The sequence below is a fragment of the Populus alba genome, chromosome 19 (assembly GCF_005239225.2).
Source record: "Populus alba chromosome 19, ASM523922v2, whole genome shotgun sequence".
In the NCBI taxonomy this organism is placed as follows: Eukaryota; Viridiplantae; Streptophyta; class Magnoliopsida; order Malpighiales; family Salicaceae; genus Populus; species Populus alba.
In genome coordinates this window covers 18,266,738-18,326,569 of record NC_133302.1, presented here as the reverse complement: position 1 = coordinate 18,326,569, position 59,832 = coordinate 18,266,738, and the positions used below count along the sequence as shown (strand labels likewise).

Below are 59,832 nucleotides of genomic sequence, written 5' to 3'. Positions count from 1 at the left end.
AGTATTTATACGTGTGTTGAAACTTTTTTTTCCATGCCTTTTAACTTTATACTTAATCCTATAAATACATCATATAAGAACAAAATTAAAAAAAATAATAACCATAGAAAAAAAGAGATGAAAAAAATCTATGGTCACAATTTAAAGTGCAAAAAAGTGCGTGGAAACTTTTTTTCTCACGCCTTTTAACTTTCTACTTAATTTGTGTTTTATTGTAGGTTTGACCACTTTGGTCGTCGTGTCTATTTTCTACCTTTGTTAGGTAACATAAAACCATCTCTAGCCAACGAGGTTTTAACTTAATTTGTGCTCATGTCTAAAGTTTAAATTCTAACATTCTTTTTTTTAAAAAAAAAGAAGAAGAAGAAGAAGAAGAAGAAAAGAAAGCATAAAACTTTCCATACACATGATTTACAAATTGTTAACTTGTAATCACTAAAGCAGTTATTTAGTCTAGTTGGGGAGATTTAAAGGAAATAAAATCCTTATAAATAAGAGATTTTAAAATATTTAAGAAATATTTTATTATTATCATTAATGTATATCTGATAATTAGGGTCTTGGATAATTTTTATTTTGTATTCCGAATTTTTTTATTAAGTAGAGGTAATTTCCAGTTTATAAAATATAATTGATAAATATACCTTATTTATTCTAATTTTTTTTTGTTAATTATTAATGAGCTTTTATGAAAATAGAGAGGAAGAAGGAGAAGAAAATGTAGAAGTTAGAGAAGAAGAATGATTGTGTTTATGTCTCAAAGTATAAGGTTTCAAACATTTTTTTTGTATACTCATGCTTCCTTTTATATTAATTGGCTCGACCTGCTTCATACAATGTAAAAGAGATAGAGATATAATCTTGTAATAGTAAAATAATATTATTCTACTACTAGTTTCATCACATCTAATAATATAAACATGAACCGCTTGTTCGTATTTAATGGAATGTGATGAGTATCATAATTATTAATCCAAGCCTGGAGTACAAGATGTTCAGTGTGGAGTTATCTTTTAGCTATACATTAAACTTGAAAGAAACTGGGTTCAACTCATACATTGAATTCAAGAGGAATTGGATTAGCTTGTGACGGCACCCAATAATAGTTAGAGATGAACTCACCATAGCCTAATCAGCCTAGGGTTGGACGCAGATGCGTCCTTTCTCAACTTAGAATTGGGTGTGAGCACACCGTAACCCAACGTGAAATTGGATGCCGAAAAGTTATAACCTCATTTTGAGTAATACTTTTTATATGATAATCTTTAAAATTTCACGATGGAAGTGAATTTCTAAATTAATTCTCCTGCATTAGAATTAAATTTACCATTTTTACCAAACTAAGAATAGATTATTTATACAGATGGTGCCTCCAATAATTAAATATTAATCGTTCCATTATATAATAAGGTCAATGGATACTTTTTTTCTCCTTTTTCTAAAACAATGGGAATGGGATAACACAAAACAAGACTCTTCTATTGACCCCTTTTCGGGTCAAGGGTGGATGTGTGAGATTTCATGTTAATTTCTGGAACAAGATTGGGCATTTACGTTGTACTTTGTTTGGCAGGTTAGTTAGGTGAGTAGGGTCCACTGAAATTAAAGAGGAATTGTCCACTAAAACCATATGAAAGCGAGTCAAATATCCGGATCAGGAGAAAAAAAAATAAAAAAATACGTTTCACGACAATAAAAATAAAATTATTTTTTTCAAAAATACTGGTAAAATATAAAAGCAAACAGTTCTCAACCTCAAAAGTTACAAGTATTTGTGTTGCAACATAAATATTGACCCAAATAAAAGTCAGTCCATAGTTTAAGAATTTTTTATTCCAATGGAAATTGGAAACTAATATTTTCTTCTTTAGTTTCTTATTCAATATACAGCCAATGACTCACGAGGTCAGGGGAAATGGGCTGCTAGATCGATTTCTCTCTCGTTTTTCTAATGAGCAAAGCCTAAAAAATGAAAAACGTTGCGTGCTTTGACCTAAAAATATTTCTAATGTTAGATTAATTAGTATTTAATTTATATGATCAGAAATACTTTGTTGATTGGATTGTTTATATATATATAATCAAAGAAACACGCAATGTGGGTAAATGGTAGAAACTAATGCCGTTTTAAAGGATTATTGTTTTTGTGTTTTAAATATTTTTTTTTAAAATTTTTTTTATTTTAAATTAATATTTTTTTTATATTTAGATTATTTTGATGCGTTGATATAAAAAATATTTTTTAAAAAAATAAAAAAATATTACTTTAATATATTTCTGAATAAAAAAATATTTTAAAAAATAACCATAATTATCTTCTCAAATAAACTTAAGTGGTAATTTACAATTTACAAACCAGATTTATAAGGGTGGTGTGTAGCATGAGAACAAGGTTAATTTAGCATGAAGAGAGTGTTGTATTTTCTTAATTAATTTAAAATATTAAATATTCATAATTATACATATAATATAAGAGATATAGCAATCTAAAAGTTGGTTTCTTATGCTCAGAGAATATTTGAATTGAATGGTTAAACTTAGGAGGATCATAAAATCGAAGATACTATTCAGGATGATTTGCTACTACATCCCCTTGTACTCTTTTTACCATATAAAATATGATGATGAAGATTTTAATTTAATTTATATTTTATAATGGATTTTTTTAAAAAAAAAACTAAAAAAAAAAAAGGATTGAGAGAAGAAGTAGTAGAAATTGTAGAAGAAAATACAAAAATTATAAAAACACTTTGGATATTAAGAGCATGTTTAGGAACACGGTGCAAACCGCATTCCCAATAAATTTGAAATTTTTTTTTTGCTAAAATTTAATGTGGTTTGTATTTTTTGGATCGTTTTGATGTACTGATGTCAAAAATAATTTTTAAAAAATAATAAAAAAAAACATTATTGATATGTATTTCAGCATGAAAAATTATTTAAAAAACAATCATTACCACACTGTTAAATACACTATAAATTAATTATAATAACAAATTTGTAATATCTCACAGTACAATTTTTTTCGATTGAGATGAACGTCTTGATCAATACATTAAATATTATCAATAATATGTAAATTATAGTTTTTTATAAAAAGAGTGACAAAAGATTACTTTCCTCAAACGCTAAAAGGATAACATAATTTTTTCCTACCAGTTCTGAAATTTTACCATAAATTTGTAAAAAATAAAAAATATTATTTAATATATTTGTAAGAAAAATATTTCGAAAAATAACTTCTGCAGTTAATTATAGAATCCGAAAACGGCTTTGTGCCATTTGCAGAGAGTAAAATTGTTTTGTTTCTTTCTTTACATGCCACGATAGGGAGGTAGCTTCACGACTTCACGTCATCTTCTTTAATTGCCTTTATGATTACAAGGTCAGGTGAAGAAGTTGAAAATGGTAGGGTACCTAAACAAAACCATTTACTTCACACATCTAACCAGAAAAAGAAACAAAATTTAAATCTACAATTAAATTTAATTTACTTCCAACAATAGTATCTACGGCTCTGGCAATCCCTGCACGATTCCCATCTTGCAGCCCCGGATTGCCAACACAAACAAACCGGCCGAGTTGACACACTACCAAATAACTGGCAAGAAGAAACTGGTTGTTCTAGTCTGGACTCTGCCGAGTTGGGAGAAGAAGTATGAGTCGACTCTCCTTTGGTTGTTGGAGCCAGCCCGATAGTTAAGTCCAAGTTGATATCTTGATCATGATGACCCTCCCTCTTTTGTTGTTGTTCTTCATCAGTTGTCGTGCTACAGCTTGTGCAGTTGTTTTCTTCAAGAGAAGCGGTCTCTATTTTCTTGGGTTTGAAACTCGAGTACAGATTGCTAAGAAAGTCATTGCTTTTGGTGGAGTTGTATTTTGAATCAAGTTGGCTTTTTAAGATACTGATTTCAGCTAGTGATTGCGGTGGGGTGTTTTTAAAGTTTAAGTGGGTGGTTTTGGTGGTGGAAGTAGCGGTGGTTGTGGTGGTGGTTTTCTCATTGAGAGGTCTGTGTGTTTGCGGGTCAATGCCACGGCTAATTAGCTTTCTTTTGATATGCGTGTTCCAGTAGTTCTTTATCTCATTATCTGTTCTTCCTGGTAATTTACCAGCGATTAAAGACCATCTGCAAGTAATAAAATGATTAATCAACAAACTACCCTATTTAATTACCATTAGCAAGAAAGAAAGCTTGCTCCTTTTAAATGAAATCCATAAAAATATTCATGCTTCTCGTTCATCTCTTAAGGACAATATAAGCTTACTTGTTTCCTAGCAAGCTATGGAGCTTAATAATAATCTCATCTTCTTCTTCAGTGAAATTCCCTCTTTTAAGATCAGGCCTCAAGTAGTTTATCCACCTCAACCTGCAGCTCTTCCCGCATCTAAGCAATCCTGTCCAAGCAAAAACACTGAAAGTTTTTAGAAAAGCTAAATAGAGAAACAGAGAGACAACAGATATCAAAGAACAACTCGTTAATTACTCCTTACCAGCAGCCTTAGGGAGAGAGCGCCAGCAGCCTTCACCATGGACCCTGATGTAGTCTATTAGGCGCTCGTCTTCCTCCTTGGTCCAGGCACCTTTGTTGGTGTGTGCTTTTTCGCAACAAGGTGAGCGACCCATGAATCTCTCTGATCGTCTTCGAAATCAAAATACTGGGTTAAGAATGGGATATTGAGAGAATCAAGAAAGTAGCTAGCAGCTAGGTTTATCTTAGCCAAATAAATAAATGGTGTGTACGTATTCTTTCGCTTGTTTTTACCCTTTTGAAACTAGATAACAAGCAGGAGGTAATAATTGCTTGATTGAATAGACAGAGAGAAAAGTTTTTGGCCAGAAAAGACAGAGACAGGGGGGAGAGTTTGGTTGATACTTGGAAGGAGCAGAGGGGAGAGGTTTATATGTAGAAGAGGGATGGGAACAAGGGAAGAACCATGAGACGAGAGAGAGGTGGTGCGGTGGGATTTGACCAAGTAGGTAAGGGAAAGACAGGTGGTTACAGACAGGGGCTGGATATGGTAGGTAGCTCCACTTCAACGTCGGATTTGGTCTCGTTTAGGTTTTGTTGTGGTAAGAACAGCTTCTCGCTCTTTCCTCTGTTTCAAATCAAGGACTTGTTTGCACAATTCAAAATCAAAATGCTTCTACACACACTATGCTTTGATTTATACGTGTGTTATTTTGACATTGTGGGGTTTTTCTATGGACCTTGTTTCCCTTTCCTGCTTATGTTGAATTCAACCTTACTAATTGGAGTTTAGGCCAAAGTATTGTCTAAATTAATACAGTTGATTAAACATTTCTCATATGTAAATAAGTGCAATCACTGGTCATGCATGTAGTACATGAGCGACCTATAATAATAATAATAGTTGTTTGTTTGTCTTAACACTTTTAGCCCCTTGCTCAAAAATAAAGAAATTCAAAGACAACAAAATCATAAAACACAATAGCTCTTGGCCAAGAAGTTGTTCATCACAACAAACTTAACACAATCATTTTAGAAAATTCACTTAATTTCATTGCAAGTAATTTCATAACTAAAGAGATTTAATTGCAATATCAAAATAATTCATTGCAAATTAAACTATATAATTACATTATTAAACTGCATCTAACAAATTAACTCGACGATGGGTTTGCATCATCAAAACCATGAGCATGTCGTCATCGTGCATGATAAACAACCCCATCATCTTTTATTGTATTTTCCAAACATTGAGCATCCCAATCTTGTCAAGTGAAGAATGGCATGATAAGAACCAAGTATTGAAAGCGTCGCACACAACATCGTCGATAGCATAACAAAGTACGGTCGTAGCTCTCTAACCCTCACGTATTAAAAAATTCACCTAATATATGAGAAAACAATATATCATCAATTATAAGATACAAAATGAGATATAAATAAGATTTTATTACATGTTAAAAAAATTTATTCCATACATACTGATTTATTATATCTTTGTGCACAAAGCTCAAGATTATTTGGTGTATAGTGTCATGTACATCTCATAGAATGCTCATATAGTGGTGTCATGAATCGCCTTGTTATATTCATATACCAAGACATGTAAAGAAATAACTCAATAGACGAATACCGCTTTGTAAATATACAATCTCTCTTCGCATGCTAAAGATTTTCATATTCTACATGAATGACTAGCCAATCATCATTCATTTTACCTCAATGATTAACAACATGCAAGTCATTAAATATGTCAACATCATCAGGGATGTATTGATGCAATCCAAACTAACACATTACGAAATCAAAGCAATGCATCTCAACAATATCAAAATAGTGCATGGGACCAACATTTGATTTCTCCAAACATCAAAACAATCGATGTGAAATGCTACCACGACCATAGCTTCATTCATAATAAAAATTATTAGTAAATATTTAAAATAAAAATATTCTACAGAGCATAATATCAAATTATATCATTATCGTTATTGATTATTGTACCATCACAATAATATAATATTCCCACTATAGAAACATATTATATGAAAATCACAACAAAACACGATGATAATTTATCAATATAGCAAATTAATTAAGTTGCATTAAAAAAATCCTAAACTAATACAAACCATAAATTAAACCCAAACACTAAATACATAATACATAATCTAATGTATAGATTAAATATAATAGTTGAGGATTATATGTGCAAGTAATTGTAAAAAAAAAAAAAAAATTAATGCTAATTAAAAACTAAATCATGAAGTTGAGAGACAATTATGGAAAAAGATACTCAATCCAAGTGCAAGACAAATAATCGGTCAAAACTCGATTTGACCTAAAACAAATTTCAAGATTCCATATTTTTTTTTCAATATTGAGATGACAACAACTTGAATCAACGTGGGTTAACTAGTAGTAACTTCTCAAGCTCACGACTCGAGCCATGGACTTAGGTAGGTTTAATAACTTTGTTTTTTTAAACTATATTGTATTTAATTATATAATAACAAAAATAGATGATTATAGTAAAACAACCAAAAATAGATGAATATGCTCCTGTGCTTGCAATTCTTTCTTCTTTTTTATGATCCAATGGGCTGCCCCTTGGAATTCTCATCCATGCCTAATGTAAAGCAAGCAATAGTCGGGGAGAAACATGTACAGATGAACAAAATTTTACCTGTCTAGAAGAGGATTTCCGAAGCTGATTGCTAATATGTTGCTGGCTGGTGTACAGCCACTTACAAATGGTTGAAATTAAACATGGAAACTGAAAAGATAAGAGGTGTCACAGCAAATGATAGGCTTACAAGTGCGCAACAATATGACGAAACTGAAAATCACATAAATCCTTCATGTACAAGCATGTCTGAAGAATGGTTTTATGTGACATAACATTAAACATGTAGACATTAAAAACAATATAAAACTAGCGAGTCAAAAGGCCAATGTTAATAAAGGGAGGAAAGAAATGGACTGAGAATCGGAGAAGCCATTCCAACAAGAAAAAGGAAAGCAAAATTGCTGGCCTCAGTTGTTTGTGTTTCTGAACATATAGTGCAGACACTATTTTATCATTGAAGGAATTACTAGTTGAAGAACAAGTGGTTGATATATTTGAACTCTATACCTATATGGATGTAAAACAAGCAAAACTGGTCTGACAACTATATTTCATGTTCCTAGATGTAAGAATGGAGCCAGATGGAAGCTAGATTTCTTTCCACGAGGCCAGATCGTCGTGTTTTTTAGGTAGAATATTAACCCTTTCAGTGATAACAAAGAGTACCTAGGAAACTGTTCCCTGAAAATGAAACCTAAATTATCTTGAAAAAGAACCTTGTTCCAATGGCAATGACCACACAAAAGAGTAAAACCCTGCATTTTGGGACTGAGCAGAATGATAATAGCAGCAATGTTACAAAATATTTAAACATCTTACCTTGCTTTAGATGCACCAGGAAAGAAAAATGTAAAATAAAGAGAAGAGTAAATGACTACAAACAATTTTTGTAAAATGCGAAGTTGCAAACACAAAAGAACCCAAAAAATCAATTAAAGGGATGATTGCTGTTTAAACAAGTGCAAGTTGTAAATAACTAAGTAACATTTCAACACTCATATGTATATGAAATTTTCAGAAACTAAAAATGTAACCAGTAATGAATGATATAGTAAGTGTACCAACCAACTGTATAATAAATACATTGAATATCATGGATGCATCATATCCGTTTTCCACCAGTCCAGAATCAATGATTTCTTAATAGCAGAAGCATTTGTAAGAGGATCACCACAAATGACTTCAAACACGTATTGCCTCAATAACCCACGATACAGACATGTAAGTTATGGCCATCATCATCACATAACCTATAACCTAGAAGGAGTGAATGAACCTCAGTAACAGGCCTCTTGTAAAGCATGTCATATGCCTTCAGATTCCAGACCTTTTAACTCATTGCTATTGGAACATGGATGAAAAATCATTTTAGTTTGTCCAGTCTTACCCATTCCTGCACTGTATTCTCTCCCTGCATCTTCAAGAGTTTTCTGTTGTGATGCCAGTGCACTTTCAGGGAATGCAACCATGTTGATCCATGGCTTGTGCATAATCCTCTATTAGTAGAAGAATAAAGCTTCTAATGCATTGGCGGGACACTGAACGTTTTACTTATAGAGCATGACTATGGATGTTTTTGTTCCAATTAATGCGATAAGATGAAGTTCACCTCCACCTCTTCATCGCAGATCATTTGCGCACACAAAAGTCAAGAGCTGCAGGTCCACAGCTCAACTAAAGGGATTTTTGTGACAGCAGAAATAGCAAAAGATGGTAAGAGGATTGAGACAAAAATGAAGAAATATCAAGCATAGGAATTCACAAGCTTGGGATGAACGCAGAAATCTAACATAAAGCAACAACCTCTACCACTCACCCTCTAACCAGTCAGCAGAAGTCCAAGTTGAAGCCATTTAGGATCAGATTTTGACTGTCACAGATTCATTTGCTTAATGAACAATTCATTCCTTCCAGGCTGATAATCACACAAACCAACTGGTGACTGTCCAAGTGAAATAGATCTACATCTTAAGCAGCTAGATCAATAAATCTATATAATTCTAAAATATATATGATGCAATAGAACTATCCAAGTTAATTATTCTGTAAACTGGCAGATCGTGAAAACTCTGATCTTGAAAACATGGTAGCGTCTACCGTATGTCTTCTGCTCAAACTCCACAGTCTCTAGCACTAGCTTCTACACTAACATCAAATCATTAGTATTATTAACTACAAAAGGTGAACCTTATAGGTGAAGTGAATAATAGGAAAAGAACCAAATAATCTATAAAAAGAGTTGTTAGGCAGAGCATATCCTACAAGTTCTACACAGTTATGATAACTCTTTAGCTCTAGCCAGTAAGCTTGTATCCAGTTTGCAACCATTCACACTGAATATAATTCAATTGTAATCCAATTCATGCGTATTCAACAGACAAACACGTTCCCGTAGAAAATCCACTAAACCCTTTCCTTAACCCCACAATTAGGTTGTCCTAAAACCAATACACTCTGCTTTGTTTGAACAAATAAACACATAAACCACACATTCTTGCTTAAAAAAGTCCCATCATCTGGTCGCAAAATATAAACCTTTAGAGCTGGTGATCATATTGGCATGACAGTGTTTTGCATTAAGAAACATTAACTTCACCATCCATAAAACAAGCGAGGTAAAAACATAACAAGCCACAGATTTGACATACAATATGCTAGCCAAAAACATATGATCATCTCAATATATAAAAAAAAAACTGTTAAATGAAAATTCAAGTGAATAATCACAATCCATTTATTCCACGTAGAAATTAACAACATACCCTCAACACATCTCCATGTCGCGTGATCAAATAATTACCTTTAATCCGATTATCCCTCGTCGGTGACAAAATTAAATCTCAAAGTTCTCTCCTTTTCTTTTGTTAAATAAAAAATAACAAAAAAGAATCTCACTTTTCTTTCTCATGAGACTCTGATTTTTCAGCTGCAGCAGCAGCTTCCTCCTCCTTTTCCTTCTCCAACTGCTCAACAGCCTCTTGTTCTGCAGCCTTCTCAGCCTTCAAAATGGGCTCATAATAATCAGCATGAGCCTCCATACACAACTTCAACGCGCTAGTAACTTCAAAACATTTTTCCACAATATCTTCATTCTTTTCCTCCGCTTGCTTAATACAATCTTCCCATGCTATAAACGCATCTTTGCAACCTCCTCCTTTCATGAACAAACAGAACCCACACTCTCCTTCCTCCTGCTCCTCCTCCTCTTCCTCCTCCTCTTTTTGATTTTCACTCATGGGTGCCTTTCTTTGGTCTGTTTCTTCAAGGGTTTTTGTTGAAGTGAATGACTCTATGGCTTCTTTTGATTCTGGATCATCAAAAGAGGGTTTCGGCTCTTCTTGGGTTTCAGGATCTGAAGAGGACATGTTGGGTTCTGAGAATTGGTAAAGAGGAGGGTTGATGCTTTCCCTGCCTAATTGGAAAGAAGGGAACTTCAATGCCTGCTTAAAACCTCTTAAAAACCCTTCGCCCCCAAAGAGGGGATGGTCAACTGGGTTTATTTGAACGACATGTCATGTATTCAAACTGCTTGTTAGAATCCATGGATGACATGTATTCATACCATAGTTTTGAAACCCAACCCGGTGATTGATCCAGTCTAATAATCGGGTCACGAGTTAAATGAATTGATCCGAGTTAAACCGGATCAACCTAAAAAAAACAATTATCATACTTTAAACTAATAAGTGACTGCAAAATCTATTGCCTTGTCATTCTTTGCTTCGAAGTTATTTTTGTTAACAACCATCAAACCCCCCACTTTAAATTCTTCACTGTCTCTCAAAACCCACCACCAAAAACTCAAAAAACCTCAACTTTAAAACAAGAACCTCCAGAATTAGTGAGAATTTAGGAGTTTTAGAAGAGATATGTGAGAAAGAAAGCAAGAGTTGTAGAATGGATCTGACTTCTAAAGGGAGGAGAACAAGAGAAAAACAAGAGAGAGAAACAAAGCAAGATTCAAAGGGGTGTTGCAATGATTGTTTAAATAATAAGGAGAAAATTAATTTGCCTTGTTAGTTTAAAGTTACGAGCAAGGAAAACTTGGTTAAGGAAGTTGAAATTCTAGAGGTGTGTTTTCAGGTGAGGTAGGGGATATTGTTTTCTTCTTTCTTTTTTAGGATTTTGCTTTCTTCTGGCATGGAAATAAATCTATCATTTTCCTCATTTGTGACCAGATCCCATCACCTTGGCCTGTAATCTAGGGCTTCAGTTCTTATTTTCCTAAATTAGTTAAGTGGGGAGAAGCTTTTGATCATACATGAGAAGTTTCTGCTAGAGGATTTTGGAGAATATTTAAAAACTTTTGCCATATTTTTGTTGAGATATTAAAGTACATATTGAAATCTAGTTGTTAAAGGAGGGATGTCTTCTTGGTTTCAGGTGAGGTAGGGGATACTTGTTTTGATAAAAAAAAAAAAAAAGAAGGTATCCGAGTCTCGGCCGGGTTTACTCGAATCAACCTAGTTCTGGGTCGGCCCACCAAGTTGACCGGGTTTCTCCAGGCTAACTCCCTGACAGGTTTTTACTTAGACCCGGACCGGTTCCAGGCTCGGGTCAGCCGAGTCCCGGGTCAACCCACTGGGCCGGTCCGAGTTTCAAAACTATGATTCATACTGCTAGTTGATATGTTACCTCACCGTACTAAAAAAGTTGAGAAAGCTAATGGAGCTTTTTTTTTACAATTATCTTGTTATCTTGGATCGACCAAATCAGCTTGAGACATTGAAATAATTTTTATATAATTTAATTTTAAATTTAGGTTAGATAGGAAATCGGATTGAGAGATTTTTTTAATATTAATTTTATTTTTTTTCTCAATTTTATCCTCAAACTTTATTTATTAGTTGGTCAGGTTGTCTTTCAATTAGCTAAGTCGACTGGATCATATTAAAAAGCCTTCCACACAGTTTAGTTTTAAATCTAAGCTAGGTAAGAAGTGGTTCAAAACATTTTTTTTCAGTTAATTTCATCATGTTTTTCTCAATTTTATTCTTGAATTTTTTTTATTAGTCGACTATGTTGCTTATGAATCAGTCAAGTCAGCTGGGTCACGTATCTAATTTTAAATTTGGACTAGGTAAGGAGTTAGATTAAGAGGTTTTAAGGTTGAACCACAAGATCGAGTTTAATAATAATATCAAATAATTCTCTACAACCTGAATATATTTTTTTATGTTTCTTGCTTGCAGTGAACGACCATATCGACTCGTGTTTTGCTACTCTTTGATAAATGGTTGTAAGCTGGATAGGGGTTCACCTAGGTTAATCTACCAAATTTTGGGTAAGGGGTTAATACGTGGAGGGAATATGAACTCAATCAATGATACTCATCCAACGTTTGTCCTAAAGCCAACTGCAGTGTACATATTAATTATAGAAAAACTCTTTGGTTATAATGCTAATCAAGGAAAAAAGGTAAAAAAAAAACATAAAAATCCCTTCCTTAGAAAAATGGTGGCCTTAGGACTCGATAATAGCGCACACAATAAAATAAACATAGAAGCACATAAGAAAATAAAATTCCAATTATCAACGCAAATGATGGAATTCTCTATTACCACTTTTTTAACACAAGGCAAAACGTTGAACCGGAAACGAACTACACACCTAAAAGCATCATACTTACAAGTAACCCTTTTATTTTATGCTTTATTTATAGGATTTGATATTGAACCACACCTTGCACAGACTTATATATATAAATAATTTGCTACATAACACATAAGTGAACACAACACACAAGTCACTTATTCAAGACAACAAAAGAATAAACAATAACATAAACATAGGAGCGCAAACTAGAAATGATGCTTATGATATGCATGCAAAGCTTAACCTAAAATATTGCTAATGGAGTCGTCATCATGCCATTGGCCATGAGCGACCCGACTAACTCATGTTTTCATGCTCTTCAATGAATGGTAGTAAGTTGGATAGGGTTCACCCAATGAAATGAGAAAAAAAATGATCGCAAACACACAATAAAAAAAAAATAGAGTTTTCATTTAGGGTTAATGATCTCATAAACCTAATAATTGGTCTACCAATGTTTGGGTAAGTGGTTGGTTACGTGGAGAGAAAATAAACTTAATCAATAATACCCATTCAACGTTTGGCCTAAGGCTAGTTGCAATGCACACATCAATCATATAGCACACATAATATATATATATATATATATATATATATATATATATATATATATATATATATATATATAGCATGAAACACATCACCACATAAAAGGAAATCACATACATGTAAATATGATATCAAAAATATGTTTTGAAATGGTCATTAACAATGAATTGCAAAGGATGGATCGATTAGAAAACACAAGTTTTGAAAAGGAATGGTTAGATGAATTGCTCATGGGTGAACCAATAAGAAAACACAAGTTTCAAAGTTAACTGGTCAAAACAAACCGCTCATAGTCAAATCAATAAATATAGGATTTTAAGAAAACGATCACTCATAATAAATCGCTCATAAGAGAACCAGTTAAACACAACAATTTTAAAAGGATTGGTCAAAATGAATCGCTCATGGGTGAACCAATCTAGAATTGAAAGTTTTTAAAATTAACCAATCAAAACAAACTATTAATGAATGAACCAAATAAACACATAATTTTTAGAAAAGGATCAACTAAAAACAAATCGCTAATGAATGAACCGATTTGAAAGTATGAGTTTTTAAAATTAATTGGTAGAAACGAATCATTTATAGTGAACTAGTTAAACATAATATTTTAAAAAGGGTCGATCAAAATAAACTGCTCATAAGTAAACCGATCAAAAAACATAACTTTTTAAAATTAATTGGTCGAAGCAAACCGCTCATGAAAGGAACCGGTTAAACATAATATTTTAAAAAGAATCGGTCAAAATAAACTGCTCCTAGATAAAACAATTAGAAAACACAAGATTTAAAATTAGCTTATCAAAATAAATAGCTCATATATAAACCAATTAAACAAATTTAAAAAGGATTGGTTAAATGAAGTACTCATGAGTGACCCATTAAAAATACATAGGATTTAATTTGAAAAAGATCATCACACAAACCACTCATAGATAAACTAAAAGGAAAACATTTGATTTTTAAAATTAATTTGAGAATGCTTGAAATTCATCTCATATCAATGCTTATAACACAAAAATAATCAAGCAAACAATATTTATTGAGCCATCTCATATCAAGAATTAACCTCCATGATTAGGTTAGTGTTGATCGATAGTCATCGAGTTCTCTCATATTAAAAATCTAATGAAAAGGAGACCCCATGTTGAAGGACATGTGGGTCATTTTGTTATTTAGTGATATCAACTCTAATAAGATTCACATTAACAAAAATCATGAAGTGTAATGATCACATTAACAAATTGAATTGATAAGGTATGGCTTGACATAATTATAACAATAAAGGGACAAATTATAAGATTGTTAATTAATCTTTTTTCTCATCAACTATAGTTTGCTACGTACGGTCTTGTTACTCTATGGTTTATTTCAAAGTGTAGAGGATCAATTTTTTTAATGGGATGGGATCACTCCTCAATCAAATATTAAGTAAATCATTTATAATTAAACCAATATATTCACAAAAATGATTTTAAGATTACTTAAAGGGTTGTCTTACATGTTAGATGTTTTTCAAAAATATTTTTGGCTTGAAAAATTATTAAATTAATATTTTTATTATTATTTTCTAATAGTTTTAATGTATTAATGTTAAAAATTTTAAAAATATAAAAAAATATTTTGATTTATTTTTAAATTGAACTCCAACACCCGTGATGCGCTAAGATTTGAATACAAAGTATGCTTATTTATTTACTAAACTAAGCTTTCAAAGTCAAGGTACATATTCTAGCTTAATTTATTATGCATTGTTTTAAATCTGTATTGATCTAAATTCTATACTTTATGAAGATGTGATAAGATTTCCTCCTGTCGAAGAAACACAGACGACGACATGGAATGCCATTTTACTTTAAATTATTCATCCAATCTCATGAGTTGGCTTTTGGCCCCAATGTGGTACCTATCTTATTGTTTTGGTAAATAATAAAGGCTTACGTACATATTTCTCCATTGATCAGTCCGCATTACAGCTTAATTACTTCAAAGAACCATCCACAAATCTAAACAAATTTAAGATCATTTGCATAATTTATGTTATTTTAGCCCTCCCTTCATGCCCATCGATCAGATCTTGCTCACTAAAATTAAGATACTATATATCATGCTAGTTATGCTAGTAGTAATGGTAGTAATTAAGATACTAGACTCCAACAGGTGGAGGAGGAGGAGGAGGAGGGACCTCGGCGGACACCGGGGGAGCACCATCTCTACGGCGGTGGGCATTCTTGTTATTATGCATCCAAACCTTAAGCACATTTCTTTTGACACCAACTTCATTGCAAAACTGATTAAGATCAATATCATCATGTTTATGTATTCTCCACTCTATCTTTTCAGCAAACTCCAGCATTCTCTCATTTTGCTCCTGCGTGAACTTTGTCCTAAACCTCTTATTATTGCAGCCAGCACTCTTCACCATAAACCCTTTCCCTTCACCTATCTCAGGAGTCTCTGAGCGTCGATCATGATCAAGATCATCAAGGTCGTCATCATCACCCTCATGAGGACGTGAAATGAAATCATGAACTGGCCGGTTCATGATTATATCAGTGGGCGCACCGTACAAGAGAAACTGTTGTGTTTGTGGTGGTGGAGATAGGAGGAGTTGTTGCTGGTGATGTCTTTTGGTTCTACTGTTTCTTCTATGGAAGTTGTGGTGGCAACCACAGGCAGCACAAGTGAGCCAATCACGGGTGCCTTCATCACAACGTGGCATGAACTCTCCACAACCGTCATTGGCATGGCCACCCATAGAAGCAGCATGGTTTCTCAAGCACTCTTTGTACTTGACACTGCTAATGTTGTAAGGATCTCTAGTTGTTTTGGAGTTTGAGTTCATGGTGGTGATTGGTTTGGTTTGGAGCACCATGTCAATATCCTAGTCATGGTCAGTTTCATATTCGTGTTGCTGCTGTTATCGATGGTAGGGTAGAACACTTGTGTCCATTTTGGAAAGAGAGAGAGCAGCAGTAGCGTCTTTTTATCTGTGTTTTTGTTAGGTTAAGGAGATGGGATTGTGGAGTTCATGTTGAAGGCTGGATTTAGGAGAAGTAGAGGACATAAGAGAACTAATGAAGGTTTTTTGTCAACTTGTAATAATAAGAGCTGTGGTAAAAAGCGTGAAATGAATTCAAGGCATTCATGACCAGAGAGTGAGAGAGAGAAAGGATACGCAGAAGGGCGTCATAAGTTCAAGTGACTCACAAGTCACATGTGGCAGTTCAAAGTAATTAACAAAATATATAAGCTGTGACCGCTTTACTATAGCAGAAAGACATAAATTATTTATTTATTTATTTATTATTATTATTATTATAGTGAAATTAGTATTTTGTTATTTAGTAAAAAATGGTGGTATTTGTTTTGGGATGCCTATTGATCATTAAAATATTGGTTGGAGATATCTAAATATTGGTTTGTTTTCGAGGATATTTTTATATTTTTACACGGGATTTTTAGGTAATTATTAAGGTCATGGGGTTTTTTGGTAATTTTCATATTGTTTTTTAATTCTTTAATCAAAAAAGTTGTTGGCATACTCTAGCGAGTAAGTGGCATTTGCGTATTTAGGTGGCGTGTTTGATGCCACCCGATAGCCAAACTTGACCTTCCGATGTCTTTTTTAAGGCAACATCATGTTCTCTTCTGCATAGTATTATACGTGGCGGCATGTTAAAGAGAAGATAAAAATCACTCAAAGTATCAAAGTCTTAAAACCCAATTATCAATTAATCATCACATGATTAATTCATTGCATGTTCTATCCTTTTTAAATATCAATTTATTCAAACAATCCACTCCTTTTAATTTCTTTAATTAACATAATGCTTTCTTTTAAATGGGGGTATGTTTTCTTTTCAATTAAAAACAATTTCCTCATCAAATTAGCAATCAACTCTTCAGTACTTCACTACAATACAAGTATTACACAAGTAAAATACACTCTAATTTCATCCATCTCTCAAAAAATTAAATTTCTAAAACATTAAAATTTATATTTATAATGTAGAAATAGGATTAGTCGTTTAAACTATTACCAACATGTTTGGTTATCATAATTTCAATATATTGTACAAGGATAACACAAATTCAGTTAATATTGTACAAGGATAACACAAATTCAGCTAACTTTCTTTTTTGACTCTTCATGGTTAGCCTTTAAGTGAGCCTTGTTGGGATTGTTGTAGTAGTAGTTGCGGTTTAAAGTATTTTTTATTTAGAAATATATTAAAATGATTTTTTTTTATTTTTTACAAATTATTTTTTTTATCAGTAAATCAAAATACTAAAAAATATTAATTTTAAATAAAAATTAAATTTTTTAAAAATATAACTGTACTACATTCGCAACCATGCTCTAATACCCATCCAAAGCTTTGCTATAATGGCCTATATAAAGGTTGAGTTGGAGGCCCAATATGAAAAATGAAGAAGGAAGCGATGGGATGAGAGCAAAATGATGACATGCATATCAACTCATTATCCTCCATCCACGGCTCCAATTTCTTTTTAATATATAAAATTATATGTAATTGATTTTAAAAGTGAATTAATAATATAAAATTTATTTTTTAATTTAATTAAAATGTATAAAAAAGGACCCCACATAAAATTTACCCACCGAAACACTATCACATATATAAAAAAAAAAACCCAGCCAGTACTAATCAAAATAATAGGAGTAATCATTTTCAATTTGATTTGGTTTTTATCAAAACAAAGCAACCAAATTAAAATTAAAAAAAAAATGAAACTGAACTGAAATCGGTTCAAACCAACTGATTTTGATTCAGTTTTTTAGGACAAAAACTGGTTCAAACTGGTTTGACTTAGTGTTTTTCATGTTTTTTCAGTTTGATTTCGGTTCATTTTTTTAGTTTTAGGCTTCTAAAACCAAAACTAAACTGGTTGTTTTTTTCAAAATTTTAATTTTTTTTTTTTACAGTTCAATTTTTTTATTTAATTAAGTTTTCAGTTTTTTTCTCACCCCTTATAAAATATCATCCCTGCACCGAGCCATGGCGTATACAAACGAGAAAGAATCAGGGAAGTAACAGCAAGACAACCTCGCTGCCTCTCTGGTTCTGGGATTGAACTATATTTGAAAAGTACATGCGCTAAAAAATATCAAATTAGTACTTTTGGGATATTAATGACATGAAGATGTTTGATTAGTTTTAATTAAATCTTCAACTTGTTTAAAAAAAAATATTTATATCGGGTGCATACAAAAATTACAATTACTACAAAGGATTTTTTTTTTAAAAAAATAACAGATGTAAGGTAAGGCTGCTGCCACGTAAAATTCGGTGGGAAAGAAGGAAAAAATAAGAAGAGAAGACACAGAAACAATGTCAAGGCCTGTGGAAAGCTAGCCCGGCCCTTTTCAAACCCAATTTGAGCGCAAATTCCAGACTCCTCTAGAAAGCCCAGATATATATGTTTTCTTGAATTTACCAGAAAGTTCGTCGATCAAGGGGTAGCTGCCAGATAATCCTCGAAAGTACCAGGTTTCTCCTACACTTCCTACAAATACCAAACCTATCCACTCGCAACTCTCCATAGAGAACGACAAGCAAGTTCAAGTCAAAGCATTTTCTTGATAAGCTATCAAATTAAGCGAGCGACGCAGCTTCTCGTATACAACCCTGTAAAAGATGGCAATGATCCCAAGCTTCTTCGACAGCAGACGAGGCACCATCTTTGATCCATTCACCTGGGATCCCTTCAAGGACTTCCCTTTCCCTTCATCCTCACTTGTCTCTCATGACAATTCAGCCTTTGTCAACACGCGCATCGATTGGAAAGAGACCCCAGAAGCCCATGTCTTTAAGGCCGATCTTCCTGGTCTTAAGAAGGAGGAGGTGAAGGTGGAGATTGAGGATGACAGGGTGCTTCAGATCAGTGGGGAGAGGAACGTGGAGAAGGAGGACAAGAATGACACCTGGCATCGTGTCGAGCGTAGCAGCGGCAAGTTCTTGAGGAGGTTCAGACTGCCTGAGAATGCTAAGGTGGATCAGGTCAGGGCTTCTATGGAGAATGGGGTGCTTACAGTGACTGTGCCGAAGGAGGAAGTTAAGAAACCTGATGTCAAGGCTATTAAAATCTCTGGTTGAGTGAGATTATACAGCCACTGTGAGAATTTGGGCGCCTGTCTGTGACTCTGTGTGTGTTCTTAATTATGATAGTAGCTAAAAATCTTGTGTCACTGTTAGTATGATAATGTGTATGTTTGTTTCAAGCTTCTTCTGAAGTTTTAATGGTGAGTTGATCAATAGAATATGTTGTCTATTTCTTCTTGTGATTTGGGGTCTCTTTTCTTCTCTTCTCCTTGATCAATAGAGAGGTATAAAGTATGTCCTGGGTGACCCATTAAGCTAATAAAATCAATAATGTTCACACAGGATGAAATGGGAAACCGAATAAAAAACCATCAACAGAAAGCTTTAAAAAGGAAGCTGGGCTCTTAAAGGAGAGAAACATTTGGTTTGAAAAGAAGATACAAGGATCAGGACAAGATGAAAATTGCTTCAGAGGACATGTAAAAAAGATAAAAATGTATATATAAAATCTTGATAATTAGAAATTCTGATTGGTTTTTGAGAAATTCTAGGTAAGGGGTTGAAGTAAAGATGCACATCCAACTAAAGCTGATGAAACATCATTCACGGGCAAAATATATATCCTTTACAGAGTGACAAGGGTAGGCAAGTAGACTTTGAAAGTAAGAGACAACCTTGTGCATCAGCATTTTATGTTAAAACATGTTCGTCCTATGTTTTCAAGGTTCTAGTTAGGTTTCTTTGCAAGTTAACCTCGAGATCTTGTGGTCCAAGAAGCTTCAATGAAAGAAATCTGTAGATATGAGAATCAAATATAAGAGCTTAGTTGTTTCTCTAAAGCTCACCTAAACACCAGACTGGAAACCTCTATGTCCAAGCAATTCAGAGAATTCCAGAAAATTAATTAATGCACATCCAGCAATAACAATCACATAACAGTAAACCTCAAATTTCTGTAAGGCTTTAGTTGATTCTTACTGTTTTGGCTCCTTAAAATTTCCTTTTATAAAAGAATATTCAAGAATTCAAGAAAAAAAATCAGAAATTTAAAATACAAAAAATGTTTTTGGATAATAAATAGAAAAGCTGCAACAGTTCAAAATGATAAATAGGTAGCTAGTTTTGAATATTGTTGGCAACCAAAAAAAAAAAAAAAAAGTGGGCTAAAGGAGGACTTAGTCACACAACGAGAAGTTTGCATCAAAGGGAATAAAGATACTAAAGATTAGGACAAACTTGTAAAACAATTAAGTTTAGGAATTTAATTGAACTTTTAATTAGCCTAAAATGATATAATTAAAGAGCTTAATCAGAAGAACAATTAAATATCTTATGTCGCACCTTTGATGTCTCTAATATAATAATAATAAAAAAATAATTGAAACAAGATAATAGTTAATCGTCTAAGATATTAAATCAAATCACAAGAATTAGAATAGAGAAAAACAATTTTCTTACTACTTTTCTTTATACATAGGTTTATTTATGTTGGGTTTAGGCTGACTTGGACCAAAAATTTAGATCTCAAAAAACATCACTAGCTTTATTATTAGTGGATCTTTAAATTTTATCAAAATGAATAGTTTTTCAAGTAATAGAATCTTTATCATCAACCATCAACTTTATGAACTCAAAAAAATAAATATTAACTTATGTTTAATCACCCTCTATCAAGACATTCTAAAAACATCATCCTTGAACATATCCTTGAACATATTGAATTTTGAAACATCACCACTTAATCACTAAAGTTATGTTCTTCAATTAAATTAAAACATTGCAAGATCAAAACTTGTGTCTTTGGACATAGATATGTTTTATAACGTCACCATTGGATTCTTCTGTCAGACAAGGATACGAATCCAAAATTTCTGGCTTTGGTTGGGCAAGTATTTTCAGAGTTGATGAAACTGTCGTGAACACAATCAGACTGGGTGTAAAACTAAATTTCTATATGCACTGAAATTTCTGTAACGCCTCCTATGAAGTGGCAATATTGCTCGTGAGTTTGCATTAGAGGGGTCTTTATCTTTTGAGTCGAATGTGTTCAGCTACGTGTTGTTGTACTTGGGATTGTTTGTCTAAAAGGAAACACAGGGGCTTTCATCCTGAACAATTTTTGCACCTTCTAGGCCATGTAATGTATAAAGAGGGACCCCACATAAAATTTAAACACCGAAACACTATCACACATTAAAAAAAAAAAAAAAACCCTACTAATTAAAATAATAGGAATAATTATTTTCAGTTTGGTTTGGTTTTTATTAAAATAAAATAACCAAACTGAATTTAAAAAAAAAATGAAATTGAACCAAAATCGGTTTAAACCAACTAGTTTCGATTCAGTTTTTTTATAACAAAAACCGGTTCAAACCGGTTTGACTCGTTTTTTCATGTTTTTTCGATTTAGGTTCGGTTTGGTTTTTTGGTTTTAGATTTATAAAATCGAAACTAACTGATTGGTTTTTTTTTTAAATTTTAATCGGATTTTTTTTACAATTTAATTTTTTTAATTTAATCAATTTTTTTTTCTCAACCCTTTACAAAATAGCATCCCTGCACCGAGCCATGGCATAAACAAATGAGAAAAGAATCAGGGAAGTAAACAGCAAGACAACCTCGCTGCCTCTTGGTTGTGGGGTTGAATTATATTTAAAAAGTACATGCACTAAAAAATATCAAATTAGTACTTTTGGGATATTAATGATACGAAGATGTTTGATTAGTTTTAATTAAATCTTAAACTTGTTTAAAAAAAAATATTTATATCGGCTGCATACAAAAATTACAATTACTACAAAGGATTTTTTTTTTTTAAAATAACAGATGTAAGGTAAAGCTGCTGCCACGTAAAATTCGGTGGGAAAGAAGGAAAAAATAAGAAGAGAAGACACAGAAACAATGTCAAGGCCTGAGGAAAGCTATCCCGGCCCTTTTCAAACCCAATTTGAGCGCAAATTCCAGACTCCTCTAGAAAGCCCAGATATATATGTTTTCTTGAATTTACCAGAAAGTTCGTCGATCAAGGGGTAGCCGCCAGATAATCCTCGAAAGTACCAGGTTTCTCCTACACTTCCTATTAATACCAAACCTATCCCTCGCAACTCTCCATAGAGAACGACAAGCAAGTTCAAGTCAAAGCATTTTCTTGATAAGCTATCAAACTAAGCGAGCGACGCAGCTTCTCGTATACAACCCTGTAAAAGATGGCAATGATCCCAAGCTTCTTCGACAACAGACGAGGCACCATCTTTGATCCATTCACCTGGGATCCCTTCAAGGACTTCCCTTTCCCTTCATCCTCACTTGTCTCTCATGACAATTCAGCCTTTGTCAACACGCGCATCGATTGGAAAGAGACCCCAGAAGCCCATGTCTTTAAGGCCGATCTTCCCGGTCTTAAGAAGGAGGAGGTGAAGGTGGAGATTGAGGATGACAGAGTGCTTCAGATCAGCGGGGAGAGGAACGTGGAGAGGGAGGACAAGAATGACACCTGGCATCGTGTCGAGCGTAGCAGCGGCAAGTTCTTGAGGAGGTTCAGACTGCCTGAGAATGCTAAGGTGGATCAGGTCAGGGCTTCTATGGAGAATGGGGTGCTTACAGTGACTGTGCCGAAGGAGGAAGTTAAGAAACCTGATGTCAAGGCTATTAAAATCTCTGGTTGAGTGAGATTATACAGCCACTGTGAGAATTGGGTGCCTGTCTGTGACTCTGTGTGTGTTCTTAATTATGATAGTAGCTCAAAATCTTGTGTCACTGTTAGTATGATAATGTTTATGCAAGTGTTTGTTTCAAGCTTCTTCTGAAGTTTTAAATGGTGAGTTAATCAATAGAATATGTTGCCTGTTTCTTCTTGTGATTTAGGGTCTGTTTTCTTCTCTTCTCCTCGATCAATGTTCATGTCTGGTTCACTCGATGTTATCTTGAGAGGTATAAAGCATGTCCTGGGTGACCCATTAAGCTAATAAAAATCAATAATATTCACGCAGGATGAAATGGGAAACCGAATAAAAAACCATCAACAGAAAGCTTTAAAAAGGAAGCTGGGATCTCAAAGGAGAGAAACATTTGGATTGAAAAAGAAGAAACAGTAGGATCAGGACAAGATGAAAATTGCTTCAGAGGACATGTAAAAAAGAAAAATGTATACTATAAAATCTTGATAATTAGAAATTCTGATTGGTTTGTTGAGAAAATTCTAGGGAATGTGTTGAAGGAAAGATGCACAGGTTCCACTAAAGCTGATGAAACATCATTTACGAGGGAAAATATATATCCTTTTACAGAGTTACAAGGGCAGGCAAGTAGACTTTGAAAGTAAGAGGCAACCTTGTGCATCAACATTTTATGTCAAAACATGTTCGTCCTACGTTTTCAAGATTCTAGTTAGGTTTCTTTGCAAGCTCACCTCGAGATCTTCTGGTCCAGGAAGCTTCAACGAAAGAAATCTGTATATATGAGAATCAAATATAAGAGTTTAGTTGTTTCTCTAAAGCTCACCTAAACACCAGACTGGAAAGCTCTATGTCCAAGCAATTCAGAGAATTCCAGAAAATTAATTAATGCACATCCAGCAATGAAATCACTTAACAGTAAACCTCAAATTTCTGTAAGGCTTTAGTTGATTCTTACTGTTTTGGCTCCTTAAAATTTTCCTTTATAAAAGAATATTCAAGAATTCAAGAAAACAAAAATCAGAAATTTAAAATACAAAAAATTTTTGGATAATAAATAGAAAAGCTGCAACAGTTCAAAATGATAAATAGGTAGCTAGTTTTGAATATTGTTGGCACCACCCAAAAAAAAAAAAAAAAGTGGGCTAAAGGAGGACTTAGTCACACAATGAGAAGCTTGCATCAAAGGAATAAAGATACTAAAGATTAGGACAAACTTGTAAAACAATTAAGTTTTAGAAATTTAATTGAACTTTTGATAGGCTAAATTAATACAATTAAAGAGCTTAGTTCTTACGTCGCACTTTGATATCTCTAATATAATTAAAATAAGATAATAGTTTTTCAAATACGAGTTTTTTTTTTAGCTAGGTTTACTTAGCTGATTTTAAAAGTTTGAGTCTTATAAAAAAATCACTAGCTTTATTATTGAAGGATCCCTAAATTTTACCAAAATAAATTGTTTTTCAAGTGATGGATCTTCTATATTCAATTTTGAACTTTATGAACTCAAAAGAATGAATATTAAATAAATGTTCAATCACTGTCTATTCTGGACATTCCAAAAACCTCATTCTTGAGCATATTAAATTTTAAAACATCACCATTTAATCACTAAAGTTATGTTCTTCAATTAAATTAAAAAAAAACATTGCAAGATCAAAACTTATGTCAATTGGAAAACATAGATATGTTTTAATGTCACCATTGGGATTTCTGTCAGACAAGGATATGAATCCATAATTTCTGGCTTTGGTTGGCAAGTATTTTCAGAGTTGATGAAAACTGTCGTGAACACAATCAGACCTCTGGGTGTAAACACCAAATTTCTATATGCACTGAAATTTCTGTAACGCCTCCTATGAAGTGGCAATATTGCTCGTGAGTTTGCATTAGAGGGTCTTCATCTTTTGAGTCGAATGTGTTCTGCTACGTGTTGTAAGGATTGTTTGTGTAAAAGGAAACACAGGGTGCTATCATCCTGAACAATTTTTGCACCTTCTAGGCCATATAAGTTTGTTGACCCTTCCAAATAATTCACATGTTATACTTATTTCCCTGCAACACAGCTGCCTCGTGATGCGTTTTAGAAAATTGCCATGACAGCCGTGCTCTTAATGAAACTGCTACCCTTCCAGATCCTGAGCAACCTCCTCCATTTAACGTTTGGAGATGCCCCTAGTCAATAAGTCAGTGAGAAGCCTGTTTTCTCTCTCGGGCAAGAGGACCAGGAGTCAGTGATGCCCCGTGTCACTCACGATTCACTCTAGTTGAAGGGCTCTTCTTGCTTTCTACACATGGTTATTACGGACTCCAATGGCTAACATGGTCTAAAAAGATGGAATTTAAACATACATATATTTCACCAATGATGTACCTATACAATGTTACCATTTGGAATGGCTAACATGCTATTGTTGTCCATTCTCCAAAAGATGATAAAAGCAGAGTATGCCAAAGGCACCACAACCTCCATATAAAGAGATAATGCACGCGCATCTAGGTAGGTAGGGAATGGCTCGCTACTGGTCCTCAGCTGCCATTTCATGCAACAAAGTGTGGCACTCATCAAACTCAGTTGGTGGAGTTACTCTCTTGCGTATCAACATTTCCACGGTGGGGAATTTCCTCTTCCTCCCACCTCTTGGCCTTGACCTGAACTGCTGATCAGACTCCACAAAATCACCCTGATCCAAAAGCAATCCAGTTCAGAATGCCAATTCATTTTCTAAATCCACATTGATGAACGAAATGTGTTAAAAACTGCGCACAGAACTTACAGGAGTATAGACATGCAAACCAGATTTTTCATGGTTATCTCTCACATGCTTGTATGAGAATCTCATGTCACAACCTGGAAATCCACACACGTAAGGCCTTTGTTCAAGGTGCACTGCCTTCACATGCTGGTTAAGATTTGTTTTCTGCACACAAATAGGAAAAAATTTTAATTACAAAGAAAATGATGCTGGGTGAGCATGAAATGGTTCGCTGGTCGGGATTCTGGTCGGGATTAAATACTATAAGAAACAGAGAAATGGATGATAAAACATTAGTTAATCTTACAGTAGAGAATGTGTGCTGACAGCCCTTGAAATGGCATTTGATTCTCTCTGTTGAACCACTGACAGGTTCATGGGTGCGAAGATGTCTCTTAATGTTCTTTCTCAGCTGTTTTGTGCTACAGATATCACAGTTAATGTACTGGTGGCAGGACTGTATGTGGGCCTTGAGGCATTTTTTATTAGAAAAATGTTTCATACACCCTGGTTCTATACACATTGCCTCCATTGAGTCCAGGTTAACTGCGTGAGAGGATAATAATCAGAGATTGCAAGTAGGATAAATTACCAAATTTCTAAATCATTAAATACTCTTCCTCATTTTTTAGAAACATCAACTCTGATACTTGTGTATGAGTGAAAAGAAAGAAACTTACTATGAGAATCCTCATGCTTTTGCAGCTTTGACGGGTATCTGAATGCCTTTCCACATCCCAGTTCCTGGCATTCATACTGCTTCTCACCTCCAACACTACTGGAGGAAGAACTCTCATCATGAAGCTCTCTAACATGCCTTTTCAAATTGCTTGGGTAAACAAATTTATGATCACAATTCTCAATTTCACAATTGAAAAGTTTCCCTTCGTGGTGGAGAAGGTGGCGAGTTAAGTGATCTTTCCTTCTATAGCTGGCATGACAATCATCAACTGAACACATAAATGGCCTCTGCAAAATAAAGAAATAAATAAATAAATGACAAAAACATTAGAAGAAATGATTTCTTAGATCACTATAAATAATATCAAGAGACAAAAAAAAAATAGCCTTCCTTCAAACCTGAACTTCAACAGGCGCGTGATCGAGGCTCACTTGATGGAGCTTCTCAGGAGGTCTCCCAGCCTGATACTAGTCCATTCAAGCCAAAATGGAAGCCTCTCGCATTTTGGAGTTCTCTGTGTGGGATCCAATGCTCACGCATTAACTTCCAGGTGTTTTTCTATACTAAAATGGCATTCCTGCAAAATACTTAGTATTCAATCGGTGCAGATCCTACTATTAAATATCATTAACAGCACACTTTGAGCTGCATAGCACATTGCATTCTTTAAAAAAATGCTTTCGAACAAGAAATCAAATACAAAGCAAAACCTTGTGTACATGCAACCCATGCAAGTAGAAACATGGTCAAATACCTCAAGAGAATGACTTTGCATGTGTTGAACCAAATACGCTGGCTTTTTGAAACTAGCACCACATTTTTCGCAAGTATTGGATCTACCTCCCTCCTTTACCTCATCCCCACCAACTCGTTCTTTTTCTATCTCCTCCTAAGCAAAAGGAAATACAGAGGTAAGACTGCAATTTAACTTGACCAATCTTCAATTTGATATATATATATATATATGAGTCATTTATATCGATTTGAGCAGAAAAATACACACAAGATTTATTGTTTATTCCCTTCAAGGCTTCAACAGCAACAAAAGAATTAAATACCAAAGAAACCACTTCAGGAAATAAGATCATGCAAATTAATGGCAATTCAAATACGAATAATAAACCCACAGAATCATGAAAAATATCCAAACCCAATAAAAATAATTAATAAAATCAAAACAATTAACAATAAATCAAAGCCAAATCTTTTTTCTTTGATGAATAAGAAAGCACAATCTGGATTCCTATATATATAGAAAAAGGTTCTACCTGTGAAAGCTGCTACTATTAACCAAGAACATGAGAAACAGAAACAGAAAGAGATTAAAAGACGGACCTTGTGATGGGTGAGGACATGAGAAGTGATAAGAGACTTCTTGGATCTGCAAATTCCACAGTAATCACAGTAATATCGCCTTATATCTCTGAATATAACTGCCCTTCCTTTCTCCGCTACTTCTTCTTCCATCATCACCATCGCTCTTTCTCAAAAGGGGTTTTTGGTTGGAGAGATGGCAGAAAGAGGCGCCAAAGGGATTACTTATAGCTACACTGGCAGGAACCCTAGGGTTAACGCGACGTTTTGTTTCTTTGAAAAAAAAATATATTGAAGTTAATTCATCGGTTTTCACCACGTCAATTTAGTGACCTCTAAAACTCAATCGGTGCAATCAATATCTTTTTGGTTTAACCTAAAATTTGACCCGGCTCAAGTTTTGGACATCTAGTTTTCCGGATCAACTCATTGAGCCGACTTCAATACCTATTCATAAGTCATAAATTATATTTGTGTGCATTTTTTTGGGTTAAAGATGAAGATTAAAAGCCCACACAAAATCCAAATTCAAATTTTCAATACTTTTAAGAAATTACTAGATAACCAAAATTCTTTCTCACGCTGCGGGGAATTTTTTTTATTATTTGATAATATCATTATACTCGGGCTAATATATATGAATCTAAAAATTTCCTCATCTAACTCATTTTTAAGCTAAAATTTTAAAATAAATAATGTGAGAGTTGTCCCAATATATTTTATTAAACTTGATAAATTAAAAACAATCCGAATAACTAGTAAAAATATAATTTAACTTTTAAAAAAAATTAAGATGATAATTTTAAAAATATTAAAATGATTTAAATTTAACGAGTTAATCTGTCAAATTCGCAATCCAGATCAAGAACTCTACTTGGCATAATAACTTAGATTAATTAGTCAAACATGTGTTCTTCAATCCATGGGCTTCACAGTATTTAATAACTTTTTTTTTTTTAATTATAAGATAAAAAATTAATACTCGTAAAATCAAACATCAATTCAATATCGAGATATTTATTTAAGATTATGATAAATATATAAAAAAGCAAACTAAAATAAGTTATAAAATTCAATTCTCAATTAATATAAATTAACCCACCAAACATCAATAAATATATAAAAAACAAACTAAAATAAGTTATAAAATTCAATTCTCAATTAATATAAATTAACCCACCAAACATGTTCTCATTACATATTATGATCAAAACTTAGGTTCTGTTAAGGTTTTTTAGGTGGTTCCAAAGGCTTCATCGTATACCCTTGTGCATTCAATACTACAAATCAGGAGAAAAGTTGGAGGAAACATTAATGCAAGCGAAGAAAAAGTTTGAGACATTAACATAATGCACATCCAAGTAAAGCTGCTGAAGACTCTAAATAAGGTTCTCTGGCAGACTTCTAAAATAGCAAGCAACCTTACACATTGGCTTTGGATGGAAAAGTACGTTAAATATCATATGTTCAAGACCTTGAAATCACAAGTTCAAACACCAAAATCCAGTGATAGGTAATTGCTGAGACCAAGTCTTTCTGTTAAATGATGAACGCATCGAAGAAGACGCAAGTAACTGATAATTGTAAAAACTTCAAATTCAATTCCATAAAGCTAAAATTCCTTAACTACAGGGTAAGGAAGATGGAGTTAAGTATGTACACAGGAAAGCAAAGGGGGCTCAAGAATTAAAAGAGCAATTTTCTATTAGACATGTTAGATAAATGAACAACGTTAAACCAATTGTGTTTCTCCACTGTCATTTACAATAACAAAACCTAGAAGAGTAATGAGTAGTCTGCTTAAACAAATATGATCCCATTCTCTTTAATGGTATCAATAACAATTCCAAGTTTACCTTCAATCCGCTCATCTTTTCTAGGTTCATAAGACATCGCATATACATCAGCTTCCTTGGATCTCTCAGCAATGAGCTTCCCTACAATTCTACAGGCATTGTGATCTGTAAGTGATGGTAAACTGTGTCTCAGATCCTTGGCATTTGTGGTAGCAACGGATACCACTTTACTTGTTCCCCGGTGCATCACTTTTGCCTGGATAAATCTCCTTGAAAAGAAAACATTTAGTAAGAATGGCCTCATATACATATCTGTCCTCTGTTTCCACGATTTCTTGTTAGGTTTCTTGGCAAGTTCACCTCGAGATCTTCTTGTCCAGGCAGCTTGAATGAAAGAAGTCTGCAGATATGAGAAACAAATATTAGAACTCGTTTCTTCCTTGAAAGGTCATCTTGAACAACACTAATTTCTGCTGTAAAAATGACTGAAAACTGTAGAAGGCAATGCTAGATTCTCTGTCAAACCATTTCAGAGGACTGCAGAAAATGAAGTAATTGACAACCAACAATAGTAAAACTACAATAAGACTATCACACAAAAAAGCAAACCACAAATTCCTGTAGTGCTCCCGTTCATTTCTACAAAAAGCATATTCTAATGCTCTGTGGTGGAATTTGGAGGTGAATCAAAATTCCACTCACATATAAACAGAAAAGAAGACCATCAATGTCAACTGATGGGAAATGAACCTGCAGCATTTGCTCTGAGGTGCCAGAAAATTACTGCACAAATGGTCATGAAACAATAGAACTAGAAATGATTACACATTAAGAACAAGGTCTGGTAAATATTCTTATGCCTTTACCATAAAGAACATGCATCAATGTCTAATAAATGAAGTGTAAAAAATATCTTCAACATGGACAAGCAAGCAGTAGGTAAGATTTTGTTTTTCTTTTTGAAGATAAAGCAGTAGCCAAAGTTTAACAAAGCAATTACACAATCATGGGTAGCTAAATTATATATTACTTGTACAAGTTACAAGCATGTCTCTTCGGAACAAGAGCACTCTTGGTCAGCGACCATACTAATAGCAAGAAGATCCTAGCAATAACTGTTTCTGAATAATTTTTTCAGCAGTAAGAATTGTTGAGAAACTTAGCGCGTGAAAGCTTTTCCTTTTGAACCAGCATTAGAAAGTTTAGCTATGTTTTTATCATATTCTACTACCACAACTTCTATAAGATTAGAACATAAGCAATCTAATTTTCTATAATATAAAATGATTTCTCATCTAGCTAACCTGCTCCTACTACTTTATCAATACTTAGAAATTGTCAAAAAGTTAGTCTTTTCTTCTCAATTTTATCCTCCACTTTCATAAACTGATCAACCTTAGCAGATTCTTTACATAAAAATAAAATAAAATTGAATTATACATTGTGCAAAAGTTGAAGGTGGGAGTTCCAGTCTAATTATCTACCTAGTGCAAAATAATTTAAACATTTTACCACTCATTGAGAAATATAATAACACCCCATCTCAATAATTGACAAAAATAACTTACCATATCCCTCTGTTAAAAGCTCCAGTACAAAAACATTTGATTCTAATAACGCTTAACAAATCATCAGTTGGAAATAAACAGAAAGATGATGAATTTCATAACCTATTAAACCAAGAGAAATGCATATATAACCATAAATAAGATAACAAACAGAAAATCAGCAAACCCATTTGCTGTTCAGGCAAAGATTCAAGTATAAAAAATCAAAACAGCAGAAAAACATGAGACTCGGCTTATTATTTAAAATTTGTTCCCTTTTCAAAGTAGTGTCCAGGGTAAAGAGAGATTGAAGAAGAGTGTGTGCAAACCTTGTTGAGAGAGGATGGGTTGTTGTTGTTGTTGATGGAGATGGAGATGTGTATGGTGGGAAATGAAGAGCCCCATGAAAGGGAATTGGGTTTGATTGAGCGAGTTGAGCTAGTTGGGAGTGAGTCAGCGGAGAGAAGTGATTGAGTTGAAAGAGCTGCACAAGAAGATATTATGCAGGCCATCTTCTTCGCGGGACTAACTGGTGGCTCACTCGTTTGAGTCAAAAACATGCAATGAAGAAACCTATGCTGTAATACTTGGTTTTATCAGATTTTTATTTATTTAATGTTTAGAGTTCTTTTGAAAAATGCTTTCGGTTTTTACTGGTGTGTTTTTCTAGCATTTAATATCTGTTTGGAAATGGAAGTAGAAGTTCTATTTCAAAGTTACCAATCGTGTTTTAATGGTATCATGCCAGGCCATGCTCTCCACAGTCTACCTTCTTACCCATGAATCGATAGATTTCCTTGTTTTGGTGTATGGGCATTTTTGAAAGCCAGCTTCACCGCATTCTTTTGTTTTATAAAGTGAACAAATGTTAATTATGTTATGCCCGGAGTATTTGGATACGTGGTTGTACCTGTATTTTTATAAAAATCAAATTATTTTTTATTAAAAATTAATTTTTTATATTTTAAATTGTTTTGATGCGCTGATCTAATTTTTTTTTAAAAAATAAAAATATATCATTTTGATGTATTTTGGTATGAAAAATACTTTGAAAAGCAACCGCAATCACACTCTCAAACAGGCTATCACGTTATAGGCAAAATTTCCCTTAGCGTTAAAAAAAGTATTTAGACAATAATAATCCCAAGTTAATTATCTTGATTAATACGTGATTCATAAGATTAGAATAATTCTACTAAAAAAAATGATTGAAACAATCACAAAAATCAAGGTTTGATAACTTAATGTCAAATAATAATTTTTTTTAAAAAAATCAATTTAAACAAAATATATATATAAAAAAAAAACTTAATTCAACCTGGATTAACTTGAGTAACCCGCCACATGCGATATGAGTTCTAGATAAAAATAAATATTAAAAAAATAGAAAAAAAGAGCGAAGTTAAATCAATAAAACAAAACATATTTATCAATTCAAGTTAACTTGAGTAACCTTTACCCAGGATAACTCCACATAAAATAAAACAAGAATATTACAAAATTTAAAAATCAATAATTTAATGTTAAATGATGAAAGTAGAAAAAAATAAATTTCATAAAAATACATGAGAAAAAAAAAATTAGACAACCTTATAAAAAATTAGACAATCTTATAAAAAAATAAAACAAGAATATCACAAAATTTAAAAGTCAATTCAAGTTAATTGAGTTAACTCAATTAACCTATTATCTATGGATATAAAATCATGATAACCTTATAAAAAAATGAATAAATCACAAAACTTTAGGGACCATAATCCAATGTCAAATTATAAAATTATAAAAAAAAACTAAAATTAAATTGGGCTAATATTTAAAACTAGTAACTTGGTTTATGAGACTGATATTATCTCATGAAAGACATACACAAAAAAAATAACAAGTAAAATTCTTAATCATAAAAAAAAAAATGAAAAAAATAATTAGAGATTAAATTAAAAAATAATATAAAACATATAACCGAAATTGAATAAAAAAATTAAATGAAATAAAATAAAATTTTAAGAGATAAAATAAAATAAATAAAGATCAAATTGAATTTAAAAAATTTTAAAAATTAAAATGCTTAAAATAAATTTAAAAAACAATCAAAAACCATTAAAATCAATACAAATAATAATCAAAATATTAAATATTAAAATTAAAATAAATATAAACAGGAGGATATAATTAAATTTTAAAAGATCCAACACAAATCCCAAGGAAAGAAAAAGAAGAAGAGAGAGAGATGGAGAAAAAAGCCCACCACCTCGAACCTCACCGTACAGGCCACCCTATCAGCTACTCACCGCCATATTGACATGAGAAAATGCATGAAAAAAACCTACACACAAAACTTTCAGGCAAACCAGACTTTTCAGGGTCCTCTCTCACATGCTTGTCCGAGAATCTCACGTCACAGCCTGGAAACCCACACTCATAAGTTATAATAAAAGTTTTTGCTTTTTATAAATTATTATAAATAATACAAATTTTATACCATTTAAAAATTTATATAATTATTAATTTTAAATATTAAAAAATTAATCGAGATACAAAGTTAGTTTGAATATTTATAATTAATATAAAAAATAATAGCTATAGCTTTTCTAAGCAAATATTTAATAATTTATAATTATAATTATTATAATATTTTTTACAAATTATGATAAAAAGCTATAGCTCTTTTCTAAATGAATTTTTAATTATTCATAATTATCATTATTATAAAGAAAAATTTAATTTTTTATGGTTAAACAAATGATTTTGTTTAATAGTTTATAGTAATTTATTTTTTATGTTACAAGGTAACTATTATATTTTTTTTAAATAACAATGTACATTTTGAATTGTAATTATAAAATAATATCACTAACAAGAATAATTAATGATAGTTAATTAAATTATTTAAAATTAAGATATAAAAGTAAGATATAATAAATAAAAATATGTAATAGATTATAAATTCTTTTATCGGATAATAGTTTGTGACTTGATACCAATGACGACTTTAAGAAATTGCCCTAATTTAATTATATTCTGGGCATGTTTTGTGTTTTTTTTTTTTTTAAATAAAGTCCAAACAAAAACTAAGAAGGCTATAAATGCTGCTGGGCCAGTTTCTGTTGTCCACACATGATGCTATGTACGAAACCAAACGGCCCCCTACGTACCATAGTTGCTGTAGTTTTGTCGGTGCTATATATTTTTTTTAAATAGACTTTAAAAATATCATTCAAGTGTATATATTCTTAATTTTACATCAAACAGATTTTTATATCAATTTTAATTATTTATATATCAGTTATATTTTTAAGTTTCTCAAAATTCTCAATTAATTATTTTCATCAACTTTTAAGGCTTTTTATTAATATTTTTGTCACTAAAGACATCTTGACATACTATAAATAAAAAGCGTAAAATAAAAGAAAATGAGTTGCCTTTATAGTTTTATGATAATTAGAAAATTTAATTTTTTTCTTTTAGATATTTTTGAGTTGGGGCCTAATTATACTAAATAAAAAATAAAAATCATCATAAAACATTTTAAGGTAAGTTGTTTCGAGCTGATTTTTAATGATAAAAGTATTTATTTTTTAGTTAGGCGTTATTTATATTAAAATTTATGTCTAAATTGAATACTTATATTTATCATTGGATATAAAAGATTTATAAGATCTAAAACAATGATTTAGGACTTAAGCTTGATAACAAGGTCTAATTCTCATACTTAAAATATAGGTGTGAGATTTGGAAGAATGATAAATAATATATTTGGGCTTTGGCCTTTATTTTTTTAGTCACTCAATTTATATTTTATTTTTTAAAAATAAAATTTTGACTTCACAAGTACAAAATCCTTTTAAGAATTTTACTATACCTAGATCAATTCTTTGATCAAAACAAAACCTTATATTTAAAAAAAAATCATAAAGTTTTAATTTCTAGGGAGCAAAAACCTTTTAAGGATTATATCACTCAAGGATTGATTCTTTGATTAAAATGAATATAAAAATTTATTTATGTATCTTTCAGAAAATACATAGTTACATATTCATTACTATGTTTTTTTTAAGAGAAACTTGACTTATTATGAACAAAACCCTTTATGGATTATATTGTATATAGGTTGATTCTTTGGTGAGAACAAAATTTTATTTATATATTTTTTTGGAGAAAAACAAAATCAATTCCTCATGTCACAAAATTTAATTTCACGTGGATAAAACCTTTTTAAGGGTTATACCATCCCCAAGTCTACAAACAACCAATTAACATTATAGAACAATTTCTATGTAAATATAACGCAAGTATCAACAGAGTCCCAAAAATATATTCATATGTAAAGGAATATCATTCATAAATAATTCAACACAACTCAATTAATACAAACAAGTATATCTAACCCAAAAATCACACACACATTGCAAATAAATCAAAACAAAAATAAATAATGACATATAAGAAAATATACATTCATTAGTAAAAAACCAAAATATACATGTAAAATTATTCTAAAAATAAATAAATCATAATGGGGTTCAAAACCAACCTTTATTTTTGGTGGTATATCTAGTACCAAACACATTTAAAATGCTTTCATGGAATCACACACACACATAAATATCCTAAACTGTTTTTAAACACTCTTTAGTTACTATAAGCTTTTTAGATTCATACTTCTCTTTAGGCTTTTTATTCAAGATTTGTTTTATGGTAGGAACTAAAAAAAATAGCAAACTTTACTTGTTAATAGGACAATAACACCAAAAAAAAATGATAGGAAGCTTTGGGAAACTGAGCATCAAGTATCATTATTGAGAATCAGTGGTTAAATGATCTAACATGGACGTGACTTTTTGATGAGTAATTGTTGTTAGATATGGATAAAAACTAGATGATATATCCAAAGTCTCATGAGCCATGAAAATGTATTATAGAGTGCATATATTTATAATATTCTTTTTATTGGAGGGCCCTTTACTTGATGGCCTAGTCTAAAGGCTCTTTTTAAACAAACTAATGAGCCTAAGTATCTCACTTTTCATCAATTTTATATCTTTTTAGTAATTTTTTCAAAAGATTTATTCCTTTATTTGTTTTCCCTCCCTAATAGAAGCTCAAAACTGACTTACATGAATATGAATATTCATAAAAACAAAGATGCTTGATTGTATATGATATTTATAAAAAGGAACCAAGAAGGTTTTTGCTATTACATGTAAGGGTAAGTTGGCTAACTTGTTGGTCTCAAAAGAATCTCTTATTGCCCAGGTGAACAATCCTTAAAAGGTTAACTTAGAGCCTACAAGGTGTAAAGAATATAAACTGAGAAAACCCCATATCAACAACTAATCATAATCTTGTAAAGTTTGGATAAGAGTATAAGGTACATGAGTGTTAACCCGAGATGAAACCACATCGGGACACCATTAATTTCTTATGCTAACTTAAAGCAAAGTGTGTTGAAAATGCTTTGTCATGTAATATGTGTAGGTATGATTTCATATCTAATCCATAAAAATGATGCATGAGATGTATGCAAAGAAAGTATATAAAAGTAACAAAAACATAAAATGATCATATATTAATTAATTTAGGTAAATACTATGACATAAAACATTCAAAAAAGTATCACATCACAAAAATACATTTTATCATAAAATCAAACAAAGCTTAGCTTTGAAGTTTCTAATGAAGTCGACATTCTATAGAGACATCTCAATGAGCAACATGTAAAATGAGTAAAATAAAATAAAAGGAGTCACAACCTAATTTTATTGTAACTAAGAATCCTAATTGGTTTTTCAAAGATTTCTAGGTAAGGAGTTGATTATGCTAATAAGAAGATAAAAATCACTCTAAAACATCCTACCCAAGGCAACCTGCTTCGTGTTTGTTTTAAATGATAAAAGTAACTATAGTGCATATATGCTAAAATTTATGTCTAAAGTGAATGCTTGTGTTTATTATTGGAGATAAAAGGTTTTTAGAATCTAAGATAGTGATTTGGGATCTATACCCGGTAACAAGGCCTAATCCTCACTTTTAAAATACATATACGAAATCTAGAAAATCGATAAATGATATATTAGGTTTTGGCCCTTTTCCTTTGGTTACATTATTAAAATTTTATTTTATTTTGTTAAAAAATCTTGACTTAACAAGGATAAAACCTTTTTAAAGACTTGACCATAATAATGTCAATTCTTTGATAAAAACAAAACCTTATTTTTTTGAAAACTATAAAATTTTAAATTCTCTTAAACATGACCCTTTTAAATATCAAAACGCTAATGAGTTAACCCTTTAATTAAAATGAACACAAAAACTCATTTACATATTTTTTAGATAAAACATGGTTATGTTCATTGTTTTTTTTACAAGAAAACTCAACTTTTCAGAGACAAAATCTTTTTAAGGATTGTACTGTTCATGGGTTGATTCTTTAGTGAGAAAAATATTTTATTTACATATATTTTTAGTGAAAACAAAATCAACTCTTTAGATGACAAGAATTAATTTTTGGGAGATAAAGAACCTTTTTAAGGATTATATCATCCCTAAATCCACAAATGACCAATCAACATTTCATAACAAAGTCTATGTAATTGCCATTAAAATGCAAGTCTCAACCTAGTCCCACAAATATGTCCATACTTAAAAGGCATATCATTTACAAATAACTCAATGCAACTCAATTAATACAAACAAATATATCCAACACAAAAATCATACACACATCTTAAATAAATCAAAACAAAATAAATAAAGAGATACAAGAAAATACACATTCACAACTAGAAAACAAAAAAAAAATACATTGCAAATTATTCTATAAACAAACAAATAAATAAATCATATTAAGGTTCAAAATTGATATTTGTGAGTTGTTGGAGTCAGCTAAAACTAGACTGAAATTAATGGAATAAAAAAAAATAACAGCAACATGTGAGCTATATATGTGAACAAGCTAGTTGGAATGTAGGGTATCGTTGTATAATCCAATGACTTAGCAAATAGATTTTGTTCTTGAGAAATTTTAAATTTGCCCTTTAAAATTAGGTATAGTTAAGTGTTTGTAAGAATGTCTAATGAGAAATTTATGGTGTTTAAACTGAAAATTTTTTTATTGTCTAAAAAAATAAATAATGATATCTTATTAGTTATTTTTTAAATTTAATTTTTTAAAAAATAAATACAATTAGAAAAAAAAATCTCAATGAAAATATTTTTATCTTTTTTTTTTTTATGAGTAATGGATTTTTTTTCTTTAATATAAGATCAACGAGTACATAATAGGATGATTCTTCTTAGTGCTTGATCACCATGAAATTTATCATTAGTGGAAGTTATTTGAGAGAAGAGAAGGCCATGGAGATTATTATTATTGGCACTGCTGTAACAGAACAGAAGCTCATGAACTGAACAAAAAGAATGCTAAACACACACTCTCATGATTAACATTAAAAAATGGATTTCAATTTGGTCAATGAAATTAATTATCTTGATCTTCTCCCTTTAAAATAAGGAAACTAACCCCTCAAATTCGTACTTCCAAATACAAATCATCCCTCGGAGGAGACAACACCCTCTCTTTTGTTCTTGCCTGTGAAAGCAAACAAGAAGCATCTTTTCAACAGTGCCCACTTGAAGCACACCCACACCCCGTTGCAATCCATTAATTCGGTTTTTTAAATTGTTTTTTGACTTTGATTTATATAAAAAAGACAAAATTCTATTGAAAAAGTAGAACAATAAACTAATAATAATAAAATTCCGCTAACTGTCACTCTCTAATGCAATCGTTTTCTCTATAAGATCCTCCAAGATCATATTCAGATCTTCCTCTTCTTCCTCTCTCTCTCTCTCTTTGTTTTTTTTATTTGTTTATTTTTAAATTCTATAGAATTAGAATTTCTGCTTTTGTTTTTATTTTTTTCTCTAAAACCCTGATTTCATTTAATTTAATTCGGTCAGCATGCACGGCTACAGTCGCCTCGGAAACGCCGGGGCCACCGGCCGCGCTGTCACAACCACCCCCACGCCGTCTCCTCCTTCCTCACCTCGCCTCCGTCACAGCCGCAGCAGCGGAAAGAGCAATTCGTCTCCTGGCGGTGGTTTTTCGGGGGTGGTGTCGGTGTCGGTGTCGGTGGCGGTCGGGGAGTAGGGGGGAAGCAGCATGTGGTGGAGAGGTTGATGTTTATGGTGGTGACGGTGGTTTTGAGGCGAAGAGGATTGTTGCTGTTTGCGCCATTGCTGTATGTTGCAGGGATGGTTTTGTATATGGGTTCTTTGAATTTTGATGTTAATCTGAAAAATGGCGGTGTTGTTGTACGGAAACGTGCACCTCCTGGTACGGTGTACCGGAGTCCTAAGGTTTTTGACAAGCTTTGGCCGTATATGGAGGCTGAGAGCAATGGCAGTCACAATGCGGTAGCGTTTCTTCCCTTTTCTTTTCTTTTCGCTTCTGATATTTATAGCTCTTGCTGTTTAGTAAAAGCTTGACGGCGAAGAATGGAAGCGTGTTATTAGGTTTGAGTTTTGGTTTAAGGTTAAACAGTCTTTACACAGAGTGTAGATGATGGAGTGAAGTGTCTTATCTGTTAAGTTTAATTGCTATGTTTCGCCATACGAAAGGAAGGAGGCATGTAGGAAGATGCTACCTTTAAATCAAAGTAGGGTTTTTGAAATCAAGGAATGTGACTTGAGGGCGTTGTGATCATACAATACTTGCTAAGCAGCAAGGTAAATTTCTTAAAGCTAAAATTAGGCTAGGTATGCTATGTGACAGTGAGTGCTGGTCTGTGAAGAAACATGTCCAGAAGATAGGATTGTTAAGATAAGAAAGGACATGATAAAAAGAGAGCGCATGAAGAAGAGGTGGAGGTGACTACTGATTGGATAAGATGAGAGGTACTTGGAGATGGCTTTGCCCCCAATGCAATATGGCTCTATGTGTGCGCACCGGTGTGAAGGGGTGCTTGGATCCAAATAGTAGGAGCAAAGAAGAGTTAAAGGAGAGGCAGAAAAGGGACGTGAGATGAAATGAAGGGATGCTTGGATCCAAATAGTAGGAGTAAAGAAGAGTTAAAGGAGAGGCAGAAAAGGGACGTGAGATGAAATGGTGAGAGATGATTTTGTATTAGCATCTCATAGAAAGATTTTCCAGCTAAGCCATTGTTGAATGGGATTGGGTTGTGTGGGAGCATGTGAACATTTTTTTTTTTGTAAGTGCCATTACAGGTGCAACACTATTCCTTACCTTGCAACTCTAGGAGGTGAGTTTTTCTTAAGAGCAGCTACTTGAAATAAAAATGTTGAATGGTATGAAGGATGCCTTGGATACAAATAATGAAAAGGGGGCACACTCCTTTGGCACCTGTCTTCATAAAGTTTGGTCTTTGTAATAAGAAGAAATAAACAGTTTGACATATGTTTGATATATTTAATAACAACCGCCGTTCCAATTATAGTGTCTACTGCAATGTTTTGCGTATAGATATTTATAAGAGCTGCATTTTTTCTGCTTTTTCGACTTCATCTCTGTGCAGTGTGTAATTTTTGTTGAAATATAACATTTTGTTGTTCCTTTTCTTTTGCTTTTCATCTTTTCTTCCCCTTGAGATGATTCCCTAAGCTGTGTAAAACTGACAAATAATAAATCATGCAGTTGATGAAAGCATGGGATCCAAAACTGCATCAAGCTTGGAAGCCCAGTGGCATCAGCAATTACTCTGATGCAGGTAGGATTCCCATATGACATTTATCTGCCAACCTTACAATGAATTTTTTTATTTGATTGCTAGGAAAAGATATCTCAATATGGTAAGCAAAAATATCAAAACTAAGCTGGTGGGTTTTATAGCCCATCGAGATCTGCAAATAGCTATGTTTGCTTGTATGCAGTGCCTAAATTTGGTGCTTGAGCTATCTTTTTGGAGTTACATTGTGGATAGCCATGTAGTCTCATGTTGGTTATGTATCTTATAATCCAGACAATTTGTATGGTTTTGTTATTTTTTGGAGAAGCAACATTAATGCACTAATGTAGTGATAACTTATTACATATGGTGGTAACATTGGGTTCACTTGCTTGATGCAGGGAAAACATGTTTGTTTGTCATTATTGATGTAGCTCTCCTTTCAGACATTATTATCTCTTATGGTATTAGCCATTCTTTTTTGCTTGCTAAAGCATCAAGAGAAACTAACTTCTTTTTTGTGCTTTAATGGTTTTTAGAATTGCCAGAGTCTAATGGTTTCCTTATAATTGAAGCAAATGGTGGTTTGAATCAACAACGCTTATCGGTATGTTTTGTCTTTTAAAGTGAAGCTGACTTCATCCTTTGCTTTTAATCATTAAAAGGTTACATCTGAATGCGCTCTTGGTCTATTTATTGTCAAATCATCTGTCTTATAATTCATATCATTCACTTTATTTCCTTTATAAAAAAATCTTTTTAATGCATACAGATATGCGATGCAGTTGCTGTGGCAGGATTGCTGAATGCTACTTTGGTCATTCCATTTTTTCATCTAAATAGTGTTTGGAGAGATTCCAGGTAATTACTGTTATTCCATGTTATTAATGTTATTATGCATGACCATCCCATCTTACTGAACAGTTTGCTTTATGATAGGTCATAAGTTTTCCTTGTTGGTTTCAAATATGTCTCTACCCTGGCCAGCAACCAGTGCATTTAGAATATAATAAAGTTCTATCATAGGAATTATAAGTTGTAAAAGCTTTCTCTATCAACCAATTGTTTGTTCAATTTTGCAATGGAAAAAAATATGCTGGAGCCAAGGCAAAGATCACAACTTTCACTTCCTTTTCTCCCAGTTTCCTGACAGCTGTCAAGAACCTTTGGATCAAATGACACCTTTCTGCTTGTTTTAAGCAATCCTTGCATGGTGCATGATTATGTTCAACAATATAAGAAAACACAGCTTCCAAGCATTCTGAGGAATGGTGGCTTTATCTTTTTTCCTCCACCCTCATTCCGGTCATCTTGACTTTTCTTCACACTCGACTAATGTGACATTTGCTGTCACCAAATGCCAGCTCTTCTTTTTGAACACACAATTGAGGATTTTCTGCATGTTTGTTGTGTATCAGTTAGTATAATGGTAATACAACCATATATCTTTTATACTAGAACATAAACAAAATAAAACTTGATACATTCTGGTTGCTGTTACATAAATATATCACAACACGAGCAAGTTTTGTCACCAAACAATATTTGTGTAACTCGTTTCTTGTTTTATTATATAATAGGAATTTGTCCAATTTCTTTTCATAGTGAAGTTATTATTTTTCTTTGCAAATATTTCACTATTTTCTATAATCAGATTTGTGAGAATTAATGCCAATACAGTTCTTGTTATCATGATTTGTTTTCTCATTTTTTATTTTCAATGACAGTAAATTTGGAGAAATATTTGATGAAGATTTCTTCATACATGCACTTAAGAATAATGTGAAAGTAGTTCGAGAGCTCCCAAGTGATGTACTTGAGCAGTTTGATAATAACATAAGCAGCATAGTAAACTTAAGGGTAAAAGCTTGGTCCAGCCCGACCTACTATCTTCAGAAGGTTCTTCCAAAGCTGAGGCATATGAGGTATGCAGTTTTACTTTTACTTAATTATTGTTGTTGACATTGTCACTGGGGACTGTTTCCCAAAGCTCCAAGGAAACAAAGAAATTACAAGTTTGATTTTAAATGATATGTGGACATTTTACTTGAACTGAATAGCTGTGTTTGCTTATCATTATTATACACAATCACTTCTGACATTTAGGTAGAGGACATGGCTGGGGATGGTGTGATTCTGTAGTTTATGAGTTTTACATATGTCCCACCTGTTTTTTTCTTTTATAGCTGGTCCTTGTTTGTCTTAAAAGTGCACAACAGTAGTGTTTTATATTTTTGTGAAAAATGGGAATAATGAAAGAAAAAAATATGAAGAGTGCTTGTAATGTTTATTCTACAGCGCATGCATATGTTGATAAGTGGGACAACATTCATTTAAATAAATATAACTTGTTTCTCCAAAAGCTTCATGAATAATCCTTAGTTACTAACGATGATTGGGAACAAAACATCCATTTTCCTTTACCTTCTCAGTTCTAATCTGTCAATATAGAGAAGGTAAGAATAAAAGAAATCCTATATGACTTTTAGCTTGATAAGCTAAATACAAATCAAGTACCACCACTGAAAAGAGGCACAAGGTCAGGTACCTCAAGTTGGGTGTTCTGTGATTGGGCTGAAGGAAAGTATTCATACAATTGTGGAAGCTTGTGGACTTTTGGATCTCTTGATAGATAAAGGTTTCAAGATGATATGATCTTGAGAGTAATATCATGGTGGGATGCGGGACATGAAGATTTGAAGAAAGGAAAGGAGAGAAAGGAATAAACAAAGGGGAGAGAAAGGAAGGAAGAAGAGGAAGAGGGAGCTAGGAAGAAGAAGAGGAGGAGCAGGAGAAGAGAGGGAAAAGAAAGGAAGGAGGAAATCCACAGATTTTTCTTAATTCATTATAAACTATCTGTAATGTAAAAAGAGTACATATAAATAGCAAAACCTTACACAACTAGAAATTGAGCTTATAGCCCACCAAATAAAATGTCCAACAATAACATAAATCAAGCCCAATAATAAAACCAAATGAAATCTAATAACACAAGCTTAAGCTCAATCTCCCAACCAAAGAGTGGTGGGCTTAGCTATCCTCTATTGTCTTTGACGATACACATGTGAAATGCATCTCATGTTTGGTGTCCCACCATGTTGTACTACTTCTATCACAGGCAAGAAGGTTCCATAACTAGTGAAGGATAGAATCAAGGTAATTTTTATTTGCTAGGAAAGCTATTATTATAGAATTGAAGGAGTGAAGGGATGGTGCCTTTGTTTTTGTTTCAACTTCAAGGATGAGTTTGAAGCAAGTCAGAAGTGTTGAAAGCAATTTTTATCATGGGAAGAGGGTAGCTGGACAGATGATTAAGAATATGGTATAGATGAAGGTGAAGACCATGGTTCATTCAATCCCATTTGGTGCATATTGAGTAGATTGGGATCCCATGACTTGATTTTCTTATTCTTGCCATTCCTTATCTTGATAGATGAGAAGATAAAAAAAAAGGGTTTTGTGGTTAGCCGGTGATTTGTTTTGAGGGAATCTAACCTCCACTAGTACCTAAAAGTTACTCTTAAAGCTTTTGGGAAAACCAAGGGCTTATTTTATTCATGTCAAGACTCTTTTGATTAGAATAATGTTAAATAGGAAATTTAAGCAACTATACATGCTCACAGTATATTACAAGATATAACTGTCCATGACTTGTGTGCCTTCATCTATGCAATTGCAAGTTCTCTTAGGCTGAAAAGGCACCAGATTGATGTTTTTTGGGTGACTTTTTCACGGTGTGCTCTGATTGTCTCAGTAAACATTGGAAAGCACATGAAAAACGATCAAATAAGTGTTTTCTGCCCAAACTACTTTGCAAAAGCATCTTTGCTGCGACAATTAACACATTTGAACATGTGGAGAACACATTCAAAGTTAATGTTGACATAATCAGTTATACTTGTTCCGTATTGCAAATGGACACTTCTGATTACCCGCTTCTTGATACATAAATGTGACGTAGAACACATGGCAAACACCCTTGACAGAAAAACTTTCCTTCTAACATCTAAAAGAAAAGGAATAGGTGCTTTAAATGAAATTGCAGATGATTTGTACTAAAGAAACCTCTTAGACATAAAAGAGGATGTTGTTTTGGACCACGTGTGCCAATCCAACATGGTATTTACATGTACACACAATCGAACACTAGTAAACATGCTTGTTTTAAAAAAGAAAAAACAAATAAGGCACAAGCATTGCCTGTATGCACTAATCAAAGCCGACTCCCAGTCAGACCAGATAGCTTTCAAGTTTTTGCAGTTTGATGCTATTCTTTATAATGTGCGCAGTCAATTTCATGAGCGTAAGATATATTCGTGGACATTAGTATGATAGTAGTTTTCTCATTCTATGATGCAGGGCAGTACGTATTGCACCTTTCTCCAACAGGTTGGCACATGCAGTTCCTCCAAATATCCAGGGTCTTAGATGCTTAGCCAATTTTGAAGCCCTGAGGTTTTCAGAATCCATAAGAACGCTTGCAGAGCAGATGGTTGATCGGATGATCAAGAATAGTTCTCAAAGTGGGGGAAAATATGTCTCGGTGCATCTGCGGTTTGAAACGGTGCCATTCTCATTTCCTTATGTTTAAGGATGTGCTGTTGTTGGTTTTCTAGCTATATCCTATGTTTTTCTAAATGTCCATATTTTTATGAAAGGATATGGTTGCATTTTCATGCTGTGAGTATGATGGTGGGGAAGAAGAGAAACGAGAGATGGATATTGCACGAGAAAGTGCCTGGAGAGGAAAATTTAGGAGAAGGGGTAGAGTAATAAGGCCAGGAGCAAATCGTGTGGATGGAAAATGCCCTTTAACTCCATTGGAGGTATTCGACTAACTTAATCCCTTTATTGCTGTAAGACCCATCCAATATTCTTTAGTCACTATTGTTTTAAAGCAAATTTCAAATTTGTGAAAATATATAATGATGCATTTTGTGTGACATTCTAGAAATATATCATTTTACAGAATGTCCATCTGATTAGCAAATCAAGTTAGCACATATAAATTCTGCCTTCATGCCTGAAAATCTATGCCCTTGCGCTGACACTGAAAGTTTTAACTCTCCAAGCACACAAGAACAAGGAGTGGCCGTTGGGGGCTGTGACTAGTGCCTATTCAATGAACATGTAGGATTCTTCTTTCATTCTTGAAAATCTGTCTGAATTTGTAAAAATTGTCTGATGGTGCAGTTTACATGATGTTATAGAAATCAATTTTATTGGTTTCCATCTTATTTGTTAATTTAATGAGCATGAACAGACCTGAAAGCGTATGCCCTTTCTCTTAACATTGCAAGCTAAAACTTTTCTATGACACAAGAAAAGGGGGAAATTGGGGGCTGTCACTAGCGTGGCTCTTTAATGAACAGGGTCAAGGAGGATTCCTGATGCTATAACAGGCAGTCATTTTGTTCAGATTCATGCATTATCAATCATTTTTTACCTTGAAATGAATTCTGGAACCTTATCTTATATGCTTATTTGTTAACTTTGAAATATAAATTCCTTTGCTGTTTTCAATTATTAATCATGTATTTTGAAATTTATTCTCTTTACATATCCATCTAGTTCAAAACAAAGCTGTAATTTGTGATTTAAGTTCTTAAAAGACTTACCAATTAACATGGATCACCTTGCTTGCTATTGAAGGTAGGGATGATGCTTAGGGGAATGGGTTTTGATAATACCACCTCAGTATATGTCGCAGCGGGTAATATTTATAAAGCAGAGAAGTATATGGCTCCACTTAAACAGATGTTTCCACGTTTAGAAACGAAGGACACATTAGCTACAACTGAAGAACTTGTGCCTTTTAAGGTATCAAACTAGTTCTATATGCTTGTAGTCTGTAATTTTCCCTACTATCATTGAGTCAACACCTACTGTGAAAAGCAAAATAGAAATTTGTAAAAGACATGAATAAATCAGTCTTTGTAATACTGAAGTATGTGATGTAGGGCCACTCATCTAGGTTGGCTGCTCTTGACTACACGGTTTGCCTGCATAGTGAAGTCTTTGTCACAACACAAGGTGGGAACTTTCCACACTTTTTAATGGGTCACAGGCGCTATTTGTATGGAGGGCATGCCAAGACAATCAATCCTGACAAGAGAAAGTTAGCTCTCTTATTTGATAAACCCAGTATCAGGTATGCAGTTCAGTTTCTATTTCATTTCTGAACCTAATGTGTAGCTCTTAATTTATGGTGAGATAAAGAGAGCAAAACTTGAGTAAAGATAGATTCAAATCATGATGTAAAAGGAAGATTGAGAAGTGGACAACAATTCCATACATTCTGGACTTTTTTTTTGTCCCCATTTCGACAGAAACGCTTGCTGGATCTACCTTTCAAAACTCAGACATAAAATTTGGCATGCATTTAAAGATTCCTGATGACATTTCTAATTGTTTTGCTAGTCAAATACAAAATTCTGTGATCTATTCTTGCACACATCTTTCAACAGCCATCCATGTTTTGAGCATTATGTAGAAAAGGATTATTATCTATTTGTCTTATTTTTTTGCAGATGGGAAGTCTTCAAGCGACAGATGCAAAATATGCTTCGCCACAGTGATGTGAAGGGCTCTGAATTAAGAAAGCCCAGTGCATCACTTTACACATTTCCCATGCCAGATTGCATGTGTAAACAAACTGAAGCTAGACAACAAGACAGTGACAGTTGATTTTAAGACTGGAATAGTAGATTACTCCTAGAATTGCAGATTCTATATGCATATAATTTTCTTTGTATCATCAAAATTAACAACCACAAAAAAAAACTCCTACAATTATAATTATTTCTTTCATTAGAATTGAGATGATAGGTTTATAGTTTTGATTTTTCGCGGTTCACTGTCTCATTGTAACTGAAATTGTCGGAAATTGCTCTAAATGATGTGTTTGAAACTGTACTTGAACAGAATTTCCATGTATTCAATTACATTCTTCACTTTGAAGTCGTCAATCTATATTCTCTTCCCAGATCTTTGTGTGTTGATTTCTTTTTTAGGTCGTACCGGATACTGGCTTCATCACTATTCACAGATGCAATCTGGAACATTTGTTGAGAACAGCACACTGAAGACAGTAAAAATCCTTCTTGCTCATTGGGGCTGCCACAAGAATGTAGGTGAATGAACATGCCTAGGGTTTTATCTCAATGCAAGCAAGTGATTGGGGTGGCATTTGTACAGGAGACGTAGGGCTCTCAACACCTTCAACTCTAAGATACTAAGGTGGGACTTTATGTTTTGTTTTTCATGGAATTTCGAAATCTCAAAATCATGGAAAAATATCATATTTGATTTGCATTTAGAAATCCCAGGTGCTGATTTAGAAATATTAAAGCGGTATTTGGTCAACGTAATGAAGGGAAAATCACACTTCAATCATGCTGTTTAATCATTTTTTTCGCTTAGGCTCCATGGTTTACATTTCAAATCATGCTGTTTAGCATCCTGGAGTTCGTAATACTTTGCATCTTTACTCTATCATGCTAAAAAAACCAACAAAGAAGATTAAATTATTTAAAAGATTACAATTATATTTTAATTAATGAATAAAAGCTATTATATTAAATATTATAATTTTATCATCAAATTAAAAAAAAAAACCTAGCCACCATCCACACCCTTTTCTCCCCTTTTCTCATCTTTTTCTCTCTTTTTTTTTTCTCTCTCTCGAATTGCTTGGAGATATAATGTGATTTCTTATTAAGATTTCTATACCCGACAACCCATAACTTTTCTCTATTTATTAAAAGATAATACAAAGGAAAAATATACACAGTCCCTCTCAAACACTTGAAGAGGTACATGTAGATTTAAGATGTTGGAGATGATAATAGCTTTATTTTAAAGTATTTTTATTTAAAAATATATTAAAATAATATTTATTTATTTATTTTTAAAATTTTATTTTTAATGTTATTGTATCAAAACAATTTAAAAATATATAAAAAAACTAATTTAAAATATTTTTTAAAATCTTTAGTCCAACCACACGAGTGTTGGGAACGTGGGTTAATCTTGTGTTTTTTTAAAAAATCAATTTTTTTTTGTATATTTTGTATTATTTTAATACACTGATTTAAAAATAATTTTTTTAAAATAAAAAAAATATTATTTTATATATTTTAAAATAAAAAATATTTAAAAAAACAATCACAATTATATTTCCAATAAAAAAAAAATTTAAATCAGAAGTAGAATATCACGATAAAAACTCCCTACTTCCTTTAAAAGAAGGCCAAGAAGCTCTATAGGCTGAAATAAATATTAAAGCAAGCCATCGTTGTTTAAACATCGGTTTTTGAAATTTGGGTTTAGAGTTTATTAGTCAAGGGTAGGTTTGGAGTTTGCGTTTGATATTTGAGATTTTGAGTTTAATTAGGTTTAGAATTTACATTTAAGATTTGAGATTTTGCTAGGTTTAGATTAGGTTTATGGTTAGTGTTTGGAATTTGAATTTGAAATATAAGATAAAAATTAGTTTGTTTGTTTAAAATATTTTTGTAAAAATTTAAATTTATTTTATTCTATAATTTTAAATTATTTTAATGTTTTAATATTAAAAAATATATATTTTTTAAAATAAAAATAAAATCATTTAGAAGATTATAAGCATATTTGAGAGTGTTGTTATCATTGATTTTTAAAGTATTTTTTATTTAAAAATATATTAAAATAATATATTTTTTATTTTTTAAAAATTATTTTTAATATTAATATATTAAAATTATTTAAAAACTTCAAAAAAAATAATTTTAAATAAAATAAAAAATTTTAAAAATATAAAAAACGTGGATATTATAATTCCTCTCCCGATTACCCGATTCCCCGAACCACCGAGCCTGACTGTCTCTCTCTCTTCACTGTGAAAGGACCCCACTTCATTTCTTTTAACAAACTCCATCTCCAAATTCCTCAAATAGAATCCCAATTCAATTCCAAATCTTCGATGTTCCATTAACCAAGCCCTAAAATATGAGCTCCACCACCACTTCCCCAACCACCAACAGCACAGCCATCAATTCGAATTCCAAGAACGGCAGCAATCAAGATCCAGGCTCCTACTTCATAGACGTAGCACGGCAATACTCATCACCAATTGGCGGAGAAACAGAGCCTGAACCCAAGGAGTTAAACACGTTGAACAGCTCTGGAGGGTTTCTGGTTGTATCGACTGACAAATTGAGTGTTAAATACCCAAGTGTGAATCTTCATGGTCATGACGTAGGTGTTATTCAAGCCGATAAACCGGTGCCGGATAAACGACTTGTTTATTATTTTGAGATTTTTGTAAAGAATGCTGGTGCTAAAGGACAGATTGCTATTGGTTTTACTAATCAGGGTTTCAAGATGAGGAGACAACCTGGGCAAGGCTTTTCTTTCTTTCTTTCTTTTTTTAAGTAATTTGTTTTGTTATTTGTAATGTAGAGTTAGTGAGAAATGCAATTAGGGTTTTTTCTCTGGCTCTTGAGAGAATTTTAGTTGCTAATCACGGGAGGTAATGGATTAGGTTTATAAGATTTAACATTTTGGAGCGATTAAAAAGTTGGATATTAAGTATTTATTTATTAAATACTTTTGGTTCATGAGAAAATTTAAAAGAAGGTAAAAAAAAAGGTGTTTTATACTTTAAATGTTCTTTTGAAGGTATAATAGGCAGAAGTTCTTCATTGGAAATGTGGGTTTTTGTTCTTGTGCACTGCATGCAAGTTTGAATTGCAATGAGTTGTTAACTATAATAATGCTGCGATTCACCAGTTGTTTCTTTCAAATTTTTATTTGGTTGAGCAGGTGGGAAACAAACAGCTGTGGATATCACGGGGATGATGGGAATCTTTATAATGGACATGGGAAGGGAGAGACATTTGGCCCAACGTTCACGACCAATGATACAGTTGGTGCTGGTATCAACTATGCTTCACAGGAATTCTTTTTCACGTAAGGAAGTTGCTCACTTTGGTTAGTTTGTGTTGTTGATATCAAACTCCTGTTGCATGTGGACACTGAGTGATTAATAAGTTTATTTTCTGAACTCTTCTTCTGTTACTATGCTGCTCCTTATTACATGTTCTCTTTGTGCTGATATCAGTAAAAATGGAGCGGTAGTTGGTGGAGTGTACAAGGACATAAAGGGCCCGTTGTTTCCTACTGTTGCTGTTCACAGCCAGAATGAGGAGTATGTGGCACCTCCCTCAACTAGTTACAATATTTAACTATTATTCTGAGACAGTTTGCTTGTCAATTCCTGTGCTAGATTTAAAATATGCAGACGTGGTAGACTATCCTGTGGCTACTGTGGCTTTTAGTTGAACTTTTTCTACCAAGATCATAGAGATACATTGTATTGCCATCTAGAAAATTTTGTCTCTACGGCGACTAAGGTTCTAGCCTATCCAAGATTCTGATCACTCATATAATCCATTTTGGTCGCATGTTTTACAGCAAATGACCTGTGATTAATTATTTAGATATATGGAAAAACGAATTCAAACTATATTTTAATATTTTTCCTTTTCTTTTGCTAATTTTGCTAGTATTATCATGATGCTAGAGGATCTGATACCTTCAGTTGCTTGTTAACCTGGCAGGATTGAAGTCAACTTTGGGCAGAGAGAATTTGCCTTTGATCTTAAGGCAAGATATCCATTCTTTTGATTCTTTCTTATGGACCTTCTTCTTTTTTTGGTTAAGTGGGTTTGCAAAAATCTTCTTCACTGTGCAAGTTCATTGCTCGAGCTTGGGAAGGTCAAGTTGTTTTGTATGGAAGGAAATAAAGTTTAATGGACAACCTTCACTTTCCAAGAAGTGATATGATTCAGTAGTCATAGATTTTTTCACTTTGGGTTTGCTTATATAATTCTCTTGGTGAATGGTTTCCTTATCATCTGGTTTAGTTGTCTGAAATGTTTTTTCTAAAACAGCATCTACAGATTTAACAAATTTACACAAGTTCTTGTTATTATTGATGCTTCATTATGTTTTTCTTTGCATCCTTGCTTAGGAATATGAAAGACAAGAAGCTATGAAGCAAAAATCGACAGTTGACAAAATATCTTTACCGCCAAATATCAGTTATGGGTAAGTCTATGTTAGATTTGAGTCTCTTTTATATAAATTAGTTTCTACTTTGAGTCAGTGTAACTTGCAATATCCTTGTAATTGAAACTACATTTACCTATAATATGATGTCTGCACCTCAACAACGGAAGAGTCGGGTGGAAATTTGTAGTAAAAATAAAGAATGGATCAAGGCAAGCTGTTCCTCTTTTTTATCTCTTGTTTTCTTCAGCTCCTCTTTCTCTTCTTTCAATATTTATTCTTGTTCATCTGAAATTTTTCACCTTGGGTTTTGTGATGGGGCAGGGCTGCAGTAGGTCTTGGTTTAAAATCTTATAAAACAACAAAAAAGAGGTTTTAGAAGTATGAAAAAGCCCTTTGGTGTATTTAGAAATAATAGTAAACTTGCTAATTTAAATAGCAGTACTTGATCTTGCAAGTCAGCTATCATTAGTCATCATTATTTCTGTATACTACAGTTAATATTAGTTTGTATTGGATGGGCAGACTTGTTCGCTCCTACTTATTACACTATGGCTATGAAGAGACACTCAATGCTTTTGATGTGGCTAGTAAAAGTACTATCCCTCCGATATGTATAGCTCAAGAAAATGGTTCTGGTGAACAGGACATTGCATATGCTTTAACACACAGAAGAACTCTTCGACAGGTATGAAATTGTTGGTGATGGGTGTTTATATTCAATTAATAGTTCACATTGGCGGGCATCGAGTTTTAGGCATTGTGTATATGATAAATGTAAGTGGTGTTATGTATGAGTAAGATGCTGGTAAACCCTTTGTTGTACGGAATATGTGTTTCTGTGTGTAATACTTGGAGGTTCCTGTCTTTTTTTTTTTGGTTAAAAGCTCATCAGCATCTTTAGAGCTTCCCTTGAATTTGATGTATTGATATCTAGTGGTGATAGGGCTTATGAGCCCCTGAATGATGCATTCATTCCCATATCATTTTATGAGTTCACTGGGTGCCACTCATTTTCTCAATGATTCTCTAATGTGCATCCCATCTTTTTTGTTCCACCCTTTTACATTCTTTTAGGAACATATTGGTTAAAGAAGTGTTTCTGAAATGCACAAGCATTGCAGAATGGTGCTAAGCTTAGTTGGGGTAGGATCTGCAGGATGAGCAGCTTCAGTGAAGGCAATGCCTATGTGTTAATTTAGCCTTGTTATTCAGGAGGAGTAGATTTGTCTGTGTTTCATGTGCAGGTAATGTAATGACCGAGAGAGATGTGTAGTGATGGATGCTGTAACAGCTAATTATTAACTTAATCAGGCTTTTATAGTACAGAAGTTGTACAGTTGGAAAACCTAGGGATGATTGCTTGGTGCAATTCTAAAAGTATTGGGCTTGCACCCGCAACATTGTAGGTTTGAGTCTTGAGATCAGCCACTTGTACAAAAATGTTGAAGGATTAAGTTGGTAGTCATATGCTCTGCTATGGTGGTCATAATTAAGTTTGAGAAGATCTGATATGTTAGATTACATCCCATATGGTGTCTTTTGTGAATTAGTTGAACTGTCAAGATCATCATTCTTCTGGCTATTAGTATTCACATTCTTCAATCTGTATTGATGTTTGTAATAAATCTATTCTATTTGAATTATTTTTATTTATTGTTTATTTTCTTCTTTTTGAATATGATTTGTTTTTGTTGACTTTTTTCTCCATTGAAGCTAATCAGAAATGGTGAGATTGACACTGCACTCAGTAATCTTCGTGATTGGTATCCCCAGATAATGCAGGTGAACACCATCTACAGTGCAGTTGCTGTTTTTAGTCTCATGTTTTTATTTACTTGGTACATAATATGTAGAGGACTTTGACATTCAAAGTTTCATTGTGATTTTTCTGTAATCAATATATGTACCGACAACCTTTAAGTGTGTACACACCTCTTAATCTAATTCCCGCTGCAAATAATCATATAGATGACCCATTTACTACTACTACTACTACTACTACTACTACTACTACTACTACTACTACTAATACTACCACTACCATGAATTTGGTATATTAGATTGTATTATCCTGTTAAATAGGGACAGTCACGATACCTTTGTGACAGCTTGGCTTGCAGCTGTGTCATAATTGTTATTATCCTGTTAAATAGTGGCCCACGATACCTTTTTGACAGCTTGGCTTGCAACTGTGTCATAATTGTTGCATAGTTCATCACCTCCAGTTGGGTTTGGAGTTAGACCGGAAGAGCACTGTCCCCACTAGGGAAGGATGGGGCTTATCAACCTTGAGTGAAATTTGTTTTCGGAATAGTTTAGGACCCTCTCTTCACTGGTCTACCCACCCTCCCTGTCCTCCCATATCACTACTTTGTGTGTTATTGTTGCCTGTTTGGCAATTACATAGAAGCATTGTATGACTTTCTTTCTGAATGGATGCTAGATGAGTTGATATTTCCCCCGTGATTGGTGGACCGTACTATGATTTGTCCTCTATTGGTTGTTTTCGTATCTTGTGTGACCATCTGTAGATTACTGAGGGAATTTCACACAACTGTTGCTAAAATAGCAGCAAGGTCTCCTCATCTGGTTTGTTTCTTGAGGACTAAAAGTGTTTCCAATTAAATTTGTAGTTCTTGAGAATAAAAGTCACATCATGAACTTTAAAGCTACCTTTATTTCTTTTCTTTAACAAAATTGTTAAAGTGGATTGTTGGTGCTAGATACCAGATGAAAGTGACATCATTATTACGAGTCCATGTATATGAACCTGCATTTGTTCTCATTTTTGTCAACACGTTTAAAATTAGGATGTTCAATCGTCATCAAGCAATAAATTTAATTGTGAGTTCAAAGTTTTGTTTTCTTTCACCGAGAATTTAACAAAATTGATGATGATCAGCTTTTCCACTCTTAATGCTTGATGTGATCGATATCTTAAATAATGTGAGCTGTGACAGGGTTTTTCTTGTGCAGGATGAAAAATCAGCCGCTTGCTTTTTGCTTCACAGTCAAAAATTTATTGAATTAGTCCGGGTATATGTTTTTTTCCCTGTTTAGTTTGCTTTAGTCATTTTTTTTCTCCAATAAAGGAAATCTTTAATTCTTTGTGATGAATATGGACTTGCTGCAAGTTATTTTCTGAAAGTTGCTTCAGCATATCTAGAAACTTGATTCTGGCTTTTTTTTTTCAAAAAAACAATAATGAATTGCTTATATGCATGGCAGTCTGTATATGCATGCTGTTGTCAATTAGTGTTCCTTGTATAGCTCACAATTAGTTTCTCCATGGTAATTGTCAACTGTTCTACTGCATGATCAGGAAATCATGACTTTTGAGTACTTAACTGAATATCTAGTCATGAAAACTTATTTAATGTATGTAGGTTGGGGCACTAGGGGATGCTGTCACGTATGGAAGGATTGAATTAGCAAAGTTCTTTAAGCTGCCCCCGTTTGATGATCTAGTTCGGGTACTCAAATTTTCTTTCATGCACTGTTTTTTTTTTTTTTTTTTGTATGGGAATATTTTACATCTTCTCACATAATGAGAGAGGAAAGAAAATTGTGCCCATCTCCCTAATGTCTAATGATGTCTTCTGTCTCATGGTACCGAGTCAGTTGCTAAATCTGTCTGATGTTCCCATGCTTTTGCAGGATTGTGTAGCCTTGCTGGCATATGAACAGCCACAAAAGTGCTCAGCTGGGTATCTTCTTGAGGATTCACAGCGTGAGATTGTGGCTGATGCCGTAAACGCCATGATTTTATTAACAGATCCCAATGTGAAGGATTCACAAAGCTGCTTGCGATCACATCTGGAGAGGTTGCTCAGACAGCTTACAGTTTGCTGCTCGGAGAGAAGGTCCTTTAATGGGGATCAGGGTGAAGTTTTCCACCTGCATAGAGTGCTTTAAAAGTGGGAAGAGGGCCAGGTGCCAACTCGTGTATTTCTTCATTTAGGCGCACCGTTCGAATGGGTAGTTGGCTTTCCCTCACGGCGATTCAAGTGATCTGATTGGTCAAAGTGTCAGTCTACCAGCTAGATGGCCTCTCGATGCTTTACTGATGCAATAATCAGATGCTATGGGGATTCCCTACTCGCTAATTTAACCTGGGATGCAAAACTTTAATCACGCTATAAACTGTTGTCTCAATGCCTGCAGTCAGATTTCACCCAGAAGATGTTGCTTTCGGGCTTTACTGTAAATAATTTGACATACAAATGCACAATTTGTTCAAGATTTTTCATTTCATTCTAAAGAAGACACTGATGGTCTTTTTCATGGGAAAGTTTAAGTGATGCTAGCATATGGTAATTACTTGAGGCTTCTTTTTTTTTTTTTTTTTTTTTTTTTTTAGTTTCAGGGGTTTTTTAAAAATTAATTTAGCTAAAAATACATAATTGATTTTTTTAAAAAGGCAAATACATTTTGAAAAGCACTTATAAGCAGAAGCTATACATTAATGCTTCAGCCTATTTTAATTCTGAAACCTGTCTGAGAAACCTGTTCAATGAAATGAGAATGTGTGTACGGTTGCGAAAATTGAGTTAATTTGTAAAATTTTACGAGTCTATGTATTTTACAGAATGTGCTAAATTAGACTAAAAACTTGAAATTAATAAAATTTAATTTAATTCATGTAAAATCAATAAATTTAATAAACTTGGTTTGATTTTATAAGTTTTTTAAATCTGTAATATTAACCAAGTCGGTTTAAATTTGATCATAAAATATTTGCTTATTATTTTTGCTATATTGAATATATGTTTCAAACGGTGTATTATATTTGTTTATTAGTGTTGCAAGATTGAATATATCTTTCAAATGGTATATTGGATAAAGATAAAATTTTACTGAAAAATATTAGATATATAAAAATATATTATGGTAAATTTTCAAGTCAAATGGAGTTATGAAACATGATAATTTAGAGGGTTAAATTTAATAACCTGATATTGTCAAATATATCAAACAATGCTTTCATATTTTGGACATATCTAGAGCTAGCGGTGGAATTTTGTTTCGATTAAAGTTGGGATAGAAACTAGACATCTAAAACTTTTCACCTATGTATCATAGGCCCAATAATTCATCCAAACGAGAGAGAAACAACATGTTTAAAATCAGAAGAAAACAACATGTTTGAAATCAGAACTCAAATCTGCCAAGAATATACAAAAATTGGAGATTCAAGCTATATGAAAGAATTTTAATATGAAGACTTTTTTATTACTTTATTTTATTTATTTATTTTTAAATAATTATTTTTAATTTGAATTTTTTCTAGCGCACTAGACATTGTTTAGGGGTTTATTTCATTATTGAATTTGTGTTAGTTAATTACTAATTTAAACTTATTAGCTTGCAACCCAAAAGAGGTCTATCAAGACTTATTATGATGGAAAAAACCAGGTTGTCACGTTTGTGTGTTTTATACTTTTCAGTTATTTCCTTGTATTAAGAAATTTTATTCCGAGACTTTTTATTTTTTCATATCATTAATTTATTAATTCATACTATCTATCTCTCTCATTTTATTTAGATCACTCATTAATTATAATATTGGTGACTCATTTTATTAGATTTTAATGTAATTTAATTTTTTGACTAGAATTATCAATATCTAATTAGTTAAAAATAAATCACTTATAATTTTATGATCCAAGTTTATATTGTATTTTTCCTATCGTGTTAAAAAAAAAAAGTTTTTGACAACCTTGGTATTACGTGACATGAGTGTGCGGAAAGAAGTCTTCAAAACTTCAAATCTGTTTTACATGTTTCAAGAGTAGCTTAAGAGAGTGTTTGAGAGTGTTTTAGCGGTTGCTTTTCAAAGTATTTTTCATTTTAAAACACATTAAAATAATATATATTTTTTATTTTTAAAAAATATTTTTTGACATTAGCATATCAAAATCATTTGAAAAAAAAAAAAAAAACATATTAATTTAAAACAAAAAAAATTCAAAATTTTTTTAAAACACTTTCCAACCATTGTGCCAAGCCTTAAATCATCACATTAGAAGCCAACTCCCTTGCGATTTTAAATGTTCATTTCAGTTATGCATTCCCAGGATTCCATTTTTCATCAGCTTTAGGCATAAGCAACTTCCTCCTAATTTCTCTCAATTTTCCCACTTCAAATTCCTGGATGTCATATTCGCGGCATTCAAAACTCTTACAAACTGATTTCCGCATCCAGATTCATTTAGAAAGAACATCAAAACATTCAAAATAAATATTCCTCAAATGACAGTGGTGATGACCAAAAACATGCTTAAATGGAAAACTGAAAATAAAAGAAGAGCAACTCTTTCTTAGATATAGTTGGCCAGCTATGCTTCTTCTTTGCTGCAGGCTACTCTTCTAATTCTCTCTTAACCTGTGACTGAATAACAAGAAACAATATAGAACAGTCAGTGGCTGTTTAACACTGGATTTTCTTGCATGGTGCTGTCCTAGCAATGGCCCGGATGGCTCAAAACATATCATTTGTCCAAAAACAACAGATTTTTTAATGGTAAATCTCGTCTAACACCGCTGGTGTGATTAAAAGACACCCAGTTATTGCCACAATCTTAACTATTCAAACTCGAAGTGAATAAAAACGAATTCAACTTCATGGATATGGATGTTAGATTTGATAAAGAGAAAGAAAAACTTGAACAGAAAGGATATAGCCCTCACAAATCACAATTAAAGCTCCGCAGTAACCTTCAAGCATCAATACTTTGCGGCTGTGGTGTACTTGATGAGCATGTCAACAATATCTGACTGGACCTTCGAGGCTGACTTCTTCAGGTTTCGAATCTTTACGTCAGTTTCCTCTCCAAGCTGTTCCGCGGTGAAGCCAGAGTTCCCACTTGTCTAAATGGATTTGAAAAAATCAAATAAAGTTAATAAAGAAATTGTAATTCAAGCTTTATAATTACAGCTGTGTTGATGAAAATGCTGTTATTTGGATTCTTTATAGTTTGTGTTGTTGACAGATGCGAGACTGAAAATAGATGTAGCTGAGGAGATAGCTAACCATACCTCACCAACTCTCTTTTGGTACTCAGATTCCAGGTTGGAGCGATAATGGCCTGCATCTTTCTCGGCTTCTTCTTTAGCTTGCCTTAACCTTGTTGTCTTCACTGGATAGCAATTTGAGATTTTTGTTGGTTACAAACGATTTGGATTTATTGGAAAAAGATCTACAAAATTTAATGTAATAAAGCAAAAAACAAGGAGAGTGCTCAGTTCTTACAGTTTCTAGCAGCAGTAACAATTTGTTGGGCCTCCTGTTCTGCAGTTAGTAGCATCTGAATCCCTTCATGACCTCTCATGGAATCCATGGTAGCAATGCAACCTCAACTAGAAAGAACAACTCCATGAGAAAACAAGTTTTCAAGCACTAATAGCAGGTACGTACCCTATTAGAAGAAAAGGACAGAAGTAAACCAGAGCAGATCTTCAAGCCGATTGACAGAACCATCAAATTGCAGAAAACCAAGTACGAAGAAAAACACAAAACAACTAATCTGATGATAGCACATTCATTGATTCACTCTCCAAGCTAAAATAGCTAAACAAGATTTCTGAAGACATAATAACAATGGTGGGAGCAAAATGTTCAGGGAATTTAAAGGACATTATAACCATGACAGGTTCAAAAGACTTTGTGAGTGATGCTAAACTCTAAAATTCAGATAGCTTTGCCTACCATCCTTTTCAGTAAGATTAATGGGACCTTGTGCTTTCTTATTTGATTTTTCCCATTTGATGTTATTCAAACAGTGTCCTTATAGAAAGCTGATCTAACTATATACACAGCCTTAGAAGATCTGCTTAGGGAGACTCCAATGCCATTATGCAATATCAGCCACCAAGAGCTGTCAAAGAAATCAACAATAATTGGACCTAAAATGAGCAATTCTGTAACTTGAGAAAAAAAAAAACGCATATCATTTAGGCCTAAGGGTGTGAAGGGACTGTACAGAAGAAGACAGATCCTACATGATGAATA

General features: G+C 32.9%; 10 protein-coding genes across 11 annotated transcripts; 4 read left to right on the top strand and 6 right to left on the bottom strand.

Annotated features, from left to right (window-relative positions):
- Positions 1–3,329: 3,329 nt before the first annotated feature.
- Positions 3,330–5,139, bottom strand: LOC118056486 (transcription factor MYB8). The gene is made up of 3 exons (XM_035068708.2): positions 4,493–5,139; positions 4,267–4,396; positions 3,330–4,127 (listed from the first exon to the last, which is right to left on the bottom strand). The coding sequence occupies exons 1-3, from the start codon at positions 4,623–4,625 to the stop codon at positions 3,491–3,493; spliced, it is 900 nt and encodes a 299-aa protein (XP_034924599.1). The 5' UTR covers positions 4,626–5,139; the 3' UTR covers positions 3,330–3,490.
- Positions 5,140–9,786: 4,647 nt separating this feature from the next.
- On the bottom strand, positions 9,787–10,581 carry LOC118056485 (uncharacterized). Its single transcript, XM_035068707.2, has one exon. It carries the CDS (start codon positions 10,462–10,464, stop codon positions 9,991–9,993), a length of 474 nt encoding a protein of 157 aa, XP_034924598.1. The 5' UTR covers positions 10,465–10,581; the 3' UTR covers positions 9,787–9,990.
- A 4,808-nt stretch (positions 10,582–15,389) lies between these two features.
- On the bottom strand, positions 15,390–16,118 carry LOC118056560 (zinc-finger homeodomain protein 2). Its single transcript, XM_035068801.1, has one exon. The coding sequence runs from the start codon at positions 16,116–16,118 to the stop codon at positions 15,390–15,392; it is 729 nt and encodes a 242-aa protein (XP_034924692.1).
- Positions 16,119–18,796: 2,678 nt separating this feature from the next.
- LOC118056484 (17.3 kDa class I heat shock protein) lies at positions 18,797–19,553 on the top strand. Its single transcript, XM_035068706.2, has one exon. The coding sequence runs from the start codon at positions 18,907–18,909 to the stop codon at positions 19,363–19,365; it is 459 nt and encodes a 152-aa protein (XP_034924597.1). The 5' UTR covers positions 18,797–18,906; the 3' UTR covers positions 19,366–19,553.
- A 2,854-nt stretch (positions 19,554–22,407) lies between these two features.
- LOC118056483 (17.3 kDa class I heat shock protein) lies at positions 22,408–23,170 on the top strand. Its single transcript, XM_035068705.2, has one exon. The coding sequence runs from the start codon at positions 22,518–22,520 to the stop codon at positions 22,974–22,976; it is 459 nt and encodes a 152-aa protein (XP_034924596.1). The 5' UTR covers positions 22,408–22,517; the 3' UTR covers positions 22,977–23,170.
- A 2,156-nt stretch (positions 23,171–25,326) lies between these two features.
- LOC118056482 (transcription factor IIIA) lies at positions 25,327–28,076 on the bottom strand. Its single transcript, XM_035068703.2, has 6 exons — positions 27,762–28,076; positions 27,181–27,315; positions 26,425–26,713; positions 26,052–26,290; positions 25,766–25,909; positions 25,327–25,672 (listed from the first exon to the last, which is right to left on the bottom strand). Exons 1-6 carry the CDS (start codon positions 27,900–27,902, stop codon positions 25,508–25,510), a joined length of 1,113 nt encoding a protein of 370 aa, XP_034924594.1. The 5' UTR covers positions 27,903–28,076; the 3' UTR covers positions 25,327–25,507.
- Positions 28,077–29,419: 1,343 nt separating this feature from the next.
- On the bottom strand, positions 29,420–31,687 carry LOC118056481 (uncharacterized). The gene is made up of 2 exons (XM_035068702.2): positions 31,413–31,687; positions 29,420–29,936 (listed from the first exon to the last, which is right to left on the bottom strand). Exons 1-2 carry the CDS (start codon positions 31,641–31,643, stop codon positions 29,541–29,543), a joined length of 627 nt encoding a protein of 208 aa, XP_034924593.1. The 5' UTR covers positions 31,644–31,687; the 3' UTR covers positions 29,420–29,540.
- Positions 31,688–38,484: 6,797 nt separating this feature from the next.
- LOC118056479 (O-fucosyltransferase 9) lies at positions 38,485–47,734 on the top strand. 2 transcript variants are annotated; one of them, XM_035068701.2, is made up of 11 exons: positions 38,485–39,182; positions 39,233–39,498; positions 40,736–40,808; positions 41,306–41,373; positions 41,539–41,627; positions 42,494–42,691; positions 45,126–45,330; positions 45,425–45,592; positions 46,419–46,586; positions 46,727–46,917; positions 47,297–47,734. In XM_035068701.2, exons 1-11 carry the CDS (start codon positions 39,044–39,046, stop codon positions 47,451–47,453), a joined length of 1,722 nt encoding a protein of 573 aa, XP_034924592.1. In that variant the 5' UTR covers positions 38,485–39,043; the 3' UTR covers positions 47,454–47,734. The 2 variants fall into 2 exon arrangements, with proteins under 2 accessions (XP_034924592.1, XP_034924591.1); XM_035068700.2 differs by having other exon boundaries at positions 39,105–39,498.
- A 1,879-nt stretch (positions 47,735–49,613) lies between these two features.
- LOC118056478 (ran-binding protein M homolog) lies at positions 49,614–56,105 on the top strand. The gene is made up of 10 exons (XM_035068698.2): positions 49,614–50,146; positions 50,571–50,717; positions 50,869–50,955; positions 51,368–51,413; positions 51,781–51,857; positions 52,344–52,506; positions 53,535–53,603; positions 54,798–54,857; positions 55,208–55,294; positions 55,479–56,105. Exons 1-10 carry the CDS (start codon positions 49,755–49,757, stop codon positions 55,734–55,736), a joined length of 1,386 nt encoding a protein of 461 aa, XP_034924589.1. The 5' UTR covers positions 49,614–49,754; the 3' UTR covers positions 55,737–56,105.
- Positions 56,106–58,022: 1,917 nt separating this feature from the next.
- Positions 58,023–59,605, bottom strand: LOC118056477 (V-type proton ATPase subunit G3). The gene is made up of 4 exons (XM_035068697.2): positions 59,074–59,605; positions 58,860–58,960; positions 58,512–58,691; positions 58,023–58,212 (listed from the first exon to the last, which is right to left on the bottom strand). The coding sequence occupies exons 1-3, from the start codon at positions 59,159–59,161 to the stop codon at positions 58,548–58,550; spliced, it is 333 nt and encodes a 110-aa protein (XP_034924588.1). The 5' UTR covers positions 59,162–59,605; the 3' UTR covers positions 58,023–58,212; positions 58,512–58,547.
- Between the last annotated feature and the right edge of the window lie 227 nt (positions 59,606–59,832).

Excerpts from the sequence above, each read along its gene's own strand:
- LOC118056486 (XM_035068708.2), bottom strand. The coding sequence starts at position 4,625 with ATGGGTCGCTCACCTTGTTGCGAAAAAGCACACACCAACAAAGGTGCC. Across the intron at positions 4,397-4,492 it reads CTCTCTCCCTAAGGCTGCTG|GATTGCTTAGATGCGGGAAG; the intron begins GTAAGGAGTAAT and ends TTGCTTGGACAG. Across the intron at positions 4,128-4,266 it reads CATAGCTTGCTAGGAAACAA|ATGGTCTTTAATCGCTGGTA; the intron begins GTAAGCTTATAT and ends TATTACTTGCAG.
- LOC118056485 (XM_035068707.2), bottom strand. The coding sequence starts at position 10,464 with ATGTCCTCTTCAGATCCTGAAACCCAAGAAGAGCCGAAACCCTCTTTT.
- LOC118056560 (XM_035068801.1), bottom strand. The coding sequence starts at position 16,118 with ATGGTGCTCCAAACCAAACCAATCACCACCATGAACTCAAACTCCAAA.
- LOC118056484 (XM_035068706.2), top strand. The coding sequence starts at position 18,907 with ATGGCAATGATCCCAAGCTTCTTCGACAGCAGACGAGGCACCATCTTT.
- LOC118056483 (XM_035068705.2), top strand. The coding sequence starts at position 22,518 with ATGGCAATGATCCCAAGCTTCTTCGACAACAGACGAGGCACCATCTTT.
- LOC118056482 (XM_035068703.2), bottom strand. The coding sequence starts at position 27,902 with ATGGTGATGATGGAAGAAGAAGTAGCGGAGAAAGGAAGGGCAGTTATA. Across the intron at positions 27,316-27,761 it reads ATGTCCTCACCCATCACAAG|GAGGAGATAGAAAAAGAACG; the intron begins GTCCGTCTTTTA and ends CCTTTTGCTTAG. Across the intron at positions 25,910-26,051 it reads GTCAGCACACATTCTCTACT|AAAACAAATCTTAACCAGCA; the intron begins GTAAGATTAACT and ends ATTTGTGTGCAG.
- LOC118056481 (XM_035068702.2), bottom strand. The coding sequence starts at position 31,643 with ATGTTTTTGACTCAAACGAGTGAGCCACCAGTTAGTCCCGCGAAGAAG. Across the intron at positions 29,937-31,412 it reads ACCCATCCTCTCTCAACAAG|ACTTCTTTCATTCAAGCTGC; the intron begins GTTTGCACACAC and ends TCATATCTGCAG.
- LOC118056479 (XM_035068701.2), top strand. The coding sequence starts at position 39,044 with ATGCACGGCTACAGTCGCCTCGGAAACGCCGGGGCCACCGGCCGCGCT. Across the intron at positions 39,183-39,232 it reads CAATTCGTCTCCTGGCGGTG|GGGGGAAGCAGCATGTGGTG; the intron begins GTTTTTCGGGGG and ends GTCGGGGAGTAG. Across the intron at positions 41,628-42,493 it reads AGTGTTTGGAGAGATTCCAG|TAAATTTGGAGAAATATTTG; the intron begins GTAATTACTGTT and ends TTTCAATGACAG.
- LOC118056478 (XM_035068698.2), top strand. The coding sequence starts at position 49,755 with ATGAGCTCCACCACCACTTCCCCAACCACCAACAGCACAGCCATCAAT. Across the intron at positions 51,858-52,343 it reads CCGCCAAATATCAGTTATGG|ACTTGTTCGCTCCTACTTAT; the intron begins GTAAGTCTATGT and ends TTGGATGGGCAG. Across the intron at positions 55,295-55,478 it reads CGTTTGATGATCTAGTTCGG|GATTGTGTAGCCTTGCTGGC; the intron begins GTACTCAAATTT and ends ATGCTTTTGCAG.
- LOC118056477 (XM_035068697.2), bottom strand. The coding sequence starts at position 59,161 with ATGGATTCCATGAGAGGTCATGAAGGGATTCAGATGCTACTAACTGCA. Across the intron at positions 58,961-59,073 it reads TGTTACTGCTGCTAGAAACT|TGAAGACAACAAGGTTAAGG; the intron begins GTAAGAACTGAG and ends ATTGCTATCCAG. Across the intron at positions 58,692-58,859 it reads ACCAAAAGAGAGTTGGTGAG|ACAAGTGGGAACTCTGGCTT; the intron begins GTATGGTTAGCT and ends AAATCCATTTAG.